The sequence below is a fragment of the Natator depressus genome, chromosome 1 (assembly GCF_965152275.1).
Source record: "Natator depressus isolate rNatDep1 chromosome 1, rNatDep2.hap1, whole genome shotgun sequence".
Taxonomy (NCBI): Eukaryota; Metazoa; Chordata; order Testudines; family Cheloniidae; genus Natator; species Natator depressus.
This window is the reverse complement of record NC_134234.1, coordinates 235,186,532-235,240,322: the sequence shown is the minus strand read 5'-3', so window position 1 is coordinate 235,240,322 and position 53,791 is coordinate 235,186,532. Positions and strand designations below refer to the sequence as shown.

The 53,791-nt window shown below is 43.3% G+C and overlaps 1 protein-coding gene and 1 long non-coding RNA gene across 2 annotated transcripts; one reads left to right on the top strand and one right to left on the bottom strand.

The window, feature by feature from the left end:
- The first annotated feature begins 3,310 nt into the window (after positions 1-3,310).
- On the top strand, positions 3,311-16,228 carry MGST1 (microsomal glutathione S-transferase 1). Its single transcript, XM_074949379.1, has 4 exons — positions 3,311-3,464; positions 11,008-11,155; positions 12,340-12,434; positions 15,602-16,228. The coding sequence occupies exons 2-4, from the start codon at positions 11,030-11,032 to the stop codon at positions 15,846-15,848; spliced, it is 468 nt and encodes a 155-aa protein (XP_074805480.1). The 5' UTR covers positions 3,311-3,464; positions 11,008-11,029; the 3' UTR covers positions 15,849-16,228.
- Positions 16,229-27,649: 11,421 nt separating this feature from the next.
- LOC141985347 (uncharacterized) lies at positions 27,650-50,534 on the bottom strand. Its single transcript, XR_012638913.1, has 3 exons — positions 50,505-50,534; positions 47,467-47,523; positions 27,650-27,713 (listed from the first exon to the last, which is right to left on the bottom strand). It is a non-coding gene; the product is annotated as an uncharacterized LOC141985347 (long non-coding RNA).
- Positions 50,535-53,791: the final 3,257 nt, after the last annotated feature.

Genomic DNA, 53,791 nt, shown 5'->3' with positions numbered 1-53,791 from the left:
AACAAACAGCTGGTCCTTGCCACGAAGGGCTTACAATCTAAGTAATACTGTTTTGCAGTATTCACTCACTGCTGTGTGGCAACATGGAAAATGGATAGGACAGACTAAAGGAGGTAAGATGAATTTGAACATGCTTTAATGTTTTTAGTTCAGCTTCTTGGTGTTTATTCTCTCATTTTATATTGGTGTTTCCTCTTCCTGAGTTTTCTGTCTGACTGGCTTTACATTTATTTGTACCAAACTTCGCCTTCATTGTGTGCAGTCCTCACTGTTCTCATCTCTACTGGGCTCTTTGCAGTTTGGTTCTGTCCTCCAGCGTACTAGTGATTTCTTCAGTTTTGATGTTGTCCTCAAATTTTATCATGATTGAACTTACAAGAAAAGAAACTCTGAACAAATACATCAAGCATCCACATGTGGAGTAGAGTCACTTGGCTGTTTTTGAGCTATAAATTGATCCAAAAAGCCTCTCACTCCTCAAAAACAGACCTAACCAGGCTATGACTAATAAGAAGCATCACTAATTGAAGACAGATGCATCAGTAATGTTTCAGAAACAACTCCACAGTGTACCTGGATGGCAGATTGCAGACCTCTGAAATAGGGGTGTGTGAACAACAGTGAAATTACATAGTTTTCAACATCTTATGTGATGAAAATATTTTTTAACTAGAGGGAGTAGGACTGTGCGTTCAAGTAAATGGAGTTGTGCCAGGGATGAATTTGGTCCCTTATCAAATATTTTTGCAACAGTTTTCTATTTGGTTGGAATTACAGTTAGTAAATATTTTGACTTAAAATCTGACATACTGAACCATGCAGTTTTCATGAGTCATATTATTTTGTAAACTATTTGTTTATTTTTTTAAAATGTAGGAAACATTGGCTATGTCTACACTCCAGACTTCTGCCAGCATAGAAAATGTTGAGTTCAAATTTAATTCTAAGAGTGCGAAAATAATTCTATATTTTTTTTTCTCCATTCTTTGGGGGCGGGGGGTAACTCTCAGATCTGTGGGCTCAGTTCTGCAACCCTTACTTATTGCTGAGTGACACTTACTGGCTTGAGTATTTTCATTGACTTCAATTGACTTCATTGCCAGAGTAGGTGCTAGTTAACGTGAACAAAGATTGCAGAACTCACCCTTGAGTATCAACTTTAACAACAGGAGTCCTGACTCAGCAGTCTTTTCTCAAGTGAATAGTCCCATGATTGAGTAGTCAGATTAGGGCTGCAAGGGCAGGTATTTTACTGGTGTAATGAGATATACATGTGTTGCAAGGTCAGTGAATCACTGAGAACATAGACCAGCTTTTAAAGTTCCTTAGACACCTCAACAGGTAGATAGGTGCCAAAATCCACCATGTAGGCACCACTGGCATTTTCAAAGCTCAGGTGCTACCTACTCTCCCTAGATTTCCCTCTGTCTGCATTTTCAAAGCAGCCTAAGCGCTGCTGCTACCCTACATCTAATGAACTGCTCAGAGTCCGAGCTCAAGCCAAAGCCCAGAGGCCCAGAAGCAGAATTCTTAAACTAGACAGGGTGGCTTATCTTGCCAGCAGGACTCAGTCCTTTAGGCATGCTCTGTTATCTGTCAGATCTTGCAGCACCAGGGACAGATGCAGGCCACTGATAGGTGTGGGGGCAACACAGCATGCCCACAAAAGACAACCAGGGCTTGGGGAAATATAGGGTGAGTGTGAGAGGGGTGTCAAGTTTGAGCAGGAGGTGGAGAAGGGGGAAGTGCCTATCTCTGATCCATTAGACAGGTGCACCAGGCCTAAGCCCCTTTCCTCTCCTCACCCCTTTCCATGGTATTCATACCTGGCTCGCTTGCACAGCTCCTGGCTCAGCTGGCTGGCTTCTGAGGATCCCTTTGCTAGGCACTTAACTACCCCCATGAACTTTACAGGGAGCCTTGGTGGCATGGAGATGCCTAACTCGGGGCTGAAAATTCCACTAAGTGGCAAGCTTCCTAGGAGGTAAGCATTGGTCTGCTCGGCCCAGCAACATCTAAATCCCTTTAAAATTAGCCTCTATGTGCCTAGAACAAGTTTGACAGCAGTGCTGGCATTTTATGCAACGTGTCCATTTTATATCTATTTCTGATCTGCCACATCCTGGTGAGGCTGCTTCTGAAATCTTTTTCTCCCAGAGTTAGTTCTTCTTTTTTCAGTTCTTGACAGTTGGATAGACTGCAGTTTTGTTTCCTTGTTCTGACCTGGTTAGTCTAAACACTTTGGCATAACAATGATCAGAATGACACAGTCACAGGATCATTGTCACTGACGCTGAGGGAGAAACAGAAATGAAGTTTCAAAGTCCAGTTTCTCTCTTTCTTCTCCAAGTCCGAGTGCACTGGCTGAGAAAATCCATGGCATATGCTGAATCTCTCTTCTGTCTTTTAGTACAAGCCTTTTGCTTCCTGTAAAACCTAATTGGGAGCAACTTGGCTCACTGTTTTGTAAAGGAAACTTTTGCTGCTGGGCTAAATTTTCAAAAGTACCTAAGTCACTTAGGAGCCCAAGTCACTTTTGAAAATGGAAATTAGGCTCCTCAGTCACTCAGGGTCTTTTGAAAACATTATCCATTGTATATTTGTAATGAAGTTGGGCCCAAATTGCACCTTTTGGATTTCATACTGGATTTCAACCCTCTCCCAAAATCCTGGGGTGTTTAGACTGGTGTTTAGAGGGTATGATTCAGGCATAGCTCTCAGGAAAAAACAGTGAACTTCTTATTCATGCTGCAAAGACATCACTAGCAGGTGTAGTCACACTGAAGTCAGTGAGACTGCTTGTGCAGGCACCTACTCACCAGTGGGAGTAAGGGGTTCACCATATGGTATAGACTTGTAACCCAATCATAATGGAAACATTCCCAAGGCCTGTTAAAAGGCAAGGACAATTCAAAACACTCTTAACAAACTCCCAGAGCCGAATGGTGCATGCTGCTGGCCAAGTGCCCTCAAGGTTCCTTCCTAACCTTGAAACACTGGAGCTGTTACAAAAGATCCAAACCCTGCCTCTTCCAGCACACCCAGAGAAGCGTGATCCTCAGAGATAAAGGGTGATCCTCATGCTCCAAAGTGAGGGAGTGGGGTAGAGGGCAGCAGGAGAATGAAGGTGGGTGGAAGGGAAGGAGAGACGGTGATAGCAGGAGAGTAGGCAAAGAGCAGATCAGATTGCGGGGGGGCGGGGGGGGGGAGGCAGGAGGGAGGAATCAAGGCAGAAAAGAAGGGAGCGGGCCGAGGAAAGTAACCAGGGGGTGAGGAAAAGTGGGTTGGAGTGAAGGGAACAAGCCAGGCTGGGAGGGCCAGGCCGACGGGGAGGGGAGTTCAGCTAGGGGCGTGCCAAGAAGGAGGGCGAGCTGCTCCAGTGGGCGGGCCGGCAGCTAGGAGCGCCGAGCCAGCGGGGGTCGGTGCGTGTGAACCTTTCGCCTGCCCAGCCGATCGGAAGCCAGGTGCGTTCAGTGCGCCCCCTGGGCCGGGGCGCGCCGGGGGAGCCCCGGGCAGACGCTGTGGGGGTCTGCCCGTTGCCACTTGGTGTGCTGGGGGGTGGGGGCTCAGGGACGCCCAGCAACAGGGGCCTTCCCCGCCTGGCTCCGAACTTCAGCCTGAGCCTCAGAGCTGGGCCCCAGGCGCAGAAGTTCAGCTCCGGGGCGCAACTTCCTCCGAGCGAGAGGAGTGCTCGGGCGCGGGGAGTCGGGCCGGGCTCCGCGCGTGGATCCCAGAGCGGGTGCGGCTGGGGCTAGGGCTAGGGCCGGGGCCGGGGCTCTGCCTTTTTGGCTGAGGCTTGTAAGAGAAGGGGCCGGGGAGCAGCGATCAGTGCCTTGTGCTGTTGGCTCAGTGCTCTGCAAACGAGGCTGCTGTTTTCCTCGGGGATGATCGTGGTATTCTGGTTACTGCCACTACACGCTTTATTGCCCTGTGCACGCACTCCCAAGCAAATGGGGGGGACTCCTCCTGTGGCCGAAGGAACTCGCCCCACCCGTTTCTCCCTTCGTTTTAATAAGGCTGTTTTGCGTGGGCAACATTGCTCCCTTCCCTAGGCATTTGCCGGACTGGTTTGTATATTTCAAAACAAACCAGACCCCTAGGGTTGTGTGGGTAAACCCGAAATGTTTTTAAGGAGTCTGCAAGCTACTTACAAATATTCAGCTCTGGAATCAACAGGGCCCCAAGTGATTTAAATGACTTTAAAAAAAAAAAAAAAAGCCTCCCCTGAGGATTTATTGCCCCCATCCCCACATGAATTAAACGAACTTTGAAAGTTAGTGTAATTACATGTGAAACTTGGACCTGAGGAAGAACTCAGTGCTTGGAATGGTGTCAAGATGCAGGGTAAGGCAGTAATTCTTCTCAATGCTTTTTGCCATGAATGAATGAATTGTGTATATTAAAAAAAAAAAGTTCAACCAAGGCAGCATGAATGTGAGTAAACTGACCTATCCTTAAGCCCATTGTGTACAGGGGTGTTGCAAGGAAAAGGCTGATAAAGAGCATTAGTATGAAATTGCAGAGTCACGGCCCTGGGCAAGTGCATGGGGCATTTGGAGATAAGAGGCACATGTCAGAGCAGGAGTATTGTGCTAGAGTTGTGGCATTCTTTAGACAGATGAAAAGGAGGACTTGTGGCACCTTAGAGACTAACAAATTTATCAGAGCATAAGTTTTCATGAGCTACAGCTCACTTCAGATGGTGATTGTAGTGAGGTATGCACAGTCCTTTTTGCGGGTTCAGAGAATGAGAAAGGATTGAGAATCAAAATAGGTGGTATGAGGAACTTCAGGGTTGAGGGGGGCCACAAGATCTTTATCCATGTGTGCAAGAGGGGGAAATGGTGGGGAACCACTGCTCTTGAGCTGCTGAGGCCATGTTGATATTACATGTTAAAATGTTTTTAAAATTGATTTAGGTATAAAACCCGCATGCAGAGACTCTTAAATCAATTTAAATGTGTTTATCTCAATCTAGTTTTAACTGATTCTTTATTCAGTCAAGATCAATTGATATAAGCCAATTTTAAACCAGTTTAAATGTGTCCACACTGTGGCTTTGCCCTAATTTAACTAAATGATCTGTAAAAGCACACACATAGTTAAACTAGTGCAATTTGGGCCTGATCTATGTGACACAGCTTACATGGATTTAACTGTGTTAGTATACACACTACAGCTTTGCTCCCACCGATGTAAGTGCCCTGTTACACCAACATAGTAACTCCACCTCCACAAGAGGCGTGGGGCTTATGTCAGTGTAATTATTGCGATGCTGTGTCTGTGTAGTCACAGCTTCATGCTAAAGCCCTGAAATTGACAAGAAAGCCAGGCAGCTAGAGCTGGCTGCCCCTGGCTCCCTGCTCAGGGAAGCGAGAAGCCGAGGTGGCTGCACCTTGCTCCCCACGGTGAACAGGGAGGCAAGAGCCTGGGGGGAAGGGGGGAGGGCAGCTGGGTTCCCGGTGGGGAGCTGAGAGCCCTGGATCTCAGCACGCTGCCCCTCTTCACTTGACAGACTGGCATGAGTTAGCATGGTTCTGCTCCCAGCGTGGACAAGATCTCTGAGATCTTCTCATTTGCCCACTCTTAGTAACCGGCACATGGAATCAAAGAGCTTTGTGGAATCCAACCAATTCTTAGGGTATGTCTACACTGTGATTAAAACACCTGCCGCTGGCCCATGTTGGCTCACTTGGGCTCGGGCTGCGGGACTATAAAACTTCAGGGTAGATGTTCGGGCTGGAGCCTGGGCTCTGAGATCCCATAAAGGGGGAACGTCTGAGAACCCAGGCTCCAGTCCAAGCCTGAACATCTACCCTGCAGCCCAAGCCCTGTGAGCCCGAGTCACAAGCCTGTGAGCCTAGTAAAGACAAGACAATTGGAGTTTTACCATAAGTTAGCAGGTCAAGGTAAACCCTAAACTCCTCCATAGTGTTTTCCTGGATCTGATAACACGTGAAAATTGCAAACTGCCTTGTCTTCACTAGGATTTTAGTGCATAAGAATTCACCTTTCCTTCCGTCCTTCCCAACCGCCCCATGAATAGACACTTAATAGACACTTGGAGCTTCTGAGATCAGTTTTCACAAATAGGGAAAATAGGTGAATACAGTGTTATAGTGAGCACTGGTTGTGACTCCTATATTTAGGACTATTATGACCCTTTCTTTGAGAAACTGTCATACCTCTATTGTTTGCAACAGGCCTTGGATATTCAGCAGGCTGCAGAAGTGCCCTTTTTCATTTTTCTCTTTTTTACAGTCCCATGAAATTCTGTTAATCTTTGCTGAGAGACAAATGGTTAAAGAATCACTATTTCCTTTCTCTCACCAACGTTTTCTCGAGATACTATTGCGAGCATGCCGCATTGTACTAGGCACATCTGAGAGCTGCTATAGTGGTGTGTTGGGGAAAGGGTGTAGGAGTGGGTTTGGCGCCTTCACCTCCAGACCTAGCATTTGGCCCAAGTGATCTGGGCCCCAGTCTGGGAGCACTGTATGGAGTAGAGGCCCTACCACCACCTAATAAATGTGTGGGACAATGGACAGACACTGGCTGATCTGGGTCCCCCCATCCACCAGCTAGCCTGTGGACACAGCTGCTCATGTCCCACAAAACTGGGGATGATAATAGTCTTCTGCTTCTAGCTAATGCAGTTCTGTAGTTCAAGCAGAAGCAGTCTATGCTGCAATGCTGAAGGTTCAGGCCAAGATGGTTATGTATAATAGAACTTTTTCTCTCTTTTGTAAAAATAAAGACCAACGCTGCGAAATCACCTACAAAAGAGCTGTGCTAAAAAATAATAATTGAAAGTTAGGAAATGCCAGATTTACAGTTGCCCCTGCAACCTTACTTTGACCCCCTGGTGTGTGTGTATTCTGATAAAGTCTTTAATTACATTATCACATACTATTTTTCCTACAGGACCCCTGCCTCCTTCAATGCATAGGTTGGTTGCATGAGGGGTCAGAATTATGGCTGCATGGGCAACCACAAATTTAACCTTTACTAACTTTCAAGTGCATGATTTTGCAACCCAAATAATAGTGGCCTTAATGTAGATTTTTGTTGGTGGTGGGGTTTTTTGTTGTTGTGTTGTTTTTTGGTTAGGGGCTATAGGTCCATCAAGGATCCTCCTGATATTATAAGCCACCTGACTTTTCTCTTGTGATTTATGAACAGAAAACCTTAAGCAAAATAACTCTTCAAATTATTCTTCGGGGCAGGGACAGTCTTTTGCAGAATACTTGTACAGTGTCTAGCACAATGGGGCCTCCACCTCATCCGAGGAGCCTAGGCAGTACTGCAATACAAATGTTTTAGTTAATCTTGATTATTTTATGTAATTTATAGTTCTGACATAATGTTCCATCCTCGCCAGAGCATTATGCTGTTGAGAGCAATCTCCTTGGAACTCCTTTAAAAAGCCTTGGGAAAAGAATTAACAGTTGCCTATGAATCTTGCCCATATGCTCAGGGTTTAGCTGATTGCCATATTTGGGGTTGGGAAGGAATTTTCCTCCAGGGCAGATTGGAAGAGGCCCTGGAGGTTTTTCGCTTTCCTCTGTAGCATGGGGCACAGGTCACTTGCTGGAGGATTCTCTGCTCCTTGAAGTCTTTAAACCACGATTTGAGGACTTCAATAGCTCAGACATAGGTGAGAGGTTTTCGCAGGAGTGGTGGGTGAAATTCTGTGGCCTGGGTTGTGCAGGAGGTCAGACTAGATGATCATAATGGTCCCTTCTGACCTTAGTATCTATGAATCTATTCTTTTCTCATTATCCAACTTTTTTTTTTTTTAGTGTATTCTTTTCCTGCAAATGGTGGTAAAACCTGTTCTTAATTCTTTCTAAAGGGGTAAAATACTTAAGCAAGTTTTGTTTTGATTACAAAGCAGGGTCAGTGTGTCCCTGAGTAGATGGAAATGAAGCAGTTACCTTCAAATACTGATAATCCACTCAAATATGTGAATAGCTTTATTGCAAAAAATGAGATACTCATGTCTATTATATAAAGATCATACTAATACATATAGTATGTTGCTGATACTTTTAAGTAAAAATAAAATAATTCTTCAACCCAGAAGAGACCTATTTCTGGCTACCATCATGTGCCCTGTATCCAGTTCCGATTCCTAAACAATTTAGAAAAACAAAAAATACCAAATCGAATGCTTCTGTTCTTTACAGGGTACAAGCAGTTTATATGTGGGGAGGGGAAGGGAGAGTGAGGGAGTGTGTGTGTGTGTGAGAGAGACAGACAGACAAACACACAAGACAATGACTCACTAAAAGCACAAATACTTTTAGTCTCTAAGGTGCCACAAGTACTCCTTTTCTTTTTGTTTTTAGTATAAATGTTAATTTGTATGTATAAGTATTTTAAGAGTGTATTGGCAGTTACCCGTGCCTTCCCTGCTCACACTTAAAGGTCACCAACAAAGCAGAGTGGGGAGGAATGGATTAGCACCCTGCTTCTTATACCAAAGACTGAAGTTCTCTTTTTTGCGGGGGAGGGAGTGGTTTAGTGCTGCTTTTTTTTTTTTTTTTTAAATAAATAGAATCACAAAAATGCAGGGCTGGAAGGAATCTCAAGAGGTATCTAGTCCATCCCACCCATCTGAGGCAGGATTAAATATACTTAGACCATCCCGGACAAGTGTCTGTTTAACCTGTTCTTTAAAATCTCCAGTTATGGGGATTTCACAACCTCCCTCAGCTAACCTGTTCTAGTACTTCACTAACCTTATAGTTTTTCCTGGTATTTAACCTACATTTCCTTGCTGCAAACTATGCTAATTACTTCTTGTCCTGCCTTCAGTGGACATGGAGAACGATTGATCACTGTCCTCTTTGTAATGACCTTTCACATATCTGAAGACTGTTATGTCCCCTCTTCGTCTTCCTTTAGGTCTTGTCTTCTGGTGTTCACACTCTTTTTTTTACTTTTGCTTTTTGTAATGTAATGACTGTACTAGCAAGCAAGTTTACTTAAAATATCTGCTCAATGTGCAGCACCAGTCAGCAAAGCTACAGAATGCCCAGACCTGGAAAAGAGCTCTCTGTAGCTGCAAAGCTTGTCTCTTTCACCAATAGAAATTGGTCCAATAAGATACTTACATGGTTACAACAATGCTGTAAACAGAATGTTAAGAACAGTTCGGAAAGGGATAAATAATAAAACGGATAATATGATGATGTTGCCTTGTGTATATATAGCTATGATATACCCACACCTTGAATACTGCATGCAGTTCTGGTTGCCCCATCTCAGAAAAGATATATTAGAGTTGGAAAAGGTACAGAGAAGGCCAAAAAAATGATTACGGGTATGAAACATAAGAGGAAGAGATTAAAAAGATTCGGACTGTTCATCTTAGAAAAGAGGTGGGCTATGATAGAGGTCTATACAGTCATGAATGATGTGGAGAAAGTGAATAGGAAAGTGTTGTTTACCCCTTCACAGAACACAAGAACCCAATGAAGTTTGTAGACAGCAGATTCAAAGCAACATAAGAAAGTACTATGCACTGTGTGAAGCAGTCAGCCTGTGGAATTCATTGCCAGGGATGTTGTGAAGGCCAAAAGTGTAACTGGGCTCAAAAAAAGAATGAGATAAGTTCATGGAGGATAGGTCCATCAATGGCTATTGGCCGAGATGGTCAGGGATGCAACCCTGTGCTCTGGGTATCCCTAAACATCTGACTGCCAAAACCTGGGAGTGGACAACAGGGGGATGGGTCACTCGATAATTGCCCTGTTCTTTTAAGCATCTGGCACCCCTCACTGGGTTATATAGACCATTGGTCTGACCCTGTACGGCCATTCTTATGATCCTGTGGATATTTATGGGAAAAACAAGTTGTAAATGAGTGTTTTTGGGAAGCATATTTTGAACTTATGAATGTAAGAACTTGTTCCAGAAGGATCATGCAATAAAAGTTACACTCACCCAGTCAGGCAATAGACAGTACCATGTAACCAGCCATAGCTAGCCAACGTATTTTGATTTATTTCCAGAAATTGTTTGGTGAATAATCTTGAATAACAAATAAATTCAATCATCCTATTTGTGGACAAAACAGAAAAAGTGGCTAAAGTTTCAAATATTCCACCAGAAAATATGAAATAGCTTTGATATAGTTCTGATTTTTGCCTGGGACACTTGGTTTACCACTCCTACTCTTAAAATCTAAACACACAAAATAGCATGGAATCTCTGACAAGAAGTTGTTAGAACTTAATACTATATAACTTCTGTAAGAGAGTGCCTTAGTCCCTATCTGCCACTACAGTGCCCTGTAATGCTATGTTGGCGTATCTGTTTTGTTCTGACTCAAGAACCACCCCAACACAACTTCTTACAGCTCATAGGAGTGTTCTTCGGGGCCTCTGATCCAAGTAGACCTAAGTCTCTACGGTGTGTTCTTGATGAAAACAAGACTGATTAGATACATTTCTTCTCCTGTCTTTTCTTCCAATGATGGTCTGGTGGAGACTTTTGATAACACATATCTATATCCTGAGCAGGCTCAAGTGCATGCAACTTTAATTATCCGGCTAGTAATAAAAGTCCATTTTATGATCTTAAGTGGAAAGATAAACTTAGGACTGTCTCATCATACCCACCGAACTTGTTAGGGAAAAGACATTGAAGATGTCAGTCTAACTTCATGTCCAGGGGAAAGTCTTGACTGTGTTTATAGTGCTGATGACTGAAGGTGTATTACGTTCTGTAATGAAACTGTTTTTATTGTGTGGTTGGTTGTTAAATGTTTTGGCTATATATTTTCATGCCTCAATGAACAATTCCTTGAAAAGGAGAACTGTAGGGCACCAAGAGGACTTTAGAGTTACAGCCTAGTGAAGATAGAGGGATTTGGTGTAGAGGTATTAAGTCTCAGCCTTAATTATGGCGTCGCTACAGCGCTGCTAGGGAAAGCTGTTCTAGTGAAAGTATCATCATACTTCTATTTGTTACACTCTTGGCCTAAATTTTCTCTTGTAGGTCTTCAGTGAGATACGCAGAAATGGCTGAACTTTCCCAGCTAATTGACAGCGAGGTGTTCCTGGCTTATGCTACCTATACAACCATTGTCCTTTTAAAAATGATGCTAATGAGTCTTGTAACAGCATACTTCAGAATGACAAGAAAGGTAAAAAAACAGGGATGTAATGTGGCAGAACCGGTTGAGAGTCACATAAAAATACAAAAGTATCAAAAGTATCTCTTCCCTTTTCTGCTTTAAATACTGATTTTTTTAAAATTATTTTTCTAATAATATTCAGTTACTTTCCTTAGTCTGATGGTGCTTCAGTTAATGTCACTAACGGAAAATGCTTACCACTGTAATTACAAGGCAGTCTCTTTTACAGACACATTTGAGTTACTGTATCTCTCTGCTCCTGAAACTATTCCATTCTTCTGTATAGAAATCCTTTCTCACTGGTGGATTCTCTCTCGTTGCCCAGAACACGCTGTCTCTTGAGCACGCACCTTATAAAGCAGATGTTGTGAGATTTTTGTGTCAAGCTAACCAAAGAATAATGGGGGTGGGAGGGTGGGGAGGAAATACACATCTTTCCAAGCTGTGTGTTTTGCAGTATTCAGTCTGGAAGTAACAAAGGACTATATAATTACCTGAGAGGAGAGGTAACAGCCTCCTAATGAGTTAAAGGCCGATGGGAGGGGAGAAGCTCACCTGGCTACTGCTGCCACATGGGAATCCGAGGGAAGAAAGCAAGCAAGCTGGCAGCAATTATATCTACCATCTCTTCCAGATGGCTTCCCAGACCAGTCACATCACTTCTGTCTTGGCAAGGTTGGGCTTCCGTCAGCTTCTGCTCTCCTCCAGCCCTCACTGTAACTGAGGCCTCCTCCACACACACAAATTGTATCACTTTAAGCTATACTGTACTGGTATAGTTAGAGCAGTACAGCTCTACTCGTGTGGACACAGATATACAGCTCCTTTATACCAATATGACTATTCCCAAATGGGAATAAGCTGTACTGGTATAAGGCACCATTTTTACCAGTATATCTGCTTCCACGCTAGGGCATGTAGCATTATAACTACATAGGGGAAAAAAAAACCTACCCCCTCACTCACGTAGTTATACTAGTACAAAAGCTGTTCTGTAGACTAGGCCTGATTTTCAGGTTTGGCATTTTAAAAGGCTTTGGTGCATGTATGTAACGTCAGTTAGGATTACTGGGATGTTAGGGACCTTCTTTAAGAGAACACTTACACCAAGCTGCAGGAAGGTTTTATGTCTTAGCAAGAAGAGCTGCATTTTATCTAATGCATTTGGTTGGGGTGTTTGTTTGTTTGAACAGGCCTTTAGTAACCCAGAAGATACAGCAACGTTTGGCAAAGGTGAGAATGCTAAGAAGTTCCTGCGGACTGACCCAGACGTTGAACGTGTGCGCAGGTAATACCACAGAAGTCTATCAGAACGATTCTTGGATAGCAGAATAAAGCTATTTTATAGAATTATTTACAGCCCATTCTCTCTAGGTCCCATATATATTTTGTTTTGTTTTGTTTTATGTGGTAATCTAATGGAACAAGTGTCTAAAAAGAACATAATCGGATCAGCAGATGTATTAAATAATATATGAATAAATATATAAAATTAACTACCTGGGTGGGCAAGGGCCCTGATTGTGGATGAAAGCCTGATCCTGAACAATATCCGATGTGTGTATGACTGGGGGGTGGGATTGTAAACCAAGCTTAAAAACTGGACTGAACTTTAGTGGGTTATAGTAAGTATAAATATGCTTCTTGTGCAACTTACACAGGAACAGCTGTGATTTCTGACCTTTCCTTTTCAACTCTTGCTATAAAGCAAAGGAAATTGTGGGGAAGAGGAATAGGTGTATTACCTATTAAAATCATGGAATTCAAGATAGTATCACAGGGCCCCGCCCGGCGAGGTGTTGTACTGAGTGGGAGTTGAGGCCTCTTCTTTCTTTGCATAATGGAATCCATAGGTTACCTACCCTTGCACTAGTTATACAGGAAGATGGATCAGTCTTGTGGTCCTATAGTCTGTTTAAAAAAAAAAAATGGTAATGTGTCACTTAGCAATTTATTAGAATTTAAGAGCATTTCCATTCTGCCCTGAGTCTTTCTCTAGGGGCTGAATATTGCTTTGAAACTTTTTTTTGCTTTTATTTAGTTTGCAGTGACATTCCTCTATACTCTCACAAAAATATTACTTACAGATACTTTTTGATAAACCATTGCTAATCCCCCTGCTGTCCCCCCCCCAAAAAAGGAAATTTTTAATTTCATTCGGCTTTCATGAAGACTAATGGCTTATGTGGTATAGTAAAAAAAAAATAAAGCAAAAGGGATTTTATCAATATAAAAATGGCTAATAAACATGGCCCACAACTCCTTCTCCTAATGGCTTTAATATGAAGTTATGTCTTTATTCCCACCGCTGGGGAGCAAGCTACCAAATGTCAGTGATGGGGAAGACTCTTTTAACATAAGCAACAAGACTCGTTGGAACCATCGCTAGGAATCAAATGCATCCTTGCAAAGGTAGATTTATGTAGAGAGGATTCCACTTATCCTGATATTAGCAATTTCCAGTTAATAGCAACATATTGCTGGGAACCAATCCCATCCCATTAACATCGCTGTGAATGGGATTTGGATATTGGCACCGGTTTACTACCAACTCTTTTGGGAAGAAAGCCCCCAGCTGAGGGAAGGTTTGTGAGGCAACAGCCAAGAAAGGAAGTGCTGGGATGACTTCCGTCACTTCAGCCCTGCAAACTTGTGGCCAGTGCTCAGCTGTCCCAGCTCCTGGGGAACTGTATGCAGGGAAGGAAGTGCTGGGACTTGCTGAGCCCTGATGCCTAGAGAGCACAGGGAGAAGTACGGTGTGGCCCCATCGCCCCTGCTCCATGTAGAAAGCCCTGGCATCTGGGCTGCAGCCTTCCTCCTTACCACTGTAGGGCTGCAGCCAGGAAAGGCATGTCCCAGCACTACCTTCTCTAGCTGCAGCCTCGCAAACTGGCAGACTGCTTATTAGCACCTGCTGGATGGTAGCAATTTTTTCCTGGCAATGGAGGGATTTTTAATAAGTGGAATCTACTGTAGTTCCCTGAAGTCTGTTCTGAGTGGCCACTAAAGAGTCCAGGGCAATTATTTATAAGCCTGGGGATTTTCCCTGAGGACACTGGCCAAAAGTTCCCCCTCTGTGCGTAGAGTTGTTTGCTAGGTGTCCACTTGGATGATGGTCACAAAAGTGGCTGCATTTCAGTGAGAAGTCATTCCTGTATGTGTATAGCTTCAAAAAGATGAAAAGGGCCATGTGAAAGTAGAATATTAACTTTACTACCATAGTAAATTGTCCATGTAGGATACACTGTTGTTTTAAAAAAAACAACAACAAACAACCTATTAGAATTACACACACAAATCAGTGTTAAAATTCTGTCCTAAGCCCCCCTCCCCCGAAGCCATAGACAGAGCCGTAACTAGGCATTTTAGCACCTGGGGTGAGCAAGCATATTTATGCCCCCTACTGTTTCCCCCCCCCCCATTATTTTTCTACCCCCATGGCTTTCCACCCTGTTTGCCCCATGCCCTGTTTGCCCCACCCTGGTTATGGCCCTGTCCATTGATTCCAGTGTTGGTGCTTCCACAGAACAGTTAACTCACACCAGGTCAACTTACTCAATTAACATTGCAACACACATTCTTTTTACAACAGTGGTTAACTTTATATGCTCTTGGCAGACAGTTATTATGGGTTTTTTCTTCTGCAAACTTCATGACAACTGAAGAATGAAGCATACTGTAAGAGTGATTTAGCTTTAGTTGGATTTATTAGTATAAGAAGGGGCCTAATGACATTTCTATGTTTAATGCATATTTTGAGTCTGTTTCTGCTTTTAGGATAAAAAGCAATGCAAACCGTTCCTAATCTGTTACTGGCTAGCAGGGAAACCTAAGATTATTAGTGGTAGTGCCAAACAGCAAGGCTCTTGTTTAAATTTAAATTTTCCCATAGTTGTGGAATGAGAGGAAGAGTTCTAAGGGCAGGTGTGGAAGAGCATTTTCAGATCTGGGGTTTTGGTTGGGGCCCATTTCAAATAATTTGATTTATGGCATCAAAATAACAATAGCTGAAAACGGTGTGGCCTAGCATTGGAGAAGAGGAACAAACAGGACGCTCATTAGGTCAGAGTGCTCAAAAAAGAATGTTCTGCAAGATGGCTATTAAAGTACTTTCTAAAGAGATCGTTAGACCGACTATCCAATACAACTTTAATATTTTGGACTGCTTTTCAGTTAAATTGTACCTCCAATGCACTCCAGACAGGTATAAAATTTAAAATACAAAATAAAAGCCAAGGGGGAAGGGAAGGGAATTGAGGGATGTGCAACGGTAGAAAATATGTTTTTCATATTAACTTTGCTAAGACTATGCATGTACATAAAGATAAATGTGTGTTAGTGTGGTCCTTAATTGTTAACCCTGCTTTGAAGATGCAGTAAAACTTTCTAAGTCTTTTTTAAACCAGTGCTTTATTCTGCAAAGTGTAACACTGTACAACAACTTTCTTTCCCCAGAGGCCACCTGAACGACCTTGAAAACATTGTCCCATTTATTGGCATTGGTCTGCTCTATGCCCTGAGTGGCCCTGCTCTGTCCACAGCTTTGCTGCACTTCAGGATCTTCGTTGGGGCTAGAATCTTTCACACTATCGCGTATTTGACACCTCTCCCCCAGCCTTGCAGAGGCTTGTCTTGGGCAGCTGGGTATGCAGTTACTATCTCAATGGCATACAGGCTGCTGACAACTGGATTGTACCTATAACTAGAACACAGTCTCATCACCCCCTCGACATTCCACATGAAGTTTCTAACAGTGCATTAGATTAAACATGGCTATCTTTAACGAACTGTCTAATTTTTGTAACAATTTTTACATGGTGGCTAGGGCTGCATTTTTAACAAAGAGGCTCTTCATTCCTGTTTGAAATGTTTCTCTTCAAAGCAAAAAAATTCCCTCCTCATGTCCTCTCTATTCAGTCTGCTTTGCCAAAAAACATTAGTTTGAATGTTCTCTCTGTGATTTGTTGAAGGCTTAAGATTCTGAAAATATGACAGTGCTGTATCGATAACATGTGTGGTGATTTTCTACAGATGCATTCTTTTGGGCTGTATCTCCGAAGCCTAAATCAATAAAGACAAGGAAAAAAAAGTGTGTTTTGAATTTTTGTTTTTGTTTTGACTCCTCTAACTGCAGCCAGCAAATAGGATGTCACAATGAATCAGAGAGAGATTCAAATCACACAGTTCTTTGAGGAATGTTTACCTTAATAATAAGATATAGCAAGTAATGCCAGGCCTTGTAAAGAATTTTTGATGAAATTGGTATTGGTGTAATCCACTATGGGATTAAAAAATGAAACTCCAGCAGATCAATTTTCTCAGGCTAATAGCATATTTAATATATTGTGTATATATGTTTTTTTCTGGGCAAGGTCCTGTTTTGTTACACAGGTGAAAATTTGAATTAACTTTTTGGAGTTACTCCAGATTTATGGCTGTGTAGCAGCCCTTTTAAGGATGTGTGTCTTCACCATGGGAGAGATCCACATAAGAGAAGGAGCTAGATTTTTGCTTATGTGTATTCCCAGACAATACATAGGTGGCTATCTATTGAATGCATATGTTGTGGTGTGTTTCAAAAATAGATCAATAATGGAAGATCTTGCTCTGAAAGTGCAGAGTAAAGCTTAAACTTGCTGCTGCTGATGATCTGAATGTGTGAATGTCACAAATGTTTCATACAATACCAAAGCAGTGCTTGAATCTTTCACGTCTGTTTCTGTAGGTCTTACTCAAATAAGATCACTGGGTTCACATTCAGATGTGTTTGAAGAAATGGCTACTTTCTTTAACCTACAGTGTGTGGTGCATAGGTCATTACCAAGAATGAGCATGAATGAAGCCAATGTCTACTATGTAACTGCCTCTTTAATAGTTACATTAGTTAATCTTGCTGCGGCTTTACCCCAAAATGTGGTCTCTCTCCCACTAGAGCAGAGCCATGCTGAAAGGCAGTCCAGGCAGTGTCCTGAGAACTCTCTCTGCTTCCCCTTTCCAGAGACTGCTATTTTCCCTCCCTTCTGCATGAGTGAGGTTGCAGTGCTGTGAGGCATGTTAATTATCAATGCTCAAGAAAATCAATAGCCTGGCAGGCAGGAGTGACTCTTGCAGCCAATTGACATTTTCCAATGTCCCCGCCCTATCTTGTGTTCTTTTAGTTGCAAAGTGACAGAGTTGCAGCATTGCTTCTGAATTGGAGTGTTCCTTGCTGCAGTGTATCCTACAGCTTCCAGGCTATTGATGGGGTGGGATCTGAGTTACTAGAGAGAATTCTTTCCTGGGTATCTAGCTGGTGAGTCTTGCCCACATGCTCAGGGTTTAGCTGATGGCCATATTTGGGGTCGGGAAGGAATTTTCCTCCAGGGCAGATTGGCAGAGGCCCTGGGGTTTTTTCGCCTTCCTGTGCAGCAGTCCTGTGTAGCAGGAGCCAATTAATGGCCCTGCACGCTTGCATGAAAATGACCCACCATTTACAGCTGCTCCATGAATGCCACTAACAATCTTGAATTAGTTCTCGCTATGTCCCACAGCAATCTGACTTCCTGGAAATGGTCATGTTCACCACATCTCTTCTTGCAGTTCTGCAAACATGAGAAGATCATGTGACCTGTGCTTTCAGTGCTCATGACAACACTGTAGAGCTGTGCAGGCTCCATGCTTCTGTCAGAGATGCTGGACACTGACAAGTCCATTGTGGGTTCATGAGATTTTCAAAATAGATATGAAAATTATGGGATAGAAATGGCATTATGGGGTGGAGAACGTTGCATGATGGGAATTTGATCCCACAGGCCCAATCACCCCCTATGAAACTCATTTCTGCCCCACTATGCGTTGCCAAAACTTCCCAAAAGACAGTGTGCTGGTCGGTGGCAATTTACACACTGGGACACCTACCCAAGGTGCTCTGCACTGTGCATTGACACAAGCATTCCTGGTGAGTAACCACAGCTCCGATGCAATGAGCCAAGTATGCACTCGCACAAGCGATATACTAATTGTGTCAGCTTTATGCTGACGTAACTTGCATCGGCAAAAGTTTGTAGTGTAGACGTGCCCGTAAGCACCCAAGACAATGTCTACACTGCACTGGCAGCAGCATGTCGTGTACCCATAGCTACATGCTGCAGTGAAAAGCAGGCTGCTCCCACACTGCAGTGTGTAGCTACATGATGCAGTGAAAGGCTCTGGCAGGGAGAAACTCTGGCAGGTCCCTGAGGTGGGGAAAGGCTTCTGCAACAGGGAGCTGCCAGAGCCTTTCACTGTGGTAGTGATAGCAGGATGCTCCATGGCTAGTGTAGATGGGTGAAGGGGGCACCACTTGGGTGGTAGAGCACTTAAGGATTCAAGGATGCCTTTACTCACCTAAAAGTCTCATGGTCTACACTGCTATTTGTACCTGTGCAAGGGGGCCTTGCAGTGTATGTACTCTCGGGAGGTGGTGGAATCTCCTTCCTTAGAAGTTTTTAAGGTCAGGCTGGACAAAGCCCTGGCTGGGATGATTTAGTTGGGGATTGGCCCTGCTTTGAGCAGGGGGTTGGACTAGGTGACCTCCTGAGGTCCCTTCCAACACTGATATTCTATGATGCTCTATATGATACCGTAAGGAGTGTGCAGGGTAGACATAGCAGTCTCATTGGAGGGCAGATGTCCAAAACTTTGTTAGTTGCTTCCAAACTTAATAGATTTTAAGGCCAGAAGGGGCCATTAGATCATCTAATTTGACCTGTTGTGCATGTAACATAGGCCGTAGAATTTCACATGCTTACCCCTGTAATAAGCCCAATAACTTGCATTTGACTAAAGCATATGTTCCAGAAAGACTGTTGGTCTTGGTTTGAAGACAGCAGAGATGGAGACTCCACCATTCTTTCAAGGAGACAAAGGCACTAGTTCTCTTTCAGGCTGTGCCAGGTTTGAGCGCAAGAAAAACTCTGTAACATTTTAAAGGGACACATTTCTCTTACCATGCGTCCGTCCCTCCCTCCCCACTCTCTGTTGGAAACATGAAAACCAGCCTAACAGATTATTGAGGAACTTTCCATATACTTGCAGAAATAATACACTTCTGCTTTAAGAGCAGACAGGAGAAATTTCCGGTGTGCTATCTGAGTTTTATACCTTAACATTGCTGATGCAGTACTGCATTTGGATGTGTATGTGTGGGCATGTACGCACTCATACAGGCCCATGTTATGTTTTTCTTGGCACATGCAGCAACCAGCATCTCATATCGTGTGTTCCCTGAGTAATTGTGTAGCGAGCGGTGCAGGACATTCCTTCCTGTGCTAGCTGGAGGCTGTACATGCTGGATCTTTTTAAAGGGTTAACAACTAGCTTCCCCAGCAGAACGCCTTCAAAAATTGCTGTTGGGGTGGGGCCATAGCCCCTTACATGGCAGTTGCTTCTACATCCACAATCTGCCTTTCTGAGGGTTGTCAGATTTGGGAGCCATTTATTTTCATTGCATTAAAGGTGAAATGATTCTAACAGTGGGCAGGCTAGCACCACAAGCTAATGTTTTAGCTTGTTAGCCCTGCTGTATTGGCGTATCCCAATTTGCCTCACCGCTAGTGTCAATTAGTAACCACTTTATTTTGTGTCTTGGACATGCTGATATGCTTTTGGGACACTGTAAGTAGAAAAGGTTTCATAAAGTTAGCATTGCTTTGAAGAAAAGCATCCGATGAGCTCTAGTTTTGCCTGTTACTGTAGGTGCTGTGGCTCCGCTCAGAAGGAATTAATTCATAGAGTAGTGGCAGATCTGCAGAAAACAGAACTACTAAGAAAAGAAGAAAAAAAACATTTTAATGATAACTCAGCCCAAAAGCAAATGGCCCATTTGATAAAGTGCTAGATGGCAATTATAAACCAGTCGCGTTACTTATCTGAGAAAGAGACAAAGAAACCAAATTTTTAGAAGCAGAGTTCTGCTAAATGATTTTATTCCTTTTAATTAAAAGAGATATTTTTACCAATCCAGTCTGATCACTGACATATTATTGTATAGTGTAATCATTAATACAGGACATTTAGAGTATTGTTTGAATGGGAGACTTTATTGCAAATTGATGGAACACTGGCTTTCAAGTGTCACATGACAGGCCTTCAGAGAAGAAGGATGGCCCAGGCATTAGGGTGCTACCTGGGGATTTGGGAGATCAACATTCATTTTCCTGCTTGTCCAGACGTCCTGAAGGATGATGGACAAAGTCTCTCTGTGTCTCAGTTGACCATCTGTAAAATGAAGATAATCCTTTCCTATCTCACAGGGGCTTTGTAAAGACAAATATATAAATGACTGTGCAGAGCTCAGGTACTATGGTGACAGGGGCCATATAAGTATCTATGATAAGGCAGATCTCCTTGTAGTCTAGGAGTATGCCAGGACTCCCACATATATATAATTGTTAGACGTGCATCAGGATGGAAAGTGGCATAAAAATGTGTACATTTTCCAGCAACTGGAGCATCCTGTGGAGCTATTTTTAATATGTATCTTTACTGTCTATAATTATAATATTGACCCCTTATGATGTTCAAAGTACTGAGCAGTCATTTACTAGTTTACATTCACAACAAGGCTATGCACAGGTATGGTCAATACTATTGTCTGCATTTTTACAGATGGGGAAACCAAGGCAGACATAGATGTGACTTGCCCAAGACCACACACAGCAAGTCGGTGTGGATGAGCTGGGATTAGAGCACGGTTCCTCTCTCCCAGCCTGGGGCTCATTCCAGTATGCCACAATGACTTTCATAATAAAATGATGGACTCCGTGTGGGCTATGCATAGTCAGAATTCTGGGAAGACACAATTGTTTTATTACACATTGATCTAAGTTCTCCTTTAGTTTATTCACACATCTGCTTGCCCATGGAAAAGCCAGCTGTAAACAATGAAACCTAACGTTGCAGTCCTCACACCAGCTGCTGTACTCATGGGCCCTGATCCTGCAGGTTAGTGATTCTGTATGGGTGGATCCCTGCACCTGCATGTGGTTCCATTGATTTCAATAACAGGAGTTTGCCATGTGGCGATCCATGGAGGGCCAGGACCATATTTTGGAAAAAGCATCGCTGTGATGGGGTGTTTACCCCACACTACCCTAGAAGGGATTAATGCGGCTGAGAAGGAGCCAATTAACTGGATAGATCACAGTTGAGGGGAAATAGGTGGCCTAAATAGTCCCCTGAATGACTATGGAACCCAACTGTGGAAGAACAGTGGGACTAGTGTAAATCCAGGAAGCTGGCAGCAGAAAGGGGCTACAGTGAGGGAGTCTGTAGCCACTATCTGGACACTAGAGAGAGAAGGAGGGAAACATAGTGGGGAGGATGTAGGAAAAGGCTCAGAGAAATGGCAGCAAGGTGTAAGGTGGTATAGACTTTGGCTGCTGATTAGAGGGACACTGAGCTGGAACTCAGAGTATAGTGCAAGCCAGGGTTCCCCTACCAGCTGCTGGGGAGGTGGCATCATCTGGGCAGTGAATGAGAAGACTGCTGCAGGCAGTTTCTACAGAATCACTTTGATACCCTGGAAAGGGGGAAGACACATAGTGACCTGGCCAGAGGTGGCAGGGTGCACAACAAGTGGTGGAAGAGGGTGTCAGACCTGGAAAGAGCTAATCCCCAGAGCAGCCAGGACGAGGCACACTAGCGGTGAGTGAACCTCATTACACTTACTCTTTCTTAAGACTTTACTCCGGTCAATATCATCCTACTCTAGCTACAACTTCAGACCACTCCAGGTAGCATGACCAAGAACTAACCCTCATCAAATCTTTGTCTGCAGGATCACAGGTCATAGATCAGCAGGTCAGCAATGTGGCTTACTTTGTGTCAAGTCTTAATTATTTGTTAAGTGCAGACACTGTGCTTGACCCTGTCCCTGCCCTAAGATCTTAAAGGCAATTCTGTAGAATTTATAATACTTAATATTTTTACAGTACCTTCATCTCATAGTGCTTCTCGATGGGATCTAAGAATGATCTCTATCCGTACAATGGGGGAAGTGAGATACAGAGAGGTTGACTGATTTGACCAAGGTTACATAGTGGGTCAGTAGCAGAGTCTGGAAGAAAGCCCAACTCTCCTTACTCCCAGTCCCCTTATTCAAGATGTTCCACAAAGAGCCAAGCAGTGGGAGTGTCTGGCTAGTGGTTACAGCAGGGGACTAAGAGTCAGGATCCTGGATTTTGTTCTGCTCCCGTGTGGACGTGTCATTTAGGGGCACAATTTACCTTGTGTGATGCAAATGCACTAGAAGCTGAAGAGGGCATAGGCTCCTCGTCCTATCACGCCCAGCCCCCAGAAACATACATACGTGGCAGCAGGGTCACCTAGTGCTGGGAGGCAAACCAACTAGTGAAGCTGCTGGCCCAGCAGAAGTCCACAAGGTTTATTTTCTGTTGCAAAGTTGGGACCTAGTGGGTTAGCATAGATGGCGTGGCACATCATATGCTAGCTTGGGGGTGCCTGCTGTTCTTCTTTAAAGCATCCATATCCCATTATGCATGTTAGGGGGCTTATTCCTTCACCCACTTACTTCCCTGGTCCTTCTCGCATGAACAGAGAGCAACAATACCCGAAGTCCAAAGGTGCAAACAATTCGATGTTTATTGGGGTGAACTTCCAGCAAGCATGATTCCAGTTTCCTTCCTTAGTATCCTCCTTCCCAGCTCTGACACCATAGAGCCTTACACCTGTGTCCCTGTTCCCATTCCTGCCCTTAGCCAAACATTATTCCAATTTCCTTACCCCCATTCCCTGGTCCCATTTCCCCCTTTAGCAAAACATGATTCCAATTTCCACACCCCCATTCCCTGTTCCCATCTCCCCCTTTAGCAAAACATGATTCCAATTTCCTTACCCCCATTCCCTGTTCCCATCTCCCCCACCCCCACCCTCTACTTCCTGATTGACTGCAGACTATATAGTAAAACTTGAGTTCTGCTTAGCTATACCTTAACCAATCATTTTCCTGAAATTTAACTAACCAATCCTAACATACTGTAACATGATTATGTAACCAATTATATCCCACCACCTTAATTAGTTTACACCCAGCAAAATTAATTATACAGCAGACAGGAACAATCACAGAACCAGACAGAGATTATACAGACAAACAATAGCAAAGTGGGAACTATAATGACAAAACAATACAGAAGTGAGGATTTCACATCCCAGTATTGATAAGTGAGTTCTTGCCAGACAGGATGCTGTTTCCTTTTACATTTTCTAGGCACTTCCCTTTCTCTGGAGGTGATAGGCATGATCAGGACAGGATTGTATTCCTAACAGCCCAATAGCACCTTCTTTCAATGTGACTAGTTTGGAATGTGAGGATGTGACCGGTCGCTTCCTAGCTTATGGCTGCCTCTGCTGCTTAGCCAAAGGCCTTAGCCTAAGCACAGGGCCTCAGACTGTCACAGTAAGAGAAGGCCCTTACACCAGCAGACAGTGATTTTGATTCTCTCTTTTATACCTCTAGAACTAGCCAAGTGATAAGAATACACCTAAATTCTTAAAGTACAGGCCTTTGCAGACAGGCCTGAATATCTATATCCTAACAATGCAGTTCCCCTGTTATCCTGGAGCTAGCCCTGCTCAGTATTTCTTCAGCAAGTAAAGGTAGGAATTAACCTCTCCAGTCCCCATCTGTGGAATGGGTCTAATAATACTTACCAGCATCACAGGGTGTCATGAGGCTTTTCACTAATATGTGTCAAGCACTTTGTGATCCTCTGATGAAGGGTTCATAGTGCAGATTTTAAGGTATGCTTTGGATTATGCTCTCTCTGTGGGTTTAGAAAGTCCTGTCAATCTGGTATGTAATCGAAGGTCCTGCTGGTATTCCAGAAAGCTGTTAATTAGGTTTGAGGTACTTGAGCGGCTGTGTCTCACCTATGCTGCTCCAAAGCAGATGAAATTAGTAGTGTTGGCCTTCCCTCCACCGGAATCTCTCTTTAGATTAGCCCAGGGGCAGACACCTTATTATTATTGTTATTATTAGGGACAAATGAAGTTTTTCTGGCTCACCATGCCATAGGTACGACAATTTTTTTCCCCTTGGCTACCTAAATGGTGGTTGTTGTGTCTATTGCTGATGTTATGCAGCCACTAGATGTCCCTCTTTGGCTTTTCTTTTGGAAACCGGCATTGCAACAGAAGTCAATCTGTAAAGAGTGAAACAGTGCTGTTCTGCTGTCCTGGCAGACTGGGTTGTAGGAAACAAATATTTCGCTTGCTGCAAAGAACAAATTCGAAACAGACGTCAAGGCAAATTGGTGCCTGGCTACAGTAGCCTTATACCGAAGAACCTCGGGAGAAGGCTCTGGTGTGGGAAAACATGGAAAAATATTTTTAACCTACAGCTGAAGCTCTGGAGCAATTTTTAAATTTGCTGTTAAATGAGTAAGCTAATAAGTAACTGCAAAGTATAACTCCTTTTGTCTGAGGCTCTTAGTGTACAAATCTTTATTAAAAAAAAAAATAAAAAGCTTCACAATATCCCTGACAGGTAGGTAAATATGGCATAGTGGGGTAAAGTGAAGGACACAGAGGAAAAAGGACTTGTCTAAAATCCAACAGCAAGTCAGAGTCAGAAATAAAACCCAGGAGTTCTGACTCCCTCTCCCTGGCTTTTAGTGCCAGATTAGGAGGAGAAACTCTTTTCTATAATGGTTTCATTAGAAGACTCTGGCCATACACAGAGTTCAAGCTGGGGAGTTTAAAGATAATGTAAAAAAAATGACTTGAGTTTTTGTAAAATGGAGCTGCCCTTTAATATAGTGTATGTGTAGCAGATTTACCTGTCACACCAAATGCCAAATAAAGTGGCTGGGGGCATCTTTGAGTGAGCTGCTTGGCAGAGGAGTGCAGCACAACATCAAGATAATGAATAGGACCTGGCTGGATTGAGGGAAAATACCTACAATGAGCTTTTTATTTAATAGATTTGAACTTTTCATGGCCAATTACCTGTTTGCACTTTTTTATTATAATTTTGTTCTCTTACAGCAAAGGTTCACTTTTAGTTCCTCTAGAAAGGGAAGAAGGATCATGGAGGGCTTTTTTCCCCTCCCCCCTCCTCTCTGAGCCAGTTCATCCAATCCTAGTATGATCTTCCTCCTGAGGAAGTCCCATATAATGTACAGAATGAAACTGATAGGGGTCTATGGATACTATTTTAAAAACTCACAAATTTACTAAGGAATGACATTCTTCCCATAGGAGTTTGGAACCATCCTATAGCAGTAATAGAATTCTTTAGAGGAGATTTAAAAAAAAGCAACCTACAGACTAGTTATAATTTTCTATTAAATTCTACAGAGCTTTCCCATTTGAAATAGCATCCCGAGTTCATGCAGCTCTGACACTAGTATTTTTTGAGCCCCATGCACAGGTGCTTTCAAGAAGAGAAGTGTGACCCAGAAATGCGTAGCTCTGTGCAAGAGACAAGGTTGGTGAGATAATACTTTTTATCTCACCCACCTTTTCTCTCTCATAACCTGTGACCAACACAGCTACAACACTGCAAATAACTACATGCAAAAATTCACACATTTTACCATGATAAATATCTTATATACTGAAAAAAATACACACCTCCATCTAACTTAGCTAAGTTCCCATCACCATGGATGTATTCACCATGGACCTGATTCAAAGACCAGTTAATTCATTGGAAAAACTCCCACTGATTTCAGTGGGCTTTGGATCTGGCCCAGCATTCTAGACTGTATTCCCTTTATTTACATAATGCTAAAATACCTTTGCCACATACAGCAATGCACGGACAAGCTATTATATTGTGAAATCTCATCCGAAATCTGTCATGGAGTCTCTACCACATCTCAGCTTTACCTGTGTTTTAATTACTTAAAAACTGTTTTAAGTAATTGTTACTAGAAATGTCCAGTCCATTTTATTATTTTTGATCTCAGCAAGTGGCCTTTGCCTTCATGTTACTGATGGGTCATATTTCAGCAGCGGTCATGAGAGAGTGCCACTTGAAAATGTACCCTTCTGGCTATGTGGTGCTGTTTTGTTCGGTACAATGTTACAGGGATGCTCTCAACTTGAAATATAGTCGATTAACAGCAAGCCAAATGTAGTTTCAGGTACTACCCCTGAGTCCTCATGCCAATTTTTGTGGGATTGCAATCAGATACTTCTATTTTTTTAAAATGCTTCTCTCCCTTCTCTGTTTTTGTGTTCAAGAACAAACCATGCTAAAAGGGAGACTAATTCGTTCATGGAATCATTGAGTTTAGGGCCAGATCATCTAGTCTGACCTCCTGTATCACGGGCCACCACACACTAAACCCGCGAACTGAAATTAGACCCAAGTATTACAGTGCTTGGAAGACTAAGGTGTTGTGTGAATTAACTTACCTCAGAGGGGACCAGTGAATCTGACTAGACACAGGGTATGTCTATGCTTCAAGCTAGGGATGTGAGTCCCAGCTCAAGTTGACACACCCACGCAGCTCAAGCTAGCACACTAAAAATAGAATGTAGCTGCAGTGGTGCAAGCCACAGGAGGAGCGAGTTACTTGAGAATGTGTCTAGGACAGGGACATACTCTGGTGGCTAGCCCCTCCCACTGAGAGACTGCCATCATGGGAAATATTTTGGGGGGATCCCTGCTGACTCAGTGGTGAGCACCCTCTCCGCTGCCAGGGCCATGGGCTGGGACTCAGAGGAGCAGGGAGGGCCTGAGTCCTCCTATCCTCGAGGCCACACACCCCTAGGTGGTGTCCCACTTCCCTGATGGGCCAATAGGCCACACAGCCCCATGCAGGTGGGCAACTTTATGGACTGAGGCCAATAGGTCACACAGACCCATAGAGGGGGTGGGGCAACTTTAGTGACTCTGGCCAATAGGCCAACACAGCCCTGTAAGGAAGGGCTGTCTATTGACTAGGGCTATCACTCCATGTTTCCCTGAGAGTGAGGGCAGTCCAAGTGACTCTGACCAGTAGACCATAATAACCTGCTTTATAGTCAGGGTCACCAGTATAGAATCTAGTCGCCACCAGCACATCCCTTGTTTTTGACCGTCCATGACCTGACACCCATGATGGTGTGTACCTACCCCACAACAGTGATACTTTGAAAGGGCAAACCCTAAGCTAGAGAGATAGCATGCAGAAGGAACAATAAGGATTGCAGAGAATGGCCAGACAAGTACCAGTGACATTGTACCAATGTGCACAATCAGTGCACAAATTGTTGCTGAAACAACAAGGAGTCCAGTGGCACCTTAAAGACTAACAGATTTTTTTTTACCTTCAGTCCATTTGGTGTGATGCCCATCTGTTTGCACTTGGAGAGGAAGATGATGTCTGTCTGTATCTGTGCGAGTTTTTTGATGAGGTTGATTTTTACTTCATATGATGAAATTCAGTGCCTTGCATGGTGTCAAGTATCAAAGGGGTAGCCGTGTTAGTCTGTATCCACTGGTTGTTGCTAGTCCTTCATAGAATTTAACACCCCCTGCCGCTTCTGTTCCGGAGCAATATCTGACTTCCCTTGGGGTGACCTTTAATGGGACCTGTATAACAAAGGGGCCACCCCCAAATGTTTGATATAAAGTAGTTTCTTAACTGCTAATGTAGCAGTTTTTTCTTTTAAAGTAAGAACTATAAACTTTTTCTCTCAAGTGTTTTAAAGGATTAAAGTAAGAAATAGAAAGCATGCTGAACAGTGGCACTATGATCCTCACATTCTCCAAGGACTCTGCTGCCAGTGAACTTGGTGTTGGCAATGGAAAGTCCATTGCAGCCCTAGCAGACCTGGTTGATGGAGTGGTTAATGATCCAACCTTTTTTAAGTAATGTATCTCATTTGGACACCACAGCACATCCTGTTTGTATTTCATCTCCCTTCCCTGGCACTTTATCTATGTCCACTCCTGTTGCGTTTCAACCCTAGGGACTTTGTTTTAATCATTTGCTGTTCCTAGCTGAACTTTCTTATACATACTTAATATTACTTTACTTGGAGACTTGAACATATGGAAGAGATATTTTTAATTCTCACAGTTAGGCTTGATTGCTTTGGAGACATTTTTTTCTTCTGAGAGGAGAAAGCATTTAAAATCCCCTATATTTTAACTTGCTACCCAGAGAGAGACACTTAGTATCAAGCAGGAATGCATATAAAATAAAGTTATTTGACTGGTTATGTTTTGCTTCCTCTTTTTGAACTGTGTGGGTTTTTTGTTGTTGTATAGTTGTGGTAGGGTTGTTTTTGTGTGTGTGTGTGTGTGGTTTTTTGTTTTTGTTTTTTAAACAACAAGCACCAGCAGGGTCATTTGTGACCTTGGACAAGTGACTGCGGGCCAGATCCAGAGCCCATCAAAAAGAATGGAAAGACTCCCATTAATTTAGGGGCTAATCTGTATGTGCCTCACTTCCCCTTATGTAAAATGGGGATAATACTACTTCTTTCCCCTCATCTTTGTTTGTTTTGTCTATTTTGATTATAAAATCTTTGAGGCAGGTACAGTTACTTTTTCTGTATATCTAGCACAATGGTACTCTTAGGTACTACCATAATACTACTAATAAAATAGCAATAATAACACTTTGTCAATACACAATGTATGCATTTCACTATGGTTTAAATGCCACACAGTATACATTTCACACTGTAATATATTTACTGTTTAATATACAGAAGGTCTTTATTTGTGTGGTACGTACAGATTCAGGATATAATTATGTTTACTCAGTATTGCACATGAAATATGTTTTAACAACCCCCCTTAAAATATATTCCTCTGTATCACAATGTTTGTTTCCCAAAGATGTTGTTTGATTTTTGCACCACCCAAAATTGCTTTAATACAATGGCTTTATACAAATGGGGAGCATAGTTAAACATCATAATCCCTGCCATTTTACATAATAAATACTTTTTATTTCTTAAATTGCACAGTACTTTTACATTAGGATCAATTTTAAAATACAGGGTTAGCTACAGTAACTACTGGCAGTTTTGGTGCCTTGTTATCTCCTATTACATTCCAAAATAATTTTCATTTATTTAATTCTGGTTTTGTTTTGTTTTGTTTTTTGTTTTTTTCAATCAGTCTTATCTCTGTTTGGAGGAATCTGGTTGGCACTTGCTGTGTCCTGTGTTGAGGAAGAGCGGTTATTAAGTCATTCAATGGCTTATTTAGTCCCTAGACTATTCCAAGACTCTCACTGCTTAATTTAACAAGAGTATGCTTTTTTTTTTTTAATTGTTTTCAGAGTGCTCAACTTGCTTTGGGGAATCAGTCAGCATGCTAGACTTCAAAGAACTGTTACAGTAGGCCAATTTGGCATTATGCTAATTTAGATCTATTTTTATATCTTTTTACGTTGTTTCTACGCATACAAAGACCATTTTGGATATTAGCTAAAGAGTAGGGTCTTTTGAGGCTCTTTAGTTCCCTAGTTATTGCTGGAGAAATGAAAGTGACTGAATCACAGAAGTTAGAGATGGAAAAGACCTATTAGGTGCTATTTAATGCAGCCCTGTGCCAATATAGGATTGTTTGCTACAATATATTTACTCGTGCTTTGTCCAATCTAGTTTTAGGCCCCATTCCACTAACTGGATTCACCTTCAATGGAGATTAACATTGGTGAGGAGATCTGACTTCAGGGTCTTAAAGATCTGGGGTAGGTACTCAGCTGAGGACAATATAATCTGTCATAGCTCCACTGAAAGGCAGTACGACAATTTACAACAGCGGAGGATGTGCCCCAATGGGTGGTTCCAGAGGGCAGAACTCCCATTGACGTCAGTGGGGCCTGGATTTCACTCCATATATAACATCATATGCTTGTCCCCCACATATAGGCAGGGAGATTGCGAACCCTCTCTACTCCCAGTGCAATACGTAGGGGTGATTGATTCCCAAGATCCATGTGGATTTTGGAGGAGCTGCTGTGATTAGGTGCCTGCAGGATCCATGCTATCCCGTTACCTATATCACCTTTCCCCAATTCCCTTAGGGTGCAGGCTAGGTGTCTTCAAGGTCAATAGTTTGGGAAGGTAATGTTTACAAGAGACGTTTCTGTCTTTGAGGTGGTTCACAATATTAAGAAGTCTGAGTTCCATTGTGCTAAACATTTCTGTTGCATGCAGTAAAGTAGGTATCTATACTAGTTAAATGAGGATAGGCTACAAATCCTATGTTGGCTACCCTATAATCTTCAGGGTTTCTCTTGCATCTCAGGCAAAACTTTTTCCATAACAGGAACAGCAAAGAAAGTGTTTTTCCTCTTTTGGGACCCACTAATTTCAAGGAGTTAGTTTCTGTGCAGTGAATCCACAAGAGTCAAATGAGGCTGTTTCAGTAGTGTTCATGAGAAGCTCAGATTGAGAGTATTTCATTTCACTAAGATGCCAAATCAAGCTGTGCGGGTGTTGGAAACTGGATTTAGAGGGGCCAGATCCTGTTAAGTCTATATTGTGTGCTACAGTAGAGCAAAACAGACGGAAAGCTAGCTTAAGCATCCAGCTGGGGATTCTCCTTTTATAGTTCTCTGGTATGGTAGAGCTAGATCTCCACCCAATCACGGTGTAGGGGACATGGCCAGGAGGCATGGCTGCGATCCTTGCACTCCAGCGATCCTTAGCTGCCACCTCAGCTGGTCTGACTTCAAACAGCCCTGAGATGGCTCTAAATTTCTTCCTGCAACTGGCCAAATGTCTGCTGGCCTGAGGATGAAAAGGCTGCAAAGGCTAAAACTGACCCCAGGCTCTGTTAAATGGCCATACCTGAGGTTCTGGACAAGATGTCTGTGGAAATGTGGGTTCAAATTGTATAAAGGGCATGAGGTAGAAATGAATATAACATCTCATAGTATTGAATATTTTCTTACTAGGCAAAACCACATAACTTTGGTTGCCTGGGATATGACTGTTCTCAACTGAGGGCTGGTCTACACTGGGAACTTACATCAGCATAGCTACATCTCTCAAAGCAGGAGCAATAGAAACTCCCTAAAAGTGTGAGGGGAGGCACCAGCACATGAACTGTGGCCCTATATTCCTGTGCTGCCCCTTCCCCAGAGGCCCCACCTTGCACCGCCTCTTCCCCCCACGACCCTGCCCCCCACTGGCTCCTCTCCACCCCCTCCCTCCGTCACTCACCCTTATGGACAGTAAAAAGTGATGGGGCCATGGCCTCCTGGACCCCCTGTTTAGGCACCCCTGTTTCAGGGTTGTGATCCTTGAGAGATGTAACTACACTGCAGGGGGTAAGTCAGAGTAGAGAGCACTAGGTGGATGGAAGAATTCTTCCGCTGACCTAGCTACTGCTTTTCAGAGAGGTGGATTACTTATGCCAATGGGGAGAACCCCTCCAGTCAGCATACGTAGTGTTGCCATTCTAGCAGTTTAAGTGTAGACATACTCTTAGATGCTTTGTCAGAGCCATGTGAAGAAAGTTGCAGAGTTTCTCACTGAACTAACCTCTGTGCTAATCCTTCATTTCATGTGCATCAGAACTCCATCAGTATCTTATATAGCTGAAAAATAATCTATGATAACTTTATTCAGGAACACTTAACTAAACTGTTTGGGCCTACAAAAATTCTAAGGACAGGAAAATAGGTCTAAGGAAAATGTATATCAAAGGTTTAGCCATAGAATTGCATGACCAATCTGACATATAGTTACTGACACTGTGCCAGCGTATTGTCATAATTACCAATTTACACAACCAATGACCTGCATGTGCAAATTACATGCAAATTTTTCACATGCAATTTGATGCTTAACTGTTTAAAGGGACACGACTTAAAAACATATTCTGTCTGAATATTTTTTAACTAGTATAATTACAAGTTACTTAGATTATTTAACTGAAAATACTTAGAGAGAAAATATTTTATTTTCAGTCTATTTATCTTCTGTGTTTGACACCACTTTGTGAATGGTCAGTTCAACTGTTTCCACTTATGGGGCTCAGTCCTGCAAAGTGCCAAGTGGCCTGGCCTTACTCCATCAAAGCATGCTTAACTTTAAGCATGTGAATAGTCCTAATTAAGTAAATGGAACTACTCATATGCTTAAAGTTAAGCACATGTTAAGCTGCTTTGGTACATTAAGACCACAGAGCTTCGTAATCAAGCCCAGAGTCTTTTAGCTAGTCAGTTTCCCCTAATATTTCTGTGGGTTTTTCATATAACAGAGAAGAATAAAAAACACTTTTAAAATAGGACAATGGCATTGGGGGTGGGGAAGAATAGATCTTGAAATGACTTAATTCATATTCTGAAGTAGATAACATTTCATGCTAATAGTGTCCCGTTCAAAAATCAGGTTCAAATAGTAATATTAATATTACTAAAACTGTAGGGGGAGAGAGAAATATATCTGTCTATTTTATATCTCTTTCTAATAATAATTTTAAGAACAGAATATATTTTACCATTGATGTTGTTTACTTTTTGTTGCCTTTCACTCAGCTTTGACAGATTCTCACTAGTCTTGCACACTGACACACTTTCTGTGGCTCCTGTATACTAGCGTAAGTGGCCCTCTGACAATTCAGCACTGACAGGAGCTTGTAGGAGAATGTTTACATGTACCACCCCCCAAAAAAATGTACGTATGATTTTATACAACATTTTAAATAGAGTACATGGATTTTGATCTAAACTACTTGATGACAAGAAGAGCAATAGTAAAATATTTAACTGGTTTGGTTTTTCAGCCAAAAAAAATGGTGAGGAGGTGAAATTCCCATTGGCATCAGTGAATCCAGGATTTCCCTTATGGTACTAGTAATCTACTCCTTTCCAGTCCACCTTTGTGGTAATTTAATTAATGACACTGCCCCAAAATGGCACTGATTGATATTCACAGGGAGGCTCCTGTACACAAGAAAATGACCCAACGTTTCTTATTCAGATATTCATTTTTCATAATCAAACTGAAGAATTAGTTTTCAAAATTAACTCTCCATTTGAAGAAGGCAATTCTGTGCTAGAGAACTTCAGAAATTAATGGAGAGGCTTTAATGTAGTCAGCAGAGGCCCTGCTTATAAGGGGCCGAGAGTGATCACATTATGAAGTGTTATCAGGAATCTTATACATACTATATAATTTTATTTGAGCAGACCGAGTGAACATCACCTCCATCTGGAATGCCAGTAAAAGGACCCTTGTGTGGGCATTGCAGGGTATGACCTATAGGCAAAGTAACTATACAGCGGTGCCTCTGTATCATCTACACATTGTGGAGGGAGCATCGTGAAGCTTCTGAATAGATGACCACTACAGAGGGTAGGTTTGAAGGATGTCCAGTCTCAAACTGAACTACTATATTGATCTTGTGGCCCAAATCCCCTGGCCAAACTTGGAGGTGCTTATGTAAACTGAATCTGAATTCTGTACCACTGGAGAGTCACCCAACTTTTGAAAGAGCTAATTTCTAGCTATCTGACTTCTGCAAAGTGTCTGTTGCTTTAGAATATAATCCTGCCCATTAGTATGGGTGTAACTAGCTGTGTTTCTTAAACAGGCAGCTTCTGTTTGTGAATGTTTATATGTAGTAGCACATTTTACAAGGTGGGGCAATGTCCAGATCTACAGGAAGGATCAAGCCTTAAGAGTGTCTTTGGAAAGGACAGTAGCACTACCATCAGTCCCACTGTCTCCCTAGTAGCTCTCATCAGCTGAAATATGTAATTATATGTACTGGTATGGCTATACTGTAGTCTTAGCCTGTGGTCCTGCAGATGTTTTTGTCCAAACCTCCCCTACCAAAGTCTGAGGATGTTTGGATTTGGATCTGAACTTTGTAGGTTGGGCCCATATTTCTAAATAGCCTTGATGTTTGAACTGAAATATGTGGCAATAAAGCTTGCAGCTTAATAGGCAAATCATTTTGGATCCTGGTTCTAATTCCAGGGAAAGGCTTTTGGAAATTGCTGAGTAGAGAAGTTTTTCAAGATTGGAAGGGGGGAGAAATCATCTGTATCACATTTTGTCTGTCCATCTCAGATAAATCAGAAGGAGAAAAATAACACACTTTTTGAGCACAAACACATAAAGAAAATATTTGTTATAAGAAAATAAAACTTTTTTCTCATAGTAAAACATTTGGGTCTTATCCAGTATGCATGCTTGCTTGTTAAATCTTGCTATATTGATTTCTGAATCTATCTTTCTAGTGCATCACACATTTCAGAAGAAACTCTTTTGGGGGAAAAGGTCAAAATGAACTCTTTGCATGGCTTATCTCTGCACTAGGAAGTGGGAGACTCAGAAGTGAGTTAGTTGTGCCTACATGAAGCAGCAGTGTCTCTTTGATGCCTCTCTTAATGTGCTGGGTTTAGATTCCTTTGCGAGTACAAAAGAAAGATACTTTTAACTATCCCTGGTGAGAAGGATTTGTCCCTGGTATAGATTTTTAATGGGACAGACACAACGTGAAGAACTGTCAAACAGAACATATAACCGTCTTGAGGCTGAAACTCACCTTTCCTGCGCAAAGCCTGAGTGATCCAAACTCCTCCACGGGCAGCTTGTGGGGCTATGATACAGCCTTCCTAGCTTGTATTCTCACCTGTGGACTGAAATAGCATCTGCTGCCCTTCTGCATGTCCTCTGTGGGTATTTTGAATTACTGGACTCACACAGATGCACAGCGTGTGGCTCCTTAAAGGGATGTTTACACTGCAGTTAGACACCTGTGGCTGGCCTGTGCCAGCTGATTTGGGCTAGTGGGCTGTGTAATTGCAGTGTAGACATTCAGGCTCTGGCCAGAGCCCAGGGCTCTAGGACCCTGAGAGGTGGGACTGCAGCCTGATCCTGAATGTCTACACTGCAAATAGACAGCCCTTTAGCCCAAGTCAGCTGGTGGCACAGGTCAGCTGTGGGTGTCTAACTGCAGTGTAGACATACCCTAACTTAGCAAACATCCAACTCCCTCCATGCCAGCCTATTCCTAATGTAATAGTTCTACTGCAGTCCCCCTTTCCACTGTTTTTGGAAGCAGGCTCGTTAGGCAAAATTTCTTCTTTATAAACCCTTGCTGCTTATACCTCCTGTTCTACTGTCCTCTAGGGCCAACATCTTCATGTGCAGGTTCGTAAAGCTAAACACCTAGATCCTTATTTAATCTTCCAAAGAAGTGGAGCGAGTGCAGGGTCAGGCTTTTAGCTACGATGACACAATGACATTAAAGGCCAGGCTGTGCTTAGCCCTGCCCTAGTTTGCAATGTGAGGAGGACTTAAGCAACCATTACTCCACCCTCCTTGGGGACCAGGCACAACCCTAGAATCATAGCCCTGGTCTACACTAGGACTTTAGGTCTAATTTAGCAGGGTTAAATCGATGTAAACCTGCACCTGTCCACACGATGAAGCCCTTTATTTCGACTTAAAGGGCTCTTTAAATCGATTTCCTTACTCCACCCCTGACAAGTGGATTAGCGCTTAAATCGGCCTTGCCGGGTCAAATTTGGGGTACTGTGGACACAATTCGACGGTATTGGCCTCCAGGAGCTATCCCAGAGTGCTCCATTGTGACTGCTCTGGACAGCACTCTCAACTCAGATGCACGATTGTTTGCCGTTGCTCTGATGCAGGGAGGGGCGACTCACGACACGGCTTACAGGGTTGGCTTACAGGGAGCTAAAATCAACAAAGGGGGTGGCTTTACATCAAGGAGTATTTCAGGCAGGACTTCACGGAGGGTTCCAATAAGAAATGGTGCACCTAAGTTATTGTTCTTATTGGAACAAGGAGGTTAGTCTGGCCTCTGATTGATACATGGCTAGATTTACCTCGCTGCACCTTCTCTGTGAGTGACTGCAGTGTGACCTAGAGGAATGAGTCCCCTAGATGGGGGCGGGGGGGGGGGCGGTTTGCAAATGAGTACAAAACAAATCTGGTCTATTTCTTGTTTTGATACACTCCATCTATCTTTTACATCTTTGGCTGGCAGCAGATGGTGCAGAAGGACTGCATGCCATCCACATCTCATGGCTGCTCGGCAGAAGATGGTACAATAGGACTGCTAGCCACCCTCATCTCTTGCCTGCCCGGCGGAAGATGATGCAATAGGACTGCTAGCAATCCGTATCACCTGCCTGCTCACCATAAGATGGCTCAATAGGACTGACTGCAGGATGAAAGAGAATGACTGATCTAGTCACTCCAAATTTAGTCCCTGCGCCCATGTCTGCCCAGGCGCTCCTGATTGACCTCACACAGGCGACCAGGAGCACCTCGGACATGACGATGACGGCTACCAGTCCTATTGCACCGTCTGCTGCCACAAGGCAATGGGTTGCTGCTGCTGTGTAGCAATGCAGTACCGCGTCTGCCAGCACCCAGGAGACATACGGTGACAGTGAGCTGAGCGGGCTCCATGCTTGCCGTGGTATGGCGTCTGCACAGGTAACTCAGGAAAAAAGGCGTGAAACGATTGTCTGCCCTTGCTTTCACAGAGGGAGGGAGGGAACAGGGGCCTGACGATATGTACCCAGAACCACCTGCGACAATGTTTTAGCCCCATCAGGCATTGGGATCTCAACCCAGAATTCCAATGGGCAGCGGAGACTGCGGGAACTGTGGGATAGCTACCCACAGTGCAACGCTCCAGAAGTCGACTCTAGCCTTGGTACTGTGGAAGCACTCCGCCGAGTTAATTTCTGTGGGGACACACACACTCGAATATATAAAACCGATTTCTAAAAAACCGACTTCTATAAATTCGACCTAATTTTGTAGTGTAGACATACCCATAGAAGTGTAGGACTGGAAGTGACCTCATGAGGTCAGCTAGTCCAGTCCCTTGGGCTCAAGGCAGGACTATGTAATAACTAGACCATTCCTGACTGGTGTTTCTCTAACCTGCTCTTAAAATCCTCCAGTGAAGGGAATTCCACAACCTCCCTAGGCAATTTGTTCCAGTGCTTAACTATCCTAACAGTTAGGAAGTTTTTCCTAATGTCCAACCTAAACCTCCCTTGCTGCAATTTAAGCCAATTGCTTCTTGTCCTATACTCAGAGGTTAACAAGAACAATTTTTTTGCCCTCCTCGTTGTCACAAACTTTTATATAGTTGAAAACTGTCTCTTCTCCAGACTAAACAATCTTCCCTCATAGGTCACGTTTTCTTGACCTTCAATCATTTTTGTTGCTCTTCTCTGGACTTTCTCCAATTTGTCCACATCTTTTCTGAAATGTGGCATGCAATACTCCAGCTGAGGCCTAATCAGCGCAGAGCAGAAGAATTACTTCTAGTGTCTTGCTTACAACACTCCTGCGAATACATCCCAGAAGGCTGTTTACTTTTTTTGCAATAGTGTTACACTGTTGACTCATATTTAGCTTGTGATCCACTATGACCCCCAGATCCCTTTCCACAGTACTCCTTCCTAGGCAGTTATTTCCCATTTTGTATGTGTGCAACTGATTGTTCCTTCCTAAATGGAGTACTTTGCATATATCCTTGTTGAATTTCATCCTCTTTATTTATTTCAGACCATTTCTCCAGTTTGTCCAGATCATTTTGAATTTTAATCCTACCCTCCAAAGCACTTGCAACCCCTCCAAGCTTGGTATCGTCCACAAACTGTATAAGTGTACTCTCTATGCCATTATCTAAATCACTGATGAATATATTGAACAGAACTGGACCTAGGACCAATCTCTGTGGGACCCCACTTGATATGCCCTGCCATCTTGACTGTGAACCACTAATAACTATTCTCTGGGAAAGATTTTCTAAACAGTTATTCACCCATTTTATAGTAGCTCCATCTAGGCTGTATTTCCCTCATCCTTATGCTTTTGGAATCTGATTCAAAGCCCAGTGAAGTCAAATGGAGTCTTCCTAATTTCAGTGGGTGCACAAGGACTGGAGGGGGGGGGGTGACAAGGAGCAGAAGGCAGGCAGTGGGAGGATGCTGTATTATCAACCTCAGACATTCGAGAATCATGAGTCAGGCCCCTCAAAATCATGACGCTGGGTTAAAAGTCATGAGATTTAAAAATAAATAACCAACGTTTCCGTTCTTTTTCTTTGCCTTCTGGTTTCTGAGGCTTTAGGCTGCTCTTAGGTTACATTTTTAAGCTTTTTATCTACAACTTGGGGGCTTAAAAACAAAAGCTGAGATTTCCTTGTATGCACATGACTCAGAAGCCAGGGCTTTAAGAGAAACACCCATGTATCATGAGGCTTATGAGACCATCACAAGAGTTGGTAACACTGGGGGAACCGCCCATTGCAGCCTGTAAAAGGATGTAGCAGGTGACACTCTGGTTTGTGCTCCTGAAGCACATCCTGAGAATGGCTATGGCTGCACAGTCCCTCCTTGCTGCCCTGCCCCAGTGTAGGCAGTAATCTAAAGCCACAATCCAGCTTTATGGGGGTAAGATTTCAAAAAAAGGAGATTTACATTTTAGGGCAAATTCTATTCTTGGCTGCACCCCCACAATTTCCATCCACATTCCTGCACTTGCATGTGGTAGCTGAATATGGCTTTGACAACGAATTAGCACTCCTCAGACATGAGAATTTTGGACACCAGAATTTCCCTCTTGTTGCCAATCATAATGTTAAACATTTAGATTATGGTAGCACCAAAGGCCACCACCGGGTTGGACTCCAATGTGCAAGGTGCCCTACAAACATATAATAAATGATGGTTCCCTGCCCCAAAGGGCTTGCAATCTGCCCATTAGTAGGGGTTTGATCATGGGCCTGATCCCTGTATTCCTCAGGCACACCCCAGAAGTCTTGGGTGTGATGGGAATGCAGGGTTGAGTCTCTTACCAGTATATTTGCTTCCTTGTTAATCTAATTATCATCGGGTCTATTCTTTGTAGAACATACTGACTTTGCTTTGGACCTCATACCAGTGTCACTCCACTGACTTCAGTGAACTCACTCCTGATTTATACTCGTGTAAATAAGATCTGAATCAGAAGCACTATTTTTAGTTCAGACGATGTTGGTGATTTTAACTCACATCTCGTTAGTTTAATGGAAGCCTTATAAACTAGGGAAATGCAACCTAGATGGATCTACTATAAGGTGGGTGCAAAACTAGTTGGAAAACCATTCCCAGAGAGTAGTTATCAGTGGTTCACAGTCATGCTGGAAGTGCATAATGAGTAGGGTCCCACAGGGATCAGTTCTGGGTCCGGTTCTGTCCAATATTTTCATCAGTGATTTAGATAATGGCATAGAGAGTACACTTATACAGTTTGTGGACAATACCAAGCTGGGAGGGGTTGCAAGTGCATTGGAGGATGGGATTAAAATTCAAAATGATCTGGACAAACTGGAGAAATGCTCTGAAGTAAATAGGATGAAATTCAACAAGGATAAATATAAAGTACTCCACTTAAGAAGGAACAATCAGTTGCACACACACAAAATGGGAAATGACTGCTTAGGAAGGAGTACTGCAGAAAGGCACCTGGGGAATCAGTGGACCACAAGCTAAATATGAGTCAACAGTGTAACACTGTTGCAAAAAAAGTGAACATCATTCTGGGATGTATTAGCAGGAGTGTTGTAAGCAAGACACCAGAAGTAATTCTTCTGCTGTACTTGGTGCTGATTAGGCCTCAAGTGGAGTATTGTGTCCAGTTCTGGGTGCCACATTTCAGGAAAGATGTGGACAAATTGGAGAAAGTCCAGAAAAGAGCAACAAAAATGATTAAAGGTCTAGAAAACATTGAAAAAAAAATGGGTTTGTTTAGTCTGGTAAAGAGAAGACACAGAGAAGACATAACAGTTTTCAAGTACATAAAAGGCTGTTACAAGGAGGAGGGAGAAGAATTTTTCTTAACCTCCGAGGATAGGACAAGAAGCAATGGGCTTAAATTGCAGCAAGGGAGGTTTAGGTTGGACATTAGGAAAAACTTCCTAACTGTCAGGGTGGTTAAGCACTGGAATAAATTGACTCGGGAGGTTTTAGAATCTCCATCATTAGAGGTTTTTAAGAGCAGGTTAGACAAACACCTGTCAGGAATGGTCTAGATAATACGGAGTCCTGCCGTGAGTGCAGGGGACTGGACTACATGACCTCTTGAGGTCCCTTCCAGTCCTATGATTCTATGAAACGAAGTTTATTGCAGCCTTCCTGCCAAATGTATGAGAATGGTGAAGCATGGAGAATTCAAATTGTGATGAAATTGACCCTCTTATATACAGAATTAACAAAAGTCCTAGGCCTAGATTTTTAAAGGCATTTAGACATTTCTGTGATCACTGTTACAACACCTAAATGAGTTGGGAGCCTAAATCTCATTAGGCACTTAGGAGCCTAAAATTCCATTGACTGTGAATGGGATCTTAGTTCCTGCATGTCTAAATCCCTTCTGAAAAAGAGATTTAGGCTCCTAAATCTGTTAGGTGTCAAAATGCTGACTGTAGCAATGCCTAAATAAATATCTTTTTAAAAATCTGGCTCCTAGGATTTTAATCTCAGTTACATTAGAGTAAATCTGAAGTAGTTAATGCTGAAATCAATGGACCTACTCCAGATTTATACTAGCGTAACTGAGATCAGAACCTGGCCTCAGCTTGTTTCCCCATTCTACAAACAGTGGGAGATTAATAGTTTACAGATTGTTGGTCTTTTTGAGTAGCAATGTAACATTTGCACCATATGGATTAAGGATTTGTTGGGCTAATTTTGCAGCTTTCTTTCAAGACATCCATGAATCTTTAAAATAACATATTGTTTTTAAACTTGAAAGAGCCTTAAAATCTACCAAGAGAGAGGATACATGTTATTTGTGACTTTCCTCAATCTCTTAAGAACTTCAAATATTTAAAAGCACTAATGACTGAAAAGTGACAGCTGTGATTTCTGGAGGACTCGAAAATCAGTAAATTTACAGATACAAATTTGTTGCTACCATGACAAATGACTGGCCAAATCCTGAGGTTATTATGCAGGCCCAAATTGTTCCTTTTGGCTCCACATATGCCCTATGAATCTGGAGCTCCCCTTCCCCACTGCAGATTTCTTTTGCATGGGGCTAACACCAGTCCTCTGAAAGGGTGGATGGAGGGGTGAATCAGAGCCATTACCTGTTTCCGGGGTGCCATGGAGGGCTCTGCATGGGTCGAGGGAACCACGAGTAGGGAATAGGTGGGCAAGCCAAAGGAGGAGTGGGTGAGCTAGTGTGGAGTTGAAAGGACATGTATCATCCCTCCTGTGAGCCCAGAAGATAATGCAGAGGAAAGTTAATGCAACCAAAGCTGAGGATTTAATACAGGTCAGAAGCCTCACACTTTTTAAAATTGGGGAGACTGGCAGTATGACCACACTGCCAAAAAGCAGGGGCAGTGCTATACAGGGCTCAGAACCCATTCAGTGGTCCTGTGCCCTCCACACCTCCCAGGGAATGCATGAAGTTTGTGGCCCAGATTGCTACCACAAGAGGGCAAATGCTATTCTCTTGGCAGAAGAAACTACATGAAGAGATCTTGATGGAGTTTCCTGGCCTTGTGGAGGTTATATCTGTGTAGGGGTACCATTTAACCCTCAGTCCTTCTGTAATCACACTGCTATTAAGGTCAATGCGAGTTTACTTTAGTGAAAATTGAGGAAAAATGGAGTGAGGATGTCAGGATTTGGTCCATTAATATTCTGTTGTTCATGCGAGGTGCTAGCCTACTTGACATCCTGCATAGGGAAAGGGGGCCTTGAAAAGGGCCAACCCACAGAAAGCAAGTAGCTGGGGGAGGGATAACTCAGTGGTTTGAGCATTGGCCTGCTTAACCCAGGGTTGTGAGTTCAATCCTTGAGAGGGCCATTTGGGATCTGGGGCAAAAATTGGGGATTGGCCCTGCTTTGAGCAGGGGGTTGGACTAGATGACCTCCTGAGGTCCCTTCCAACCCTGATAGTCTATGATCACTACAAAAGGTTCTATGATCACTACCCCTCTGAAGAGGGAGGGAGCCAAAAAGAAGCTGAGATCAACTCATTTCTTGGGACCAATCTAAAGGGCAGGGTCAGGTGCAAAGTATTAGGTCAAAGGTATAATAGGAGAGAACAAGTAAGGGATACTGGCCAGTGCTTTCTGCTCAAGAGATCAAGGAAGTCAGTGGATGCTGCCCAGTGGAACTCTGTCCAGATGCACCATATCAATGAGTGCAAGGAAAATGGCTCCATGGTCACAGAGAGCCTGAAAAGTGCTAGATTGACAACCCTGGAGTCTGAACTCATCCCTATAGCAATAAAACAACCACTGCATAGCCGGCAGCAATGCATGCTTCTGCATGCTGTCCTATAAATGTGTGTCATCCCTGACTTGCAGGGACCACTTCTAGGAATAAGAGGATAGCTTATTCCCTGCGTGGTCATTCAGTCTTTGGCCTCTGTACTGAGACTGACAATAAGTTAGCACTGTTGGTGATGGGTTTTGTGATGTGGACACTTGCTCACTGGAACCTAGAGTGAGACCACTAAATTCGTGTCATTTATGTGTCTGAAAAGCCAGCATAAGTAAGTTAAGTATTAATAGCTTGCACTTCAATCATCTTTTGCCCTGAACGATCTAAAAGTGCCTAACAATGTTTACAAATGGTACACAAAGAGATGACTGTCTACCACTGAAATGCAGCTGCCTCTGGGGTGAAATGTAATAGTTCAGAATAACTTTCCACAACTGTTTAAGATATATAATGATTAACAACTTATTCAATTGAAACTTCAGGGTGGAATTTAGGTAGGCGGACAGTAATTAGTCAAAGCCTGAGTCTGCTGTTGCTCCGAGTACAAACTCCCTATTGACATGAAATTTCCCAAATTTCCATACAGTGCCATACATAGTTGGCTAATTCAGTGGCTCTCAGTCTTTCCAGACTATTGTACCCCTTTCAGGAGTCTGATTTGTCTTGTCTATCCCCAAGTTTCACCTCACTTAAAAACTACTTGCTTACAAAATCAGACCAAAATACAAATGTCACCGCACACTATTGCCGAGAAATTGCTTCCTTTCTCATTTTTACCAAATAATTATAAAATAAATCAATTGGAATATATATATTGTACTTACATTTCAGTATATAGTTTATAGAGCAGTATAAACAAGTCATTGTCTACAGCAGGGGTTGGCAACCTTTTAGAAGTGGTGTGGCAAGTCTTCATTTATTCACTTTAATTTAAGGTTTCCTGTGCCAATAATACATTTTAACGTTTTTTTAGAAGGTCTCTCTCTGTAAGTCTGTATATTATATAACTAAACTATTGTCGTATGTAAACAAGGTTTTCAAAATGTTTAAGAAGCTTCATTTAAAATTAAATTTAAAATGCTGATCTTACGTCGCCGGCCTGCTCAGCCCTTGCCAGCCTGGGGTTCCGTTCACCTAGGCCAGCAGCGGGCTGAGAGGGGCCGGTGGCCGGGACCCCGGCTGGCAAGGGGCCAGCAGCCAGAACCCCAGACCGGCAGTAGGCTGAGCGGGCCCGGCGGCCGGGACCCCAGACTGGCAGTGGGCTGAGCGGCTCAGCCCATTGCCACTCAGCCCACTGCCGGTCTGGGGTTCTGTCTGCCGGCTCCTGCCAGCCAGGGTCCCGGCTGTCGGCCCCGCTCAGCCCGCTGCTGGTCTGAGGTCCCGGCCCTGCCCACATAGAGTGAGTACGTACCTACCTTCTTCCTGGTTCTAGCCCATTCTCTTCTTCTCTCTCTGCACTGAGCTGAGGGTGGGAGTGCACTGAGCACAGGGCTGGGGGTGAAGGAGCAGGCTGGGGGTTGGGGTGCAGGGTCTGGCCAGAGCTAGAATGAGGGAGGGGGCTCAGGCAGGAGGTTTGGGTGTGGAGCGCTTACCTGGGCAGCTCCCATTTGGTGTGAGGGGTGCAGGTGGGAATGGGGGGGGGGTGCAGGAGCTCCCACTTGGTGCTCAGGGTGGGAGTGGGGATGTGGGGGGTGCAAGAGTCAGGGCATAGGGTGTGGGGGGGCTGGGTACGTGTGGGGGGTGCCGGAGTCAGGGCTGGGGTGTGTGGGGGGTGCAGGGGTGAGGGCAGAGGTCTGGGTGTGTGGGCTGGGGTCGTGGGGGTGCTCCCAGTCCCCTGCCCTGAATGGCTTACAGCAGGGGGCTGGAGGGGATATGCCCTGATTCCACCCCCTTCCCCAAGGTCTCCGAAGCAGAGAGAGGCGCTGCGGGTCCGCTTTTCCCTCACCCCCGCTTTGCAGGGAGGGAGAGAAGGAGGTGCAGGAACCCAGCACGCTGGGGGAAGAGGCAGGGGGAGGGGAAAGCTTGCCTGCCCTGCAAGGACAGAGCGGTGGGCGGGGGGCGGAAAAGAGCAGGCTGGGCTGGGCAGGATTTTTAGTGGCACGCTGCTGCCTGCCCGGGTCCGGCAGACAGCAGCATGCCATTAAAAATTGGCTCGCGTGATATGTTTGGCACGTGTGCCGTAGGTTGCCGACCCCTGGTCTACATGAAATTTTAGTTTGTACTGACTTCGTTCGTGCTTTTTATGTAGCCTGTTGTAAAATTAGGCAAATATCTAGATGAGTTGCTGTACCTCCTGGAAGACCTCTATATACCCCTGGTTGGGAACCACTGGGCTAATTTGTATGTACCACTAACCTCTGAAGAATAGAATCAGAAGTTCTGCACCATTTGTCATATGCTCCATAGGGATAACAGCTAATGGAGAGTCTACTTTCAGTTAAGTAGCAAGGGCCTGTGCTTTGGGACTAGGAGGACCTAGTTTCTATCTTAGCCACTGTTGGTAGTTTCTGAATGGCCACAGTCTTCTGCTTCAGGCCAGGCTGTAAACAACTTACTCAGACTGGCGAGCAGTTACTCACAGGAGTCACTGTTGACCTGCATGTGAATTACTGCTCGCCATTGTGAGTAGAGGGTTCGCAATCTGGCCTAGCGTGATGAACATGAAGCCTTAGGTGGCAGGAGTTGGTTTGAATATATTTGAATAGGTCATTTCAAAGCTATTATGAACTTCTAGGTTATTTTTGTGACCAGGACTCTTTAGTTAGTCTTTATTTGTTATTTATAAAGTCACACATTCATCTTACAATGATACTCAGAATGTTATCGTCCATCTGACTTTGGCAGTTACCGATTACACTATGTTAAAATATTTCAATAAATAATCAGTTCAGCTTCCAGTATGCTGCTTTAATTCAGGTTTCATTCCTTGCCTTGTATTTATTTTTGTGGGGAATGTTGTCCATCTTACTCTAAGACTGCCCTTTTTGCATTAGCCATTTTAGGATAAAATGCTTAATAAGATTTGCATTTAAAAAATGAACTGAAAGCACTGGACTCCCTCCAGCCAGAAACACGTAATTATGCCATTTGTATTGCAAGCAGGAGTGGCTGTGAAATATCAGCATACTTTTTTAAAAGATTGATACTCTTAAGCAGTGGTATAGTACACATAAACTGACATGCCTGACAGAGGAAATAAACCAGGACAGTGTATAAATTCCTCAGAACCTTAGATAAGGGCACACTTTTACACTGTGCTGTGGTTTAAACAGGATCTCAGTTACGATTTGCTCTTTATAGTTCTTGCCTCTTATTTTCAGAATATCATAAGTATTCAAGGTAGGAAAAAACACTGGCCCTTTTCTACAGTAGAAAGGTTTTTCTGATATAGCAGTACTAGTACAGCTATACCACCAAACCGTTCTAGTGGAGATGCATTTTATACCAGAGTTCTTTTGCCATTATAGCTTACACCATTTCCCCAAATGAAACAGTCCATACTGGCAAAAGGACTTTTATGCCAGTAAAACTAGATCTACACAGAGGCTTTTGCCAGCATAGCTTCGTTGGTCAAGGGTGTGATTTTTCTAACCAACACAACTATGCTGACTAGGGTGACCATATTTCCCTATGCTGAATACGAGACACCTGGTAAAGTTACTTGTATTCAAGTGACTTCAATGGCAATCAGAACTATGCAGTATAAATGTTCAGATTAACATCAAGTTGACTGAGCCCCTGTTAAAAAGAAGTACTGCGTAGTTGAATTCTTTTTATTTACCTTCTTATCTTTAAGGTTTTAGGGTTCACATGGGGAGAGGTCACACACACACACACACACTCTTGTACACCTCTCTCACACACTCTCCCCTCCACGCCTGGGTGGGTCCCCGGGACAGACCTGCATTTCCTGGTACCTGGTGCCGTGTTTTCCCGAGGCAACATATTTGGGGGGGGGGGGGGGGCGGGGAGGCAGGGTCACATACCCCCCCCCAGATTTCTGCCAGGGTTCACACCAGAATGTGGCCATCAGCAGCCTTTGATACCTTGCAGGAGGGAAGGGATGGGAGCTGCTTCCAGCCGCTGGGGGGAGATGACCTGGCCTGTGTCTTTGCAGAGTTCATCTCTCTCCACCCCCCGTCCCCCCACTCCCCCCTGTTCCTGGAAGCACCTTGACCCTCTCTGCCCGCACAGTGTCAAAAGGCAGCTAACACCTCCAGGCTGCTGCTAGACATAACCCAGCCGCCTCCTGTCTCCCGGCTACAGCACGGGCAGGAAGGAGTTAAGCCCTAAGGATGCATTGTGCACCACGGCCCAGGGAACCTGACTGCAGGGGCTTCAGTGAACCTGGCCAGAGAGGTGGCTCAGCAGGGGAGGGTGCTTAGGGGATGGAGCAGCCCCACACTCCCTGGGGGCAGGACCCAGGGTGCGTGGGAGAGAGGAGGGTGAAGAGGGCGCTAAGCCCCCTGCCCTAGGGCCTGCTGTGGATCGGTCGGGGCGTGAACAGGCTGAAAATCGCTTCCCCTGCCACTCCAGAGCTTAGCTGAGAGACGGAGAGGCTTCCCTGTGCGTGACTTTGGCACATGCCGGGCTTGGTTCCTCCTGGCCAGCGTCTCTGGCTGGAGGGTCTTGGGCTTTCCCAGGGCGCCAGCCCAGCCAGAGGCAGTAGGGGAAGGAAGGAGCCTGCCAGCCAAGCTGCTGGTGAGCTAAGCGCTCCAACCAGGGGCTGGTTCTCTGCACAGCGCTGGGAGCAGGACGCAGCAGGGCTGGGGGGTGCAGGTGAGGGGAAGGTGAAGGGGCAAAGTGGGGAGAGGACAGCGAGAGGGGGATGGATGGGCAGCAGAGGTGACACTTAACTGGCTGCCGCCTGGCAGCTGCCCTTTCTACCAGCCACCACAGCATGCAACCAGTGCCGGCCAGAAACGGGATGGGAGGGTAGGGCCCTGCTGGCCGAGAGCCAGTCCGCAGCTGGGGCTGAGCTGACGGACCAGCAGGGAGAGCGGCGGCCCCGTGTGATGCAGCTTCACCTCACCACCAACCTTGCATACCCACCCCCATCGTCCGCGATTGGATTCCTCCACTCACCGCTGGTGGGTGGGCAGGCATCTGGTGAGCAGGGATCCGGCCAGCAGCAGGACCCACCTGTACTGATCAGGGGGAGACAGAAAATACGGGACAATTTGCCAGTTTTTAAAAAGAAGTCGGGACACCTGCAGGAGGGCTTAAATATGGGACTGTCCTTTTGAAAACGAGACGTCTGGTCACCCTAATGCTGGCAAAACTTTTAAGTTTAGCCCAGGTCTGAGGTCCATCCCACAGTGGGAGCAGTGTATTCTAGTGATGGATATAGGCAGTTAGGGAGGCTGGTCTTTTGGATTCTGTGCCTGACTGTGCCATTGACTTTGTGTGAACTTGAGAAAGACTCATAGGCCAATATCTACAAATGTGCTTGCAATATGGTTGCTTCATTTTCTGGGTGCCCAGCCTGAGACAACTGGGCCTGATTTTCAGAGCTCCTGAGTACCCTCAGCGCCCATTGTGTTATGGGTGCTCAGCACCTCGGATAACCAAGTCTTAAATATATCCAGTTGGACACCCAAAACTCTGTGAATGCTTTTGAGTTTCACCCCTTCATCTCCCAAGCCCCAGTCAGTGCAACATTTAAATACCTGCTTAAGACCATCCCTATTCAACAAAGCACATAAGTGTGTGCTTAACGCTAAAGTGTGCATATAAGTCCCATTGAAGCTAGTGCTTAAGTGCTTTGCTGAAGAAGAGTGATGGATTGTTGAATCAGGACCTTAGTGTCTCAGTTTCCCCATCCATAAAATGGGGACAAGAATGCTTCCCGACTTCAAAAAAAAAATGCTGTAAGTTTTGGTTAACGTTTTTACCATACTTTGAAATCCTTGGATGAAAAGGGTTCATAAATGGAAAAGTATTATTTCTTCTAGCAGTAATTATACAATGGGTGGTGTTGCAGTAATTTATACAATTATTTAGGCATAGTGTGGTGCCTAAAAATAAAGTGCATGTTTTTAATGGTGAAGGTAACTAACCATTGGAACACCTTATATAGGGATGTGGTAGATTCTCCATCACTTTAAGTCTTTAAATCAAAACTGGATGGCTTTTTAAAATGTACGCTCCAGTTCAAACAGGTGTTATGGGCGTGATGCAGAAAATGACTGAGAAAGGTTCTTTGGCCTGAGTTATTCAGGAGATCACACTAGATGCTCATAGTGGTCCCTTCTGTCCTTAAAATCTTTGAATCCATGAAAGACTCTATGAATTGTTCCTCCTCCCTGATTGGATGACTGAAATGTTTTAAACAGGAGAATAATGAATAGCAAAGATTCAAATGTTCAGACAAGGCATCTTTCATGCTAAAATTCACACACTTTTTTATGAATTTCAACTATGAAATGTTTGGCAGTTTTTCAGATACTTCTGAAAAACAAATACTATGAACTAGTGAACTGACCTTTGCATTTTTAATAGTGAAAATATTCTCAGATGAGTTTTTTTTTAAACTATCCATCCAACTCTAGTCCTGAGTAAGGTCCATAGGATTTGGACCAGAGTTTTAAATTATGCAAAATTTACTGAGGTATAACATGAATAATAGTAAATGGGCGTGTTAATTAAATCCCATTTCTGTCCACTAACTCTCTGGCAATTGTTCTTGCATCTTCTTTAAATAAAGCTTGTGGAGCTTTTATTTTTGTGTGTAACAAACTTTACATTAGAGTTGGTCAATCTATTACATTGGCAGAAGGGGATTGTCATTGATCGCTTTCCCTGTATTTGCCTTTTTTTCCGCCTTCTCTAAACCCTTATGCCATAATGCAGAAGATTTATTGTCAATGATCTATTAAAATGTAATTCTAAGTTGACTCCTTATTGTGAAAGTAATCTGCAGGCTATCTTTGTTTAAACTTGCAACCTACTTTGTTAAAGAAAACAGCCTATGAAATGTTCATTGTAATAGACAGGTTTTTATAATGAACTGGGAAAAGGCAATAATGACCAAAAAACAAATTGTTAAGAAACTTATGCATAGAAACAATGTGTTGGTTAATTGTAATTTTTTTCAGAGGGGAGGCAATTCTGTTTAATGGTTACATTTTTCAGTACTATAAATTAATTTGAATTACCCAATATCACTTAATTTTTTCCTAGGAAAGCTTCTGCTTGCCTGAGCAATATTATAACTGCTAATTCAATTACACTGAAATTGTTTAATAGAAAATATAATTGCTTATTCACACAGAATACCCATTAAAGAAGTGCAAAGGCCTATATCCCAGGATTACTGCATATTAGTACTTCGGGAATTCAGATGGGAATGTTGGATAGGGAAGGTGCTGGATGATCTTTAATTGTTAGTCACCTGCCTCCAAAATAATATGAATGGACCCAGACTAAATGACCACTCATTACAAGTTTCAATTTAGGAGCTTGGCTGGGGTCAGCAGATTGCTTATGCTGATCGCAGTGATTTGAAGTTGTGATTACCATAAAGCAATTTAAATTTTATTGATCTATCCTTCTGAAAGTTGTAATTGAACATAGATGTTGGACCCGTAGCTCTCCAAACTAAATTGTACTCTGAAGCCCTTGCTGGATTATTGAAAGAATCAATATGCAGTCAGTCACATTAGCAATGAAATAGCTCCATTAACGTACAGTGCTATTGGTGAAACTTTATTTAGGAAAGGAGTTAGTTCACTTCATTGTTTTATCAATGAAACTTGGTTGTACAAGGAAAAGTATTGTTTTTGTATGTCTCGTGAGCTTGCATAATAATAATGATCATATAGGCTCTATATATGAGCGCACTCCTAGCAAAGAAAGATTTATTTATTTTTTACTAATTTCCTTTCATATAAACAGAGGTCCCATGTAACTGGAATGGGAGTTTGTTAATTGCAATGCACTGAACCAATTTAGGAGTTTCAATATAAACTATACTATTATCTCAGCTCACTATAAGAGGGTTCCAAACATAGGGTCAAATTCCCTCATTTGAGTAGACCAGTGGACTTCAGTTTTATATATATGTATTTGGAAGTTTCAGACTTCCAACATTGATGTTAGTGGTCAGCTTATTAAACACTTACCGTACTTCCATGATTTCCCTGAAGACACTGTGCCAGCTATGAGAGAACAGCAAGGTGCTTCAGTACACACTAGAAGAGTAGAAACAGAGGTCAGGAGAGTGTGGATGAGCTGCGTAAGTGGGTGACGGGCTTCTCTATTTCTGGTTTTGTAGGGTTGTTTGTTCTACCCATATACCAGCTGGTTTGTTTGTTTGCTTGTGTTTTGTTTTGTTTGTTTCTACTGAAAAGTGGGACTGACCCAGGACATGTGTGGGAGCTTAGAAGACAATGCCCAAAGATAAATTCAATGGCTTCAAATAGGGGTGAGTTAACCTCAACCTTTGAAACACAGGAGTTGACCTCAAATTCTAGAACATCTGCTCCTTCCCTGCTCCCTGTGGCTGCCTCTGTTTTTACAATATCCACTATGTTACTAGATCTATTCATGACACCCATTCAAAGTACCTTTATTATTACTATTTATTTGTATTACTGTGGAGCCTAGGATCCCTAGTCATGCACTTGAACCCCTTTGTGCTAGGCGTTGTAACAACGCAGGACAAAAAGACAGGCCTAGCCAGGAATTTACGATCAAAGTATAAGACATAACAGATGGATACAGACAGACAGATGGGGGAGTACAAGGAAACACTGAGACAATATTGGTAAGCATGTTCGACAGTGGTATCAGCCTGACCCCCACAAACTTTAGTGGAGTAATCCTGAGCCTGGGAAAGTAACATCATTTCCCTCCAATCTAGCCCACCAAAAAGTGACAATAGTGGAACCATCATGTTTAGCAGTTTATGTGCAACAACTAATTAAGTGTCTGCTTGTGTACTACATAAGAACTGCTCATTTCAAAAGATTCAAAACACTGTACAACCATTCAGTGAGATCCTGGCCCACTGACTTCCATTGACTTCAGTGGTTCACGACTTCAACCGTTAAGGCTAGATTGTAAAATGTGGTTGAAATCCTGGCTCCATTGGGAAGTCAATGGGAAAGTTTCTGTTTACGTCAGCAGGGGGCAGGATTTCATCCATAACATGCACGTGCTTGCATTCATACTTTTGGTGTGCTTCTAACTTGTGCGTGCAAAGATGTGAAGAATGGGAGCAAAACAGGCATTTCCACATGGAAAAAAGTATGCATAAATATGTGTGCAACTGAACAAAACTGACTTTCAAAACCTATATATAAATTACTTTGCTCATAGCAATATGGCCATCCCTTATGAAAAAAATCGTATACAAATTGATAGGAATAAAACCAATAGGATTCTATAGCAATTGAATAGACATTAGTAGAAATTATTTTAATATCCTATAAAACTACGTAGAAAATTATAACCCTTCCATAGGCTTTTTTAAACTGTCCTATATATTCCCACAGAGGGGAAATATATTTCTCTATTAAAATGTATAGATGGTTAATTACAGACAGGGCTAGTAGTGTATGGAACCACACATTGAACAATGAGGATACAACAAAATATTGGGTAAGCACTGTTCATCCTGTGCATGAATGAGGCAAGAGTCTTGTGGAAAAAAATAGTATGTGATCATAAAATTAAAGTCTGTATCATAATGCATGTGCATAGGGGGTTAAACCAGAAACCTTAATTCTGGCATTTCCTAACTTTGGAATGCTTGATAATGTTCTTTTAACATGGTCTCTCTTTGTGTGTGTATATATACACACGCACACATATGTGAACACACACACAGACTATGTTTAAAGAACATTATATAGAAATGATCACCATCTTCTATTAAGTTCCAGAGGAGTTTTCCATCATGGCTCTTGGGAGTGGAACATGGCAAAATTACACACTCAGAACAGGAAAAATACCACATTTAACTGAAGCTGTTGGGGCAATTACCCAACTGGAATTTCACAAGATAAGGGGAGTTAATATCCCTATGCCTGTTATCGATCAGTGGGTACATTTACATTGACTAGCTATGGGTACTATTACCATGACTTTAGGAAAGTTCGTGATATTGTACAGCAAAAGAATCTAATTCATGAATTGTTAAATTGGAGCCACTTGAATGAATAAAAACCTGGCTAGAAGAAGAGGATACTTGGTGATAGTGAAGTTTCGGTATGATGGGAGGTGACTAGTAGAAGAATCAGCATTATCATTGATTCTTTATGCAACCTGCACACCTCATGGGTGTGATGTTCTGTTCCCTCTCGTGGCACCGAGACCACTTAGAGATTAATGAGTCTGCTACAGCCCCAGCTAAGAGCCATGTGGCTTTTAGCTCATGTAGTAGAGGCTTATGCATTTAGCTCCAAAGGTCCCAGATTCAATCCCACCCACTGCCACCGCTGAGGGTCCGTTGGCACTACCTTTGCTCTTTATATTGTAACACTCCCAAATGGGTAGTTGACAGCAGCAATCCAACCTGGGCGTTCTGCATCTGAATGCCTGAGTCTCTACTGTCTGAGCTAAAAGGACGTGCTCACTGTAGCAGGATCATTTACCTCTATATGTGGTTGAGCCACCACTAGAGGGGAACAGAGCATATACTGAATAGGGTTACAATACCAGTGATCTGGAAAAGAGTAAGAGGCAGGAAGTAGATAAAAATGTTATGATGATATAAAATGGAGTGGAGGGGCGTCAGGTGTTTAGGGCTTATGATTTCAGTTTGCTCAGGAAAAAGTGAAAGGTAGAAACTTGGTACAGTGGCTCTGGTATAAGCACGAGTAAAATCCATAGCTGGGCAGATGCCCCCTTTTTTGAGGTAGTTTTCAGTAGACATGGGCAAACCTCCTAGAGGTTTGGAGGTTCCATTCACACAGGCACCCAACATCCAAAAATCCTTAAAGTACAGTTATGCAAACCCTTCAGGGGTAGGTTTGTGAAGAAGTTTGTTCTCTAGAGATTGGCAGTGATCCATTATCTGTGGGTTTGGACATAGATTCAAGTTGAGCTTGAGCTGAGCTCCCTGGGAGCTGACCCGTCATGAAGGGGAATGCACCCTTCCAGAGGTGTGTTTCCCCAGAATATTGGCAAGGACTGGTTTTCAGTGTACAATGCTTCACACAGCCTCTCCTGTTGCTCCCCATTGCCCCCCAACACAAGCTAATGCCTTAATAGCACAATCTGGCCTTTAGTGAGGTCAGATGATCCTATGAGATTTCTGCCTTCCTTAGTAGTGGCAGTTTAACAGGTTCAGTTGTTTTCTCATGATCTCTGCCACTATGGGACACATCTAAACAGATCTGGAAAACAGGCTACTTCCTGTTTTTGATCTACTGTGAGACAAATCCCCAGGAGCAAGGTCATCTCC

What these genes read in the sequence shown, in the direction of transcription:
- MGST1 (XM_074949379.1), top strand. Translation starts at nt 11,030, where the DNA reads ATGGCTGAACTTTCCCAGCTAATTGACAGCGAGGTGTTCCTGGCTTAT. An exon ending in ACTTCAGAATGACAAGAAAG is followed by an intron (nt 11,156 to 12,339) that starts GTAAAAAAACAG and finishes TTGTTTGAACAG; the next exon opens with GCCTTTAGTAACCCAGAAGA. An exon ending in GACGTTGAACGTGTGCGCAG is followed by an intron (nt 12,435 to 15,601) that starts GTAATACCACAG and finishes TTCTTTCCCCAG; the next exon opens with AGGCCACCTGAACGACCTTG.